General features: G+C 32.2%; 2 non-coding genes and 3 pseudogenes across 2 annotated transcripts; 2 read left to right on the forward strand and 3 right to left on the reverse strand.

Annotated features, from left to right (window-relative positions):
• Nucleotides 1-24050: 24050 nt before the first annotated feature.
• On the reverse strand, nt 24051-24169 carry LOC136075618 (5S ribosomal RNA). The gene has a single exon (XR_010636068.1). It is a non-coding gene; the product is annotated as a 5S ribosomal RNA (ribosomal RNA).
• Nucleotides 24170-41409: 17240 nt separating this feature from the next.
• LOC136075617 (5S ribosomal RNA) lies at nt 41410-41528 on the reverse strand. The gene has a single exon (XR_010636067.1). It is a non-coding gene; the product is annotated as a 5S ribosomal RNA (ribosomal RNA).
• Nucleotides 41529-47937: 6409 nt separating this feature from the next.
• On the reverse strand, nt 47938-48052 carry LOC136075627 (5S ribosomal RNA; annotated as a pseudogene).
• Nucleotides 48053-63527: 15475 nt separating this feature from the next.
• Nucleotides 63528-63647, forward strand: LOC124810673 (5S ribosomal RNA; annotated as a pseudogene).
• Nucleotides 63648-70616: 6969 nt separating this feature from the next.
• On the forward strand, nt 70617-70735 carry LOC136075623 (5S ribosomal RNA; annotated as a pseudogene).
• Nucleotides 70736-72089: the final 1354 nt, after the last annotated feature.

Here is a 72089-nt window from a genome sequence, read left to right on the forward strand (position 1 = left end):
TCATTTACTCAGGGATTTTGCCGCATTATACAACTCCTCATTACTGAACTTAATATTGAGAAAAGCGTTCTGGTCTTTTGTTAAAACATTTTTGATGTTATTTAGATAGGGATCTTGTTTTTTTTCATTTACCTTTTGTTTTTTGTAGAGATTTTTATAAAACTTTCTTATAGTCTTAATTATATTTTTTGTATCATCGTAGGTGTTTTCTCCGCTTCTAATTTTTTTAATTGTTTTTTTCATTTGATTGTTTTTCTCTAGTTGGAGCACAGCCTTAGACGGCTTTTCTCCTTTTTCAATTATTATTTGTTTGGATCTAATAAAAACGCCTTTGTCATTATAAAGTTCTTTTTGGTCTTTTCGCAGTTGTTTTATTTTCTCATTATCTTTATTTGTTTTTTTGTTTTCACGTTCTATTCGCTTTTCTAAAATAAATTCTTGTTTTTTAGTTTCCTTATTATTAAATTTTGCGGTGTCAATTGCAATATCTCTAATTTTGGTTTTTATAACGTCCCACCATTGGTTGTGGTTTGCGTATTTATGTTTTTTTAATTTATTTTTTTTATCTCTGATTATTTTATCTCTTAGTTTATCTCTGAGCAGTTGGTCACCGAGTAAACTCGTGTTAAAATGCCAGTATCCAGGCCCTCTCTCGTTAGTTATTTAAAGTTTTATTTCGCTTAGAATTGCATAATGGTCGCTAAGGGCATTTTTAATAAATTCGCACGTGCATCCTTTTAAAATTTTCTCCGACGCGTAGATTCTATCTATTCTACTCCTAAAACTTTTATCCTCTTTTTCATAGCTAAATAAAAGATTTTGAGGATAAAGGGTGCGGAAGCCGTCATTCACCTTGTGCAGTTTTTTAAATTCGCCTAAGTTTTTAGAACCAACCTGATGGTTTTTGTTTAGTAGATCACCACCTTGTCGGTCAATGCTTGGGTTGTCATTGTTAAAATCACCCATTCACATTAAAAAATCATATTTTCGCGCGTTTTTATTTAATTTTAAAAAAAAATGTTCTTTTTTGTTATGAATCTTTGGAGCATAGATGTTCATTATTCTAGTTTTTGTTTTCTTAATAGTTACCGTGGCAGCAATAATTCTTCCGCTTTTATCTTGTGTAATATCCTCACATTTGGTTTGCTTTGTAAAAAGGATGGCAACGCCACTCTCGTGGCTAGAACTGTATTGCATTTTATTACGTCATCTGGCTAATTGCCTTACTGACGCCCTCATAATTTTTACAAGGTAACGTAAAAAAATAAACGAAAAACGTAAATAAAAAACGATTAACAAAGATGTCCTTTATGGACTTAAACAAAAAAATAAAAAACCTCATATATAAAAAGAAAATAAGAAAGAAAAGAGAAACAAAAATTAAATTGCTATCGGAACTATTTTAGATAGTTCCGTGTGTTAGCGATTAGTTTTAAAAATTTATTTTGTTATTAATTTGTTTTTAACCTCATGGCTCATTACAAATTTAAAAATGGTTAATTATTTTTTTACAAAAAATAAATAAGTCCTTTTTTACAAGGAAATCTTTCTGACTTATATATAATAAATAAAAAATATAATAAGTATAGAAATCACTAAGAAAAAAAACAAATTCAAAAAACAAAAATAAGTATTAAAAAAGAAAAAAAAATTATTCAAAATAGTTATGTATATCAGCGACTAGATTTAAAACTCCTTTCTTAAAAATATTTCTTAATTCGTATTTATATTTGTTTTGCCCGTTTTGGTTAATTATTAATAATCTTTCGTTTATAAGCAACCGTTTGACTTTGCATTCAAACTTTTTAAGCAAAAACTTTACACTAAAACATTTCTTCTCAAAAAAACTTTTCATTCGATTAAAATAAATTTCTACCACCAGAGTTTCTAATAAAATATAAATAAACTCTTTGTTGACTGCGTTTGCCCCGTAGTTAAATAAGATAAATTTCAAAGTGTTATAATGAGGAAATTCCGTTGGATATATTTTATCCAAAACATCTAATAAAAACAAAATTAAAGGTTGCACCTTTTCGCATTTATACATCATATGGTATATGGTTTCGTCGTCAGACTTGCACTGTGGACATAATTTGTCGCTTCCTAATTTTCTGATAAGATTATTTTTATTGGTTGGTAATAAAAAATGCGCAATTTTAAAAGATATTTCGCTCGCTATGTTGTTTGTGATTCTTTTGTTAATATTTAGAAAAAAAAATTTCCATTCCTTTCTACTGACTGTTTGCATACTTTGGCAATCCTTAGATGCCCATAGATTATACTTATAAGCTACAATTTTTTTCGTTTTATTTTGAATTTTATAAAGTGTGGAGACTGTGAGTCTTTTGTACTCATACTTTTCTTTTTTCTTCAAAATATAAAAAGGCGCTTTTTTAAAATCATATTTTTGTCCTTCGTTTAATATTTTGTTTATCCAAATTTTTGGTATTGCTTTTATAATATTGTTCATTTGGATCTCAGTCAAACCTATTGATAACGGACTTAAAAATCCTGGCTAAAAAACTTTTGCTATATCCGCCACAAGAACAATATCATTTTTGATGTGCACCTTTTCCGGCCTCAAACATTTATTTTCACTGTTTTTAATGTTGTTATTAAAAAAAAGCGGCTGACTAAGTATCTCTTCTATTTCAACTACGGGCACCCTGTTATCTTGTTTAATTTTAGAAAAAATCAACATTAACTGTCGATAAAATGGCGGTAATACCCTAATTCGTGTTGGAGTTGTTTCAAAAATGTACTTATTTAATTTTCTATAAGAATTGAGTATGTGTAACATACTCAATTCTTATAGAAAATTAAAACAGCTTCTTTCCACGGGCCGTCTAAATTTTCGTTATGAAGTTTTGAAACCCAATTCATTTGTATTGCTTTGAGTTTGCTCGTGAGGTTAACCACTCCAAGACCGCCGTTTTTTATTTTTTGTTGTGTTTTTTCTTTACTAAGCCTTAAAACTTTATCACCCCAGATAAAGTTGTTTATTTTTGACTATATTCTAGATAAAATGTTTTTACGGGGAATAGGAACAACAAAAGCCATGTAAATAACTTGGGGAATTACAATTGTATTAACTATTAGTTTTTAGCCTTTTAGGGATAATTTATATTTTCCCCATTTCTTTAAAGTGCTCTCCATTTTAATAAATTGTTCTTTCCAATTCATTTCGTAAGTAAATTTTCCCGTGTTGCAGAAAAGTACCCGAAGCTTTTGAATGATTTTTTGTCCCAGGTAAAGTCTTGAAAACGTTTCTTTTCTCCAAATCTATTTCTTTCCAACCAAATTCCCTGACATTTCGCTAAATTAATTTTCGTGCTTGTCGCTCTATAATTAAGGTTTAGGGCTATACCTATATTTACAATAGAAGTATCACCGCTTAAATAAAAATTAGTATCGTCGGCATATTGTTGAATTTTTGTTTCTTTTTTGTCTATAGTTATTCCTTTTATGTTTTTGTTTTGTCTTACATATGTTGAAAATATTTCTGCTTGAATGATGTATAAAATCACGGATAAGGGGCAACCTTGCCTTACTCCTCTCATAATATCTATAGCTTGCGAAAGTTCTCCGTTTATTTTTACTTTAGCGTTTATTTTATTATAAATTGTTTTTATCTGATTTACAAAAACCTTATCAAAACCAAAATGTTCAAGACTTTTAAATAAAAAAGATCTGTCAACTCGGTCGAAAGCTTTCACCTGATCTATGGAGAGAATGCACGCATCTTAATTTTCTGCATTGGCAATGATTATTATGTCCCTAGTATAACTTAAGTTGTTATTCATAGTTCTATTTTTAATGCACGCTGTTTGATTGCTGTTTATTATATTCGGTAATATATTTGCCAATCTGTTGGCGATTGTTTTTGTTAGTATTTTATAATCGACATTAGTAAGTAAAATTGGTCTCCAGTTCCTAATGTCGTTTTTATTTCCTTTTTTGAAAATGCATGTAATTAACGCCTCTCTTTGTGAAGGAGTCATTTCGCCTGCGCTTACTGCGTTATTTAGGGCTGCTGTAAGATCTTTACTTATCAAGTCAAAAAAAGTTTTATAATATTCTACTGTTAGTCCATCTGACCCAGGCGACTTATTATTTTTCATTTGAAACAAGGTAGTTTCAATTTCTGACTCGGAGACTTTTTTTGTCAAAAGAGAATTTTCTCGCGCTGTCACTTTTTTAACTTTAGCATTGCTTAATAAAAATTCTTGAGAATCGCTATTATTTGTTTTCATTTTATAGAGTTTTTCATAAAAACTTTTAAATTCTAAAAGAATCTCTTCTGGCTTAGTAATAGTTTCGCCTATTTTGTTATTAATTTCCGAAACAAACTGTTTAGAAAGTTTTTGTTTCTCTAAACCAAAAAAAAATTTAGAGCATTTTTCCCCTTCCAATCTCCACTGGATTCTTGCCCTTATAGCCGCTCCTTCTGCTTTTTCTTTTTCTAAATGTTCTAATTTTCTTTTTATCTCTCTGTATATTATTTTTATGTTTTCATTCAAATGCATTTTTTAGAAGCGTTTCTTAAGGATTTTAAAAGTTTAAACTCTTTTTTCTTTTTTATTTGATTTTGTTTTTTTCTAAAGCGCTGCGCGACTTTTTTAATTTTTTCTTTTCCGCATTCCCACCAATCTTTTATGTTAATAAAGTTACATTTTTGGTTTTCCCATTCTCGCCACGTTTCTTTTACAATTACATTGAATTCATCATTTAATAGTAGTTTGTTGTTCAAAATCCAACATCCCTTTCCAAATTTAAAATCATTTATTTTTAATATTACAATTTGGGCATTATAATGGTCAGTTAGAATTGTTGGTTCTAAAAATGTTTTTACTTTTTGTCTAACTATTTTGCTTATGTAAAAGCGGTCAAGTCGAGAATGGGACACTCCGTTAGATGCAGCAAACGTATATTCTGCTATGTTAGGATTAAAAATTCGTCAAGTATCTTCTATTTGCAAAAGGTTTAACAAAGTTTTTAACGTGTTAACAGATCTAGAATAATTTTGATAAAGCGCTGGGTATCTGTCAATTTCAGACATAGTTTCGTTAAATTCCCCTCCCATTAAAATTTGAAAATCGTTTAAATTTTTATTACGGAAGACTTTTATCAACTCTCGAAAAAAGTTTTTTCGTAATAACTGCGCGTTTCCGCCAGATGGCGCAGAAATGACCAGAAAAAATTAAGTTTTCAAATCGCTTTTTGCATAATATCGCTGTTCCACCTATTTTATTTGTTTCTAATGAGAAATGAATATCTCCTTCCCACTCGCTTTTAAAATTATTTAAAAGATCATTAGTTATATGCGTTTCCTGTAAAAGAAAAAAATCATATGGTTTATTTTTATATGAGTTAATAATCGTCCTCCGCTTTTCCGCATTTCTCAGACCATTGACATTTGAAGTTCAAAAACTTAAACTTTCCATTTTTTTAACTTTTAGTAAAAATTAAAAATAATAATACCAATTTTTAATAAACTTTCCGTGATCAGGAGAAAGCTTTCGACAAGATTGACCTCAATATTATTAATACCAAAATCAAAACTTGCGTCAAAAAAATAATAACGTTTAAGAAAAAACGTGTAAAAAGTAAAAAAGTAATAATAAAAATGAATGCATACCAACAAAGTTTTATCAACTACTTCTGCCATTTTAGTTTTGGTATGCCTTTTCGTTTTTCTCGAATACTTTCTTTTGTTTAAGTTTAATCGGCGTCTCTGGGTGAGTTCTTTTGCGATCATTTGCTTGATCCATTGAAACATCGTCCTCGTCATTGTTTTCAAAACTATCATCGCTAGATATTTCTCCCTCCTCAACGTCATTTTTCGCAATTAAATTTACTTTTTCCTTCAGCTTTCTCGCACTATTTTTTGATTTAGAAACCAAAAAAGAATCTTCAATTATGACAAGATTTTCGATCGGATGCGTACTTTTTGACTTTTCTTTTTCCAAACGTCGTGCCTCATCAAAGGCTTTTTAGTTTTCATGTTGCATATTTCTTATTTTCATCTTTACGTCTTCCGGTAAACTCAAGTCAAGATGGTTTTCTAAATTAATAATAGAATTATTTTTATTTACGGAATAAATTGAGTTTTTTACCTCACCTCTTGGAGTTGTCGTAACCAGTGCTGGTTTTTGTGATGGTGGAATAAAATTAAAAACGGGTGTTTTGCTATTCTTATCAAAGACACTCTGACTGAACGTAACTTCAAAAGGTTTTTCGACTGTAGTTTTCCTATTTAATTCATCTTTGTTTGTCGGTGGAACACATGCATCTCTTGGTATATGTTTGCTTTGGCAGTTGTTACAATAAAACTCTTTTCCAGCAAAGTTGAGAATAATTATCATACCGTTGATTTCGATATAGCGTGGTATAAACTTTACCATTGTGTTTAGCTTCACTCGAAACAGTCTCCGACCATCCTCGATAGTTCGATCGAAGTCGTATGTTGTATGTTTAGTTGAGTAGATTGTATCGGTGTAAGGAGCAAGTTTATCAGAAAGTTCAGCATCGGTGACAGTAGGGTCACACTTAATTGTTATTAAAAAACCTTGTTCTTCTCTTCGCTTGAAAATAACTGGTTTCTCACATTCATTTATTTCGATCTGCTCAATCGATAGGTTATTAGCGTCATTGATTGATTTAAGAACCGCTATCCATCTACCATCTCTGTGGTAAGTGATATTTTCAATTTTACTTTTTCCAATCTTTGCTGCAATTTTTTCGCTGAGTTCTTTGGCTTTCTCTAAAATATATTTAGAATTGCTGACTTTAGAGTAATCCAAACGAATACGAAATTCAACAACGAGTTCACGTAGAAACTCTACTTTACTTGCAACACTAGCATAAGACACTTTTTAAAAAACTAATCGCCAACTAAGTGCAGAGCCAAACACAAATAGAACTGTTAGTTTTTTGTGTTTTTTTTCCGTTAACTTGTTAACCAAAATGAGAGCGGTGGCTAATGGTGAAGTTATTGAAGATGTGACTATCGATTACAGCAATGATGATTTGTCGAGTGAAGAAGATGAGTATCATAATATTCCTAAACCGAAAAGTTACGCCTCGGCGCTAAACTCTGTTAAAAAAGTTGATCGACGACCACTTCTACGAACTCTGGTTTCAAGAGTTCAATCGAAACTTTCTATTATGGATGTAATTATTAAAATCAAAAATGCTAACTCAGCAGAACAACTTAAAGGGGTTCAATTAATTAATTGAAACACTATTATTGAGATCGTGATGAAGACAGATGGAGCACGAAACTTTCTTTTGGAGAAAGGGTTAAATATCAATGGATTTCATCATATATTCAAAAAGTCAAATCCAAATAGACAACCTAGTAGACGAACACATGTGTCCATCTTTGGACTGCCTTTAGAGGCAAAAAATACTCAAATCGGCAAATGTCTTGAACAGTTGGGATTTGATAGACATGTCCTTACTAAACCAATAATGCGTAAAACACCGAACGAGGGTAAAGAATATTATAGTGGGATTTTAGTAGCAGTTTAGGAGGATTTATTAAAACCGATTCCTGTATTCATGGACTTGTTAGGATATCGTGTGAGAACGAGACATAACAGTCAAATAATTGCTTATGAAAGAAAACCTAACGAAACAAAAGAAAACATTACACAGTCAAATGAAGTCAACAGCGAAAAATTAAATAAAGAAGATGATGTTATAGCGATGTCAATTGTTACTGAACAAATGGAAGCAGTAGAAAAATATCTACGCCGAATATAGCTGTTAGAAAAGATTCTCCAATTGAAGATGCGAGAGAAAAAGTTGAGAATAATAAAGTTGCTTTATCAGAAGAGGTTGTTAAAGAAGTATCATGTAAATCAAAAAAAGGAAAGATGAGACGCGGGAAGAAAAAGCAAGCGACAAATGATGGTGGTGAACGAAAAAGAAGAAACGAGGACGAAATGATAAAGTTTGTTGAGAAAACGAGCGTTACAAACTGGTACGAGGAAATGGTGGAGTCAGGAGACATCAATAATGATGAAGGAAAAATTACGTGAGGAATTTTAAATTTTTACTTTAATTTTTATTTTAAATTTTTTATTTCATATTATTTTATTTAACTTTTAAAACAAAACAAAAAAAAAAAAAAAACGTTATTTGCAAACAATTGTGTTTGAAGCATGCGCAAGAACTTCGGCGACTTTTTAAGTTGTTAAAATGTCTTTAATTCTGGTTACCTTATTTCGAAATGCGTCATTTTTTTAATGTCTGTTCTAAAACTTAATAGATTTCCTTGTTTTCGAGATCATTAGTAGAAATGGCATTTAAAATTTTGTCTAATAACGTCAATGGCCTTAATAATGTAGCCAAAATAAAAAATATTTTAAACTTTTTAAATAACCTATCTTGTGACTTTTATTGTATCCAAGAAACCCATAGCACCGACAAATCGGCTGTAGAATGGGCCCAAGAATGGCAAAACATAACTGAAGGTTGTTCAGTATGGAACAGCGGCTCCAGCCGCGAATGCGGTGTGGCCATTCTCTTTAAAAAAGAAATTAAAATTGCAGAAATTACTAAGGACAAAAGCGGTAGCATTCTTGCTGTCACAGCAAAATTAGAAAAATTAAACATTAGATTAATTACTGTTTATGCTACGAACACGCATAGTGTCAAAAAACGTTTTTTTAAGAAACTAAATAAACACGCAGGAGTAAATGATTTTTTAATATTATCTGATGACTTCAACATGGTTGAAAACCCTAGTCTTGACCGACAAGGTGGGGATTTATTAATGAAAAAACCACCAAATCGGTCTCAAACAATCAAGTGCTTTCAAGAAAATACATAAAGTGAATTACGTATTCAAAACGCGCTTTCCAAAAAAACTTTCGTTTACATACGAAAAAGAAGACAAAAGTTATAAAAGTAGAATAGACAGAATTTATGTTTCGGATGCAAATTTAAATAAATGTGAATGCAAGTTTATTAAAAACAAACTTAGCGACCATGTAGCTGTTTTTTAAGATTTAAATTTAAAAAAACATAACAAGAGAGGGCCTGGTTACTGGCATCTTAATACAAGTTTGATAGGTGAGGTCATGTTTAAAAATAAACTAAAAAATGATTTTGAAAAAAAGAAAAACAAAATATCAAATTTGAAAACAACAATCAATGGTGGGACAAAATAAAAACTAGGATTAGGGACATTGCGAGAGAGGTCTAGAAAGTTAAAAAGAGAGAAAACAAAACTCGCGAAGCGTTTTTAGAAAATCAAATACAGTTAGAAAAATCGAAATCAAATAGAGACGATGCAAAAATTAGGCAACTGCAAAAAGAAGAAAAGGCGCTTTTTAACAACAGCGGAATTTATGTGAGAACAAAACAAATTGTTGTAGAAGAAAGAAAAAAACCTTCTAAGGCGCTTTTTCAATTAGAAAAGAGTAATCAAACCAAAAAAACAATTAAAAAAATTAAAAGCGGCGAAAAAACTTTTAGCGACACAAAAAACATTCTAAAAACCATTAGGAGATTTTATAAATCGCTATATAAAAGGCAAAAACTAAATCAGGAAACGCAAAAAGATGTTTTAAGCAACATTCAAAGTTGTTTAACTAACGAGCAAAATGCTTTTCTAAATGTAAAATTTAGCTGCGAGGAAATATTTAACGCTGCGAAATCGCTTGGCAAAGGTAAAACACCGGGAATTGACGGAATCCCCGTTGAGTTTTACAATGAATATTGGCACATATACGGTGAAGAACTCACGACGTTGTTCAACAATCATGTTTTTAATCCGCAAATCGAATTGTCCTGGTCGCAGAGGACTGCGCTAATTAGTCTTCTGCCCAAGGATGGCGACCTAACACTTACAAAATTGGCGTCCAATCTCTCTTTTGTGCGCTCATTATAAAATCATTATAAAAGCGCTTGCGCTAAGACTTTCGAAAATTCTATATCGCATGCTGGGATCGTCCCAAACGTGTTCTGTCCCTGAAAGAAACATTTTTTCAAACTTGTTTCTTGTGAGGGACGTCATTCACTATGCCACTGAAAAAAACATTTAGAGCGTTCTGTTGACAATTGATCAAGAAAGAGTTTTTGACAAACTTGATAGACCTTTTTTGTTCAAAATATTAGAAAAGTATAATATGGGACAAAATTTTATTAACGCGATTAAACAAAACATGAAAAAAAAATTTTTCTTAAGGGTTCTTCAAGGCGATCCTATTTCACTTATGTTGTATTGTCTGGCGGTGGATTTACTAGCACTCGAGTTTAAAAATAATAGACTTGTGGACGGTATTCTGCTGCCAGGATCAAAATCAAATTTAAAAGTTTTACAATATGCTGACGACACCACACTTTGTGTGAGAAGTCACGAGTCCATTGAAGAAATTTTGAAAATACTTGACAAGTTTGAGAATGCCTCAGGCTCAAACATAAACAAAAACAAAACCAAGGCGCTGGCTCTGGGCGGTTTTAACTATTTCGCATACGAAAACAGCCTGATCGAAAAGAATCAAAACATTATTTGGTTGAACGCGACGGGAATAAAAGTTTTAGGAATCACTTTCCATTCTGACCGCGCGTACACGGCAATGTTAAACTGGAATAGAGCGTTTAAAACTTTAAAAAAAAATTGTTCAGTTTAAAATAAAGGAGCGTATCCTTGAGATGCAAGGGAATTTTTGTCAATACTTTTGCATTGTCAAAGGTATGGTTTGTAGCTAACGTGTTTCCCGCGACAAAATTAGACCAATAAAAGATAAACAAAGAAATTTCAATTAACTTATGGCAAAGTTTGGACGCCGAACCTGTTAAAAGAGAAATTCTCAAACTCTCTGTTGACAAGGAAGGTCTGGGAATACTAGATGTTCAAAAGCAGTGCCTTGCGCTGAGGTTGAAACATCTTTTGCAAATGAGTGAAAAGGAAAACCCGCACGAAAGTTATTACTTGCAAAAGTATTTTTTATCTTATTCCTTGAACCACCTCGCTAAAACAAAATATCCTCAATGGTTATATATGACTGCGAACAAGTCCTAAATCCATTAGCAACCCACCTTTTGACAATAAAGATTTAATTGAAACAATTAAAAATGATATCAAAATTTTCGACATTGGTAAAAAAACTACGAAAAATATTTACCCTCACTTATTTGGCAAAACGGAAAACAGAACCTTAAAATTAATTCAGCTTTCGTGGAACGCCAAGTTTCAAAAAACTCTCCCATGGAAAAAAATTTGGGAGAGAAACTTTAACTCGCACGCCCTGGGCACGAGCAAAAACACCCTTTGGCGCATTTTAACCGATTCTCTGCCAACCTTAGTAAAATTAAACGGGTGGCGCATAAAACGAGGTCAGTTTCACGGAAACTCAAAATGTAAAAGCTGCAACTGTGCAGAGGACACCTATCATCCTTTTATATTTGGCAGTAATACGAGAGCGGTGTGGAAAAAAAAAGAGATTTGTATACGACGAATTACTTCCAGGAAAACCTTTTAACTCTGTGCACGCTCTCTTTTTAATTAACATTGAGGAATTAGCAAAAAAGATGAAAAAGCAAAAATTAGAACAATTCTATTAAATATAATAACATCGGAATTGTGGAAAAGTAGAAACCTTAAACTAAAAGAAAATCAAAATATTAATTTTACTAGAATCGTAGAAAACATTTTGAGAGAAATTAAATATATATGGAAAACAAAATACAATAAATACCTTAGGGAAAACAATGTAGAAAAATTTCATAAATTGTTCTCTTTAAATAACGCGATTTGCGATATGAACAATCGCGACTTAACATTCACCATCTAGACGATGGTGAATTGTAGGTCGTGATCAATTTTAGAAAATTACGGGTGTTCAACCATATTTCTTTATTTTGAGTTTACAAAATGCATGACCCTAGTCGTCCGGTGACGGCGAAGGTTGTGTATATTTTTTAAAAGGTCGTGGGTTAATCGCCACTACGTATTTATTTTAAGCACGATTTTTTTGTTATTGCATGACCCTTGTTGTCTGGTGACGGCGAAGGTTGTGTGTAATTTTTATAAGGTCGCGGGTTATTCGCCGCGACGTATTTATTTTAAACACGGATATTTTTTTTTTTTTAAATTTAACGATTGCATAACCCTAGCCCCCTGGTGGTGGCAAATGTTGTATTTATATTTTATAAGGTCAATGGTTAATCGCCATGATGAATTTATTTTAAGCACGGAAACTTATATCTAATAATTTTTTTATATAAACCCACAAATAGTTTTTCATCTTTCGAAGTAGTTTTACACTAAGTATACTTAATGGCGCAAATTTAAATTTTTAAGACCTTTAAATTGAAATCGTCCTTTCATCAAGTAATAGGTGTTTCTTATTTAATCCCCTCCTTTCGGTTAAGTTTATCCTTTTTTTTTAAACATACAAAAGTTTTAACTTAGTAAGACTCTTGAAAGTGATTTTTAAAATATTGAACCTTTAAAATCGTATTTTGATATTATGATATATTTTTTATTATGATATATTTATTATGATATATTTTCATACGTTATTATGATATGATTTATTGATATATTATGATATGATTTATTATGATATGATTTATTGATATACGTTATTATGAGATGATTTATTATGATATATTTTTATACGTTATTATGATATATTTATACGTTATTATGATATATTTATTATGATATATTTTTATACGTTATTATGATATATTTTTATAACTATATAACCTAAATATATATTACGAAACGCCTATTGTTGTAAAACTGCCCTAATTGTAAATTATTTTCATGAAATATATGTAAATATTTTGTTAAAAAAAAAAAAAAATGGTAGGCGATCGGACGTGTATTACCAGCGGTTTTTATTATTAGAGAAAAAAGATGGCGCCTGAAGAAAAGCAAAAAACGGTTTTTTTAAAAAGTAAGAAATTAAATAACGAATCTGAAATTAATTTGAAGAAGACAAAATGCTGAAAGAGGAAGCTTTATTATTACTCAAGAAAATGAGTCAAGTAGCGAATGGTGCATCGATTGCCGAGATAAGCATCGACTACAGCGATGATGATGAACGTGTCGAAAAAAAAAACGTGCTATCAAAACCAATTAACTATGCTCAAGCAGCAAAAACAAACATCCAACCGAGGAAGCAACCGTTAATTAAAACTCTTTTAAGCAACGTACAATGCAACATGAATATTGGGGATGTCATTAATGCCCTTGAGAAGAAAAACCTTGAGGGGCATTTGGAGGGCCTCCAATTTATTCATAAAAGCAACGTTCTTGGAATTGTTTTGAATACTGAAGTATCGAGAGCATCATTACTAGAATCAGGACTGGATATCCTAGGATTCCACCATACTTTCACAAAATCGAACCCTTACAGAAATCCCCTTGTTGAACATCCCGAACGAAAGCAGCAAACTCATTTCTCTGTTTTTGGGTTTCCAATTGAAGCCAAAATGCTTAAAATTGGAAAAATTTTTGAAGAAATGGGCTATGGGACCCACGTAAATTCCAGACCCATCATACGAACAACAACGAAGGGTATCCAATACTACAGCGGAATTTCAGTCGCTGTAATGGAGGATATGCCCTCTTCAATACCAAAATTCCTCAACATCCTAGGCTATCCAGTCGGAACAAAACACAACGGACAGGAAGAAAATGCCCCAACTACTCTTAAAAAGGTTTCAAAATAAATAAATCCCAAAGCAGTAGAAACAGAAATTCAAGAAGAAGCTGTCATCGCTGATGTTTCTACTCAACAGAACATTGATGAAACTCTATCTCAAACGTCTGAAAAAAATAAAAACCTAACATTTCAGACCAAATAAATCAACATCAACAACAAAAGCAACAAAAGCGACGAAACAAAAGGAAAAAAAAATTATTTATTATTATTATAAGACAAAACAAATGAAAATGACGAAGAAATGACACTACTAACAAATAAAAGGAACCAGTTCTACTTTAAAACGCCTGGGAAAATAAGGGCCGAAAACAAAGAAAGTTTTTTTCGAAACAAAAGACCAAAATGTGAAAGAGCTCGTGGAAAAAATGGTGTTCTGCGAAAAAACGTAAGAAAAATTTCTTTTTATCTTTTACTTTATTTTAGCATTTTTAAAATTAGTTGACAACTAAGGTTTTAAAACTCTAAATTTTAAAATTAACGCATGAGTAAACACACAAAAATTAAAAAACCAGTTTAAATAGGAATATCCTTTGTTTAAAATCGCGCGTTTTATTAATTTTTTAACATTCTTTTGCTTGGTAACTATGACAGTAACAATTCTTATTAATAATGTAAATGGCCTAAATAACGCGGCAAAACGAAAAAATACAATGAATTTCTTCCAAAATCAAAACTATGACATTTATTGTGTCCAAGAAACCCACAGTACCGATGAAACGGCTATTGAATGGGCTAGAGAATGGAAAATTAAAACAAATGGAACATCGATATGGAATAGCGGAAATAGCCAAAAATGTGGTGTAGCTATTCTCTTTAAAAAAGATAATATAATTGAAAATTTTACGCAAGATAATCGAGGAAGAATTCTTGTTGTGTCAGTATAACTTAAAAAAAACAACAACTAAGAATTATTAACATTTACGCGCCCAACACTAACAGTCTCAAGGAGCATTTTTTAAAGAAATTAAATAAACATGTAAATGTGTATGATGCTTTATTTTTAACTGGCGACTTTAATATCGTTGAAAACCCAAGTATAGACCGGCAAGGTGGAGATATGTTAAATCCAAATCACCTTGTTGGTTCGAAAAATTTAAATCTGTTCAAATAACTACATTAAGTGAATGACGTCTTCAGGACAAAATTCACGCACAAACGAGTCTTTACTTATGAAAAAGAAGATAAGACATTCCGAAGTCGGTTAGACCGCATTTATGCCTCTAATTATAATTTTAACAACTGCAAGTGCACGTTTGTGAAAAATATTTTAGGTGATCACGACGCAGTACTGTGCGAAATTTTATTTGAACAAACAAACAAAAGAGGGCCGGGATACTGGCACCTAAATACCAATATTTTAGGCGATGAAAGCTTTAAAATCAAATTATGAATGGACTTTGAAAAGCAAAGTAGTAAAAAGCTCAGTTACCAAAATGACAAGCAATGGTTGGATATTGTAAAATCCCGAATAAAATGTATTGCCATGGAAACAGCTAAACTTAGAAAACTCCAACTTAAAAAACAAGAAGCAATATTAATTTAAAAAAATGACTTTGAAAAACATGAAGCTAACAGAGATATTGAAAGAATTAAACAGCTCAATAAAGAGCAAAAAACTCTCTTTAACATCACGGTAGTTTTTGTGAGAACAAAACAACTCGTTGTTAAAGAAGGTGAAAAACCTTCGAAAGCCTTATTCCATAGAAAGAAGTAATCAAAAAAACAAAAACTATTAAAACAATAACTGATGGAAACAATGTGTATAAAGACACCAAAAATATACTCAAAACAATTTGAGTTTTTTACAAAAATCTATACAAAAAGAAAACCTTAAATACTAAAAAGCAGGAGACTTATATTGCAAATGTTAAAAATATTTTAAATGAAAATCAGAACGGCTTCCTAAATATTAAATTTAGCAGCCAAGAATTATTAAACGCAGCAAAATCTTTAAATAAAAGAAAAACTCAGGGTATAGACGGTTTGCCTGTCGAATTATACCAAGACAATTGGGATAAATACGGTGAAGAACTCACCGCTCTTCTTAATAATATTTTTTTGAACACAAAAAAAGAACTGACTTGGTCTCAAAAGACGGCTTTAATAATTTTGGCCTCTTGTCAAAAGATGGAGATTTGTCGCTGCTACAAAACTGGCGACCAATTTCCCTTTTAGGCGCCGATTACAAAATTGCAACAAAAGCGCTTGCGCTAAGACTTTCAAAAGTATTACAAATCTTACTTGGGCCGTCACAAACGTGTTCGGTGCCTGAGAGAAATATGTTTTCAAATATATTTCTCGTAAGAGATATTATTCATAACACAAATGAAAAAAATATCAAAAGTTGCCTGATAACAATTGATCAGGAAAAAGCTTTCGACAAAATTGATAGAGCCTTTTTGATCAAAGTTCTTGAAAAGTTTAACTTAGGCGCAAACTTCATTAATGCAATAAAACAAAGCATGAAAAATACTCAATTTATTGTCACAAACAATGGATACATGAGTAAACCCTTTAAAATAGAGAGGGGAGTCCGACAAGGCGACCCGATAACTCTGATGCTGTACTGCCTTGCAGTGGAAACGCTCGCACTTGAGATTAAAAACAATCAGCTCATTGATGGCATTTCACTGCCAGGTTCAAAAACAAACCTAAAAGTCTTGCAGTATGCAGACGATACGACATTGTTTGTTAGAAGCTTGCGATCAATAACAGAAGCGTTTAAAATAATAAATAACTTTAAATACGAGTCGGGCTCCAACATAAATGAAAACAAAACCAAAGCTCTAGCTCTTGGTGGCTTTAATAGTTTAGGTTACGAAAACACAATTAAAACACTTAAACAAAAAAATTATAAAATTAAATGGTCCAACCTAACAGGAAAAAAAATACTAGGAATAACTTTCCATACAGATTTAGCCTTTAAAGGCAGAATAAATCTGCACAAAGCCTTTAAAAACTTTCAAAAAAAAATACAAAATTTTAAATACAGAAACATCTCTTTAAAGTGCAAAGGAATTTTTGTGAACACCCTAGCTCTGTCTAAGGTTTGGTTTGTGGTCAACGGATTTCCTCCGTCCAATTTAGACCAACACCAAAATAAGGAACTTTTTCTTTTTTCAAGTCAACAAGAACCTGTTACAGTTACAGTTTATAGTTCTTACTAATAAAATATACTGTACACTTGAATGACAATCTACTTGGCATAAAAGAATATTTCAGCGTTTTTTCACATATGGCAACAATATTGTTGAAGTTTTTAAACATATTTTCGAGTAGCATCTTTTGCTCTGTTTTGTACTTTAGAGATTTTGTTGAATAACGTGGAGGTTCACTTGATTGCCGATATATGAAGTATATAGAGCTGAATATTTGCACAATAAAAAATATTGAAGCTTGACACGAAAAATAAAAATACTTCAATTCTTACGTCTTTTACGCAAAGACAATGTTTAGAGCTGTCTAATCGACAAGGAGCAAAGACGTGTTTTAGTATTGAAGGTGAGAAAAGTAAGAAAAAGCCTACGGCACCAGGAGTTCCCAAGCGGTCCCTCCTTGTTCACCCGCGTTAACCAAGTCACTAAGTCACTAATAATGTAGGAGAGACCTATCAGCTTGGTCGAAGAGTTTCGATTCGTTGTGTGGCATCTGTAATGAAAAACGTAAAGGATTTCGTGCTGGATAAGTTGTGTTTAAAATTTTAGAGCCACAATTACAAAAATGGTCAGTTGAACAACCCCCTCATTTTAAGAACGAGGACACTACGGAAAAAAACACATAATGAAACTTTTTACGTGTTATTTTTACGTGCTTTTCGGACGTGTTAATTATTATTGCGATTTTTTCAAGATGGCGGCTGGTGAGCTGGTAGTAGGCGAAACAGTTTTTTTCAAAACTAATCAAACTTATACAATTTTAACAAATGATGAAGACAAACCAAAACAATGTGCTAATGTTTTGTTAAAAAAAATGAAAGATGTTGCTAATGGCGATTTTATTGAAGATGTTAAAATGGATTATAGCGGCAACTAGATGATTTGAGTAGCGATGATAAAAATACTGTTGTTTCCACAAAAAAAAGTTATGCTAATGCAATTACAAAAAATGTAAGTAAAAAGTTTGAAAAAAAGACCTCTTCATCGAACATTACTGTCTAAAGTCGTAACAACGTTACGGATCGTCGATGTGATAATTGAAATTGAAAATGTCAACTTGGCTGACGAACTCGAAGGTGTACAGTTGATAAATCGAAACACAATAATAGAAATTGGTATGAAATTGGATAACGCGAAAAACTATTTACTTGAGAAAGGACTGAATATTAAAGGATTTCACCACATTTTTACTAAATCAAATCCAAATCGTAAATCCAGCCGGAGGACTCATGTGTCTGTCTTTGGTTTACCACTGGAAGCAAAAAGCACACAAATTGGTAAGGGCTTTAAGCAAATGGGTTATGGTAGACACATCATAACCAGGCCAATAATGAGGAAAACCCCAAACGAGGGAAAAGAGTACTATAGCGGTATTCTTGTGGCGATAATGGAAGATTTGGTAGTCCCTATACCAATATTTACAGAAGTACTTGGTTATAGAGTGCGAACCAAACGTAACGGTCAACATTCGGTAAATGATAAGCATATTATCAACGAAAAAAAAAGGATGAAATACTAAACAACGATAATGCACAAGAAACTAGCGTAAATGAAATTGTAGCACAAATTCTAGTAATTGAAAAAGCTGATAAAATTGTCGAAACCTCGATAGATGTTGTTGACAAAGAAATAAAGAAACTAGAAAAGGATGGTGACAATCATAACAAAAAAGAAAAGACACTTTTAAATCAATCTGTTGTGTCTTCGAAGACACAACAGATTGATTTAAAAGAAGATTTAAAAGAAACGAAAAGACCACGCAAAAAACGAACTAAACGACGTGACGATATAAAAATAAAAAGAAATGACATTTTGGAAAGTAAACGGCGAATTAAAATTAAAAAAATTGGATCAAAATAAAAAACCCGTAATTGGTATGATGATATGGTAAAATCAGGGGATATTGTAGGTTACGGTGGAGTAGTAACGTAAGAAAAATATTTTTTCTTATTTTTCACTTTATTTTTTGTTCAACTTGTTAGTTTTTTTTGAAGGAAAAAAAAATAATAACAATAAAAAATTTTTTTATTTTTTTCACAAGTGTTTTGAGCATAAACCAAAACATCCGTAATTAGGTATTTTAAAAGGATATGATCTTAGTAGATATATTTTAAAAGTTTTTAATGTCTTCACAATTTGTCTGTGAAATTTTTAATTTGTTTCCTCTTTTTCAAGGTAATAAACTTTAATTAGAAATGGCAGTGAAAATTATTTCAAATAATCTAAATGGCCTTAATAATGTGGCCAAAAGAAACAAAATTTTTAATTTTTTTCAAAATTTAAATTGCAAAATTTATTGCATTCAAGAGACTCATAGCACTGATGAAAAGGCTGTTGAATGGGCCAAAGAATGGCAAAACAAAAGTAACGGTTGTTCCATTTGGAACAGCGGTTCAAGCCGAGAATGTGGCGTTGCCATTCTTTTTTCAAAAAATACAAAACTTGAGGAAACTACTCAAGACAAAAGCGGAAGAATTCTTGCAGTAACTGTAACCATCAAAAAAACAAAAATGAGAATAATTAACATTTATGCTCCTAACACTCACAGTAAAAAATAACATTTTTAAAACGTTAAATAATGAGAGAACGATTTTTGCATGTAAGAGATATGATTATTTATTATAAATGGGGGACTCTAATATGGTTGAAAACCCAAGCCTTGACCGACATGGTGGGGATTTATTTAATAAAAACCACTAAGTCGGTCTTAAGAATTTGAGGGCTTTTAAAGAATTATACAAGGTGAATGCCGTATTCAGTACACGTTTTCCGCAAAAACTTTTATTTACTTATGAAAAGGAAGATAAAAGTTTTAAAAGCAGAATAGATAGGATTTATGCGTCAGAAACAAAATTAAATAACTGCGATTGCAAATTTATAAAAAATATTTTTAGCGATCATCTTGGCTTATTTTGCGAATTTAAATTTGAAAAAAAGAATGAGCGAGGGCCGGTTACTGGCATTTTAACACCACTTTGCTAGGAGATGAATCTTTTAAAAATAAACTTCATAAAGATTTTGATAAAAATAAAAACAAAAAATATAAATACGCAAATAACAACCAATAGTGGGATGTGATAAAAACGACAATTAAAGATATTGCCATCGATACTTTGAAATTTAATAAAAAAGAGAGGAAAAAACAGGAATTTTTGTTAGAAAAGGAAATAGAATTAGAAAAAAACAAACCAATTAGAGATAATGAAAAAAAAAAACAATTGCAAAAGAATCAAAAAGCGCTTTTTAACGACAGCTGAATTTTTGTTAGATCCAAGCAAATTATTATTGAAAAAGGAGAAAAACCTTCGAAAGCTTTATTCCAAATAGAAAAAAGCAACGAAATTAAAAAAACTATCAAAAAAATTAAAATTGGCGACAAGACCTTTAGCGACACAAAAAACATAATGGAAAACGTTAGGATGTTCTACAAATCTCTTTTAAAAAACAAAATTTAAATCTTGATAAACAAAATGATTTTTTGAAACACGTTCAAAATGTTTTAACAAGTGAACAAAACGCTTTTATGAATATAAAATTTAGCAGCTAAGAATTTTATAATGCTGCAAAGTCGCTCAATAAAGGAAAAACTCCAGGAATAGACGGGATTCCAGTAGAGTTTTACACCGAATATTGGGATATTTATGGTGAAGAACTAACTAACATTTTTAGCAAAAATATTTTTCATCCAAAAAATGAAATATCTTAGACGCAGAGGACAGCACTAATTAATCTTCTGCCCAAAAAAGGCGATTTAAGGCTTATTCAAAATTGGCGACCGATATCTCTATTGTGCGCAGACTATATAATTATTACAAAAGCACTTGCGTTAAGGCTTTCCAAAGTTCTCAACTTCGTACAAGGATCCTCTTAAACGTGTTCTGTCCCGGAGAGCTTTTTGAATTTGTTTCTTGTAAGGGACGTCATTCATAAACCTAACAAAAAAAAAACATCGAAAGCGTTTTGCTGACAATTGATCAGGAAAAGGCTTTCGATAAAATTGATAGAGATTTTTTATTCAAAATATTAGAAAAGTATAATTTAGGTGAAAATTTTATTAATGCAATAAAACAAACAATTAAATAAAACCAATCTATTATAATTAACAACGGTTACATGAGTAAACCGCTTAAAGTTAGAAGAGGGGTTCGTCAAGGCGATCCCATCTCACTCATGTTGTATTGCCTGGCGGTGGAAGTACTGGCCCTCGAATTTAAAAACAACCGATTCGTGGACGGTATTTCTCTGCCAGGGACAAATTCCAACTTAAAAGTATTGCAGTATGCCGATGACATCTCACTGTGTGTGAGGAGTCAATCAACAATGGTAAAAATTTTCAAAATTCTAGATAAATTTGAAGAAGCCTCAGGCTCCAACATTACCAAAAACAAAACTAAAGCTATGGCCATGGCTGGTTTTAATTACATCGCCTATGAAAACACACTTAGCAAAACAAACAAAATATTATTTGATCCAATGCAACAAGCATTAAAATATTAGGAATAACTTTCCATTCTGACCTTGCGTATGCGGCAAGATTAAACTGGAACAAAGCGCTTGAAAAATTTAAGAAAAAATTAAAAAATTTCAAACACGGAAACGTGTCTTTGAAATGCAAGGGAATTTTCGTAAATAATCTTGCATTGTCAAAGGTGTGGTTTGTAGCCAACGTTTTTCCAATAACAAAATTAGATGAAAAAAAAACTAACTAAGAAATTTCGATTTACCTAAGGCAAAGTTTGAATGCTGAACCGCTAAAAAGAGAATTTCTCAAACTCCTCATTGACAAGGGAGGGCTGCGTATTTTAGATGTTCAAAAGCAATGCCTTGCATTAAGACTAAAACATATTTTGCAAATGAAAAAATTAGACAATCGACACGAGAGTTATTATTTGCAAAAATACTATTTTTTTTATCCCCTTTCTCACCTCGCTAAAACAAAACACTCTTAATGGCTGTATATGACAGGAAATAACAGCCCCAAATATATAAAGCATCTTCCCTTTTATTATAAAAATGCAGTTGATATAATTAAAAAAGACATGAAAATTTTTCAAAAAGCTCCTAAAACTAATAAAAACATTTATGTTCATATTTGTAATCAAACACAATTTAGAGCATTAAAACTGACTGAACTTTCCTGGAATGCTAAGTTTTAAAAAGAGCTTCCGTGGAACGAAATTTGGGAGAGAAATTTCAACTCGCATGCACTGGGTACAAGTAAAAATACACTTTGGCGAATATTAACGGATTCGCTGCCAACCTTAGAAAAATTAAACAGACGGCCCACGAAACGTGTACAATACCACGGCAACTCAAAATGTAAAACGTGCGACCGTAACGAAGACACTTTATATCCCTTTCTCTTTTGTACGAATGCCCGGGCGGTATGGAAAAAATTAAAATTTGTTTATGAAAGGTTACTTCCTTTGAAACCTTTCAACTCTATACATGCTCTTATTTTAATAAACATTGAAGAACTCCCGAAAAAAGACAAAAAAGACAAAATTATTACTACTTTAACCAGTATAATTACTTCAGAACTATGGAAAAGTAGAAATTTGAAACTCAAAGAAAACCAAAATATAAACTCTACGAGAATAGTAGAAAACGTATTAAGACAAATTAAATATATATGGAAAATTAAATATAGTAAATATTCAAGAGAAAACAATGTTGAAAAGTTTTACAAAATATTTTCCGTTAACAATGCAATATGTAGTAGTAATAATCAAGACCTAACGTTCACCGTTTAGACGACAGAGAACTGTAGGAATGGATTCCCAATTAGGAATAAAAAAGAGTATTTCACCATTTTACTTGAATTTTACGATTGCATGACCCTAGTCGTCCGGTGAAGACCAAGGTTGTGTTTTTATCTTATAAAATCGTGGATTAATCGCCATGACATTTTAATTATAAGCACAATTTTTTAATGTTTTTTTTGTATTGCATGACCATAGTCGTCCGGTGATGACAAAGGTTGTGTTTTTTTTTTAAAAGGTCGTGGGTTAATTGCCACGATGTTTTTATTTATAAGCACGGATATTTGTTTATTTAATAACGAGGGTTTGCATGACCCTAGTCGTTCGGTGATGACGAAGGTTGTGTTTTTATATTATAAGGTCGTGGGTTAATCGCCACGACGTATTTCTTTTAGGCAAGAAAAATTTAAAAACAAAAAACTTTCTGTAAACCACCGTTTTATTGTAAAATCCTTCAATATTTTCTTTTTTATGTTAAATTAATTTATTATATATGTTTGGAGAAATTCCCGCCTAAAATTGTAAAATACCTAAGTTGTAAATTATTTGTCATGAAATATATGTATATATTTTGTAAAGAAAAAAAAATAAAAAATAAGATAGGCATCAAAATATTTGGACGCAAAATTTCGATTTTTTAGAGATTCGGGAGTAGGTAAACTAAAGCAAACAAAAGCAAATTTCCAATGAACTTGCACGTCTAATTGACGTGCTAGTGCAAACGACTCTTCTTTTGAATTTTCATGTTTTCTTAGGCTGATTTTTGAGTTTTTTAACAGAGTTTTACAGATTATTGTTACAGATTATTTTTTCAAATTTACACGTTTTTTTTAATGTTGCAATTTGTATGCAAATGGTACCTGTATATTTGATAATTGACGAACAGTGTTATTAAAGGCTCTACCTAATAAATTACATTTACTTACTTGTTGATTTCTTTTAAAACGAGGCTTTACTGCTGCTGCTGCTGCTGCTGGTACAAACGAAGCAATGAGAACTTATCATTTTCTCGCATAAACACTAAAATAAGGAAGTTTTTCTTTTTTTAAGTCAACAACAACCTGTTACAGTTACAGTTTACAGTTCTTATTTATAAAATATACTGTACATTTGAATGACAATCTACTTGGCATAAAAGAACATTTCAGCGTTTTTTCACATATGTTAACAATGGTGTTGCAGTTTTTAAACATATTTTAGATTAGCATCTTTTGCTTTGTTTTGTACTTTTGTTGAATACTAATTTTGTTGAATAACGTGGAGGTTCACTTGATTGCCGATATAGAGCTGAATATTTGCACAATGAAAAATATTAAAGCTTGAAACGAAAAATAAAAATACTTCAATTCTTACGTCTTTTTCGCCGAGACAATGTTTAGAGCTGACTAATCGACAAGGAGCAAAGATGTATTTTAGTATTGAAGTTAAGAAAAGTAAGAAAAAGCCTACGGCACCAGGAGTTCCCAGGCGGTTCCCCATCCAAGTACTACCCTGGCCCGACGGTGCTTAACTCTCGTGATCGGACGAGAACGGGTGTGTTCATCGTGGTATGGTCGTAGGCGAAAGCTCTAGCGTTTGCAACGCTCATAAACACTCAAATGAACTATTCACCCGCGTTCACCAAGTCACTTAGTCGCTAATAATGTAGGAGAGATCTATCAACTTGATCAAAGAGTTTCGATTCGTTGTGTGGCATCTTTAATGAAAAACGTAAAGAATTTCGTGCTGGATAAGTTGCGTTTAAAATTTTAGAGCCACAATTACAAAAATGGTCAGTTGAACAACCCCCTCGTTTAAAGAACGATGACACTATGGAAAAAAACACATACTAAATCTTTTTAATCGAGTGCGGATGTGTTTTTTCTACAAGTTAAAAAAAAAAATTCAAGATGGCGTCCTACGCAAACGTGGCTTTGAAAGAGATTTCTATGAGCGAACGAGTTGTTGAATTTAAAGGGTTTATGGATCTAAAGCAGACTGGCAATCAGATATATGTTAATCAACGAGCCAAGGAACTAGTTGAAAAAATCAACAAAAAAGTTGGTAAAAATAAACTCAAAAACCTCACCTATTATCATGATGGTCGTTGGATTGCAGTTTTCAACTCAGTTAATGATGCGATATTAATGACAAGAAATGAAATATTGGTTACGGATTGTAATTCGCCAGTTTATCTTAGAAGAAGAGATCAAAACGGTTTTTTGATTACAATAAAAAGCGATCCAACAATTAGTGAAAATGATTTAATAGAGTGTTTAAACCCATATGTTGAAAGTGTATTATCGATTACTCACACTACGTACAGCTTTGATCAAACAGTTAAAGACGGTAGGAGACTCTTTCGATTAAAACTCAAAGTTTTAGTAAAAGAGCTTCCTCATAACATTGAAATTAACTGAGCCAAAACTTTACTGCACTTTGCAGAAAAAGAATTTTTATGCCGACAATGCGGTAATACGCATGTACCCAGAGAAAGATGTGTTTCTTCATTGCCTTCACTTAATGGAAGCAAAGAGATGAAGACAAAAGCAGCTTATCCAAAAACAGAACAACAAAAAATAGAAACTGGAAAACAACAAACATTTAATTTACTGCTCCATCACCTCTGTCCTCAAATGCTTTGTTCACTAGAGGAAAGGTAACGGATTTTGTTTATTTAAAAAATAAAAATGTTTTTGATTTTTTAGATAAAAATAGTCTGGCTTTACCAGAAGAAGTAAAGATTAAAATAAAAAATACGCAAAAAGATTATCAATCGGCTTTTGATGAAGTTAGAAAGAAACAAAACCAAAACAATCATCCTGTTGAAAATCTCATCATAGTTGAAGATCCATTTACAGTAGTTAAAACGAAAACACAGAAAAAAAAAGATCTGTTAAAGAGCAAGAAGAAAGAAGATGGAGAAATATCTAGCGAGAGCGATTATGATGATGACTCGGTTGTTGATACGACTATGGCCGAAAACGATAGAAAAAGATTACACCCACAGACGCCTATCAAAGAGAAACCGATCACGAAAGAGCAGAGGGGTGAAAAACCGAAATGGCAATCGTAGATAAAGACTTTTTTGGAAAAAAAAAACAATTTTCGGTATGAGTATATTTATTGCATTATTTTTATATTTTTATTGTGGCTTGTATGGTTTTTTATCTTTGTTTTTACTAATATGTTATTGAGGTATCGTTCAAAAGCTTTTTCCTGATCTGGGAAAGATGCAAAGCTTTTTATTTTAAAAAGAAAAAAAAAAAAAAATAATAATAATAATAAGGTAAAAAATAAGAAATATAATGGAAACACATTTGAATAATGATAATATTTGTTTATTAAAAAATGAGTGGAAAGGAGATATCTTTTTCTCACCTGGAGCAATTTTTACACGTGGAACAGCAATTTTATTTAAACAAAAATATGAAAAACCAATTTTCTTAGGTAATGACTCCAAAGGAAATTTCAACTATGTGACTTTAAATATTAATGGCATAAATTATTTGATAGTTAACGTTTACGCACCTTCCGGTGGTGGAAACTTTCAAAAATTAAGAATAACGTTTTATATTGATTTAATTAATGAATTTAGTAAAAAAGATTTGAACAACTTTCAAATTATTATGAAGGGTGATTTTAACGTAACCTTGTCAGAAAAAGATAGATACCCCGCGATGTCTAGAAGAGAATGTCCGTCAAACAAAACTTTAAAAACTTTATTAAATCTTTTAGAAATAGAAGATATTTGGAGAATTTTTAATCGCTAAAAAAATGAATATACTTTCGCAGCCACTAACGGTGTGTCTCATTCGAGACTAGACCGCTCCTATGTTAGTAAAAAAGCTAGGCATTATATTAAAACATATTTTGAACCAACTATTTTAACTGATCATTACAACGCTCAAGTAATGATTATAAATACAACAAAAATTAATATAAGATCTGAAATTTGGATTTTAAATAACAAACATTTAGAAAATCAAGTACAGAAATCTAATAGAAGCGAACTGGAACGAATGGACACAGCAAAAAAATAAATATGAAAATATTAAAGATTGGTGGGAAGCCGGTAAAGAAAACATAAAAGAAATATCGAAAAAGTTTAGTAAAAAAATAAAACAAAAAAGTAATAAAAGAGAATTTAAACTTAAAAATATTAAAAAATGCATCTGAAAAAATGCATCTAAATTTTAACATGAAAAAATTGTATGATGACGTAAAAATGAAAATTGAATACATTGAAAATGAAAAAGCAGAAGGGGCGGCGATAAGAGCGAGAATTCAATGGAGATTAGAAGGCGAAAAATGTTCAAAATTTTTCGTCGGACTTGAAAAACAAAAACTCGCGAAACAATACGTCACAGAAATAAATGGTAGTGACGGGGAGGTAAAAGCAGAGCAAAAAGAAATTTTAGTTGAATTTGAAAAGTTTTATAGAAAATTATATACCAAAAAACATAATGATAAACCCTCTCAACAGTTTTTGTTTTTAAATGCGAAAGTTCCTAAAGTGACTAAAGAAGAAAATAAAATTCTAATAAAAGAAATTTCTGAATGCGAAGTAAAACAAGCTTTAAGACAAATGAAAAATAACAAATCTCCCGGCTCTGACGGGTTGACCATAGAGTTCTATAAATTTTTTTTCGAAATAATCAAAAAAGATTTAACTGATACTTTAAATAGTGTTTTGTCAACCGGAGAAATGACAGATTCTCAAAAAGAAGCCATAATAACATGCATTTTTAAAAAAGGTAACAAAAACGATATAGGAAATTGGATATACCTATATCACTAACAAATGTAGATTACAAAATTCTAACAAAATGTTTAGCAAATAGACTGAGAAATATATTACCAAATATAATACATAGTAACCAAACAGCATGTATTAAAACGATAAATTATAATCTTAGTTACACAAGAGATATTATAAGCATTGCTAAAACGCGCCAATTAGATGCTTGCAAACTTTCTATAGATCAGGTCAAAGCTTTTGATAGGGTAGATAGAGAATTTTTGTTTGAAAGTTTGAAACACTTTGGATTCGGAAAAAGTTTTATATCTTTTATTAAAACAATCTATAAAATTTTCGCAAAAATTAAAAAAGACGGTTTATTATCAGAAAAGTTCAATATTTTAAGAGGTGTAAGACAAGATTGTCCTTTGTCAATGATATTGTACATAATTCAAGCAGAAATCTTTTCAACTTTTGTTAGACAAAGCGAAAAAATTAAAGGTATAACTGTTGAAGGAAATGAAACAAAAATACAGCAATACGCTGATGACACTAATTTTTTCTCACTGGAGACGATTCATTTAAAGAAGTGGGAGAAGCTTTAAAATTAAATAAAAAAGCAACAGGAGGTAAAATTAACCTAGCCAAATGCCAAGGCATATGGTTAGGAAAAAACGTTTTTGAAGACAAAGAGAAATATTTAAATTTTAATTGGCAAGAAAATAGCTTTAAAAGCTTGGGTATAATTTTCTTAAATAACGGCAAATTTTCGTATGAAACCCACTGGAAAGAGCGCTTTGATAAAATGGAAAGCACTCTTCGAAAGTGGGAAAAATTTAAACTATCCTTGAAAGGCAAAAAAACTATAATAAACTCTTTGATAAATCCGCAAATATTACATTTAGCTTTTGTTGGTCCCATTCCAAGCAAAGTATTTTTAAATCAAATGGAAACAAAGATTAATAATTTTTTTTGGGGTAGTAATATATGCAGACTAAACAAAATAAAAACGCAACAAGAAATAAAACACGGCGGCGCAGGTTTAAGTAACCTAACGAACAAACTTAAAGCTATCCAATTGCAATGGATAAGCAAAATTCACAATGACAATACTGTTAACCATGGAAAGATGCAATGATATATATATTAAATTCGCATAGAAACGCTAACCAAAACCTACACATTTTTAAAACTAATCCTACACAGAAAACAACTTTCACAATTTTATGCTCAGCTATTAGCCAATTGGCATAGTTTAAAAGAAAAATATAACATACCCATAATGGAAATTGAAGAAATTTTAAATGAACCCCTTTTTTATAATAAAATGATCAAAAATTCACCCAAAAGTTTTTTAATTCGAGAGAGAGTTCATATAAATAACGATATAGTGATTGTAGCTGATATTGCTAAAACATTTCAACCAGGATTTTTAAATTATAAAAGCATAAATTTGAGTGAAAACGAGTTAGAACAGATTATTAAAGCCTTACCGAGAGAATGGAAACAAAAAATTTTAAAACAAGGTCAAAAATATGACCATAAAAAAGCCCCTCTATATTTAGCCAAAAGAAAATCAAAATACGAATGGAAAAGTTTAACAGTTCTAACTTTATATAAATTATTAAACAAACCAATTAATAAAATTGAATTTAAATATAATAATTGGCAGACTTTATTTAAAAGTATGGAAAATATAAACGAGAAAGATTGGAAATCTTTCTTCCTTGATCTTTCTAAAAGAAGTACTAACAATAAAGCGAACGCAATTCGATATAAAATTGCACACTTTATATTGCCCACAAATGAAAAGATGTTTGATATAAAAGTTAGAAAAGATCAATTATGCGCGCAATGCAAAACAAAAGTTGAAAGTACTGCTCGCATGATGTATGAATGTGAGAAAGTGCAACCTTTAACTTTTTATGTTTTAGATATTTTAGACCAGCTTTACCCTATGGAATACCCTCATAATAACAATTTTAAATTTATTTTATTTGGTTACGGAAAAAAAGCAAGAGAGAATTTGGCACTATTTTATTAGAAAAATTATTAGTAGAAATTTATTTTAATGGAATGAAAAGTTACTATGAAAATAAAATTTTTACGAAAAGGTATCTTTTAAAAAAGTTAAATGTTAAAATTGAAAACTTATTTAAAAATGAGTTACAAATAATAAATCAACAAAATAAACAAGAAAAACACATGGCAGAAATAAGAAATATTTTTTGTAATGAAAAATTAAACTTAGTTGCAGATATATGTGACTATTTTGAATAATACTTTTGAATTTTTGATAAGTTCCTTTTATTTCAACTTCTTTGTTTTTATATTCGTTGTTTTTATATTCTTAACACTTTAATTTTATATTCTTGCCTTATATTATATACTTTGATATTTAAAGTAGAACATTTTTAAAACGAAATTAAAATTAATATAATGATATTTAATGTAGAACACTTTTAAAACGAAAATAATTGTTGAATAAAATTTTTAAAACCGCTTAAAAATCAATAATAACTTTTAAAATATTTCAAACAAGATTTAGTTTTAATAGAAAAAGGACGCGACTAATCTGTTTTGTCAGTTTCATTTTTTTTCCTTTAAAAAAAGTTTTTATTTTTTACGTGTTTTTTATGTTTAATTTTTGTTATCTTTTATTTTTTTGGTGTTTTCTTGTATGATATCTTTGTAACGGGGGAATTTATTTTTTACGGATTATTTGTAAATTTTTTTTTATGAGGGTTAGTATGGCAAATAGTCGGATGACCAAATAAATTACAATACAAAAAAAAAAAAAAACTTTTTAGTCGAAGTTCTTTTGTGTATTTTTCATTGATCTGACTGGCGAAGTTCTAAAGTTTATCTTATTTGGTTGTTTATTCTTCATTTTGAGAGTTCAATTTTAGCTAAAAAACTCTAATATTTTGAACGTTTTTTTGTCGAGTTATGCTTCAGCGGTTAAAAAAATCGATAGAATGGAATGTGTTGTAGATTTAAATGTTTTTATGAATCCGGCAAAAAGTTTAAACCGAGAATATCAAGAACATCGTGCTCAAGAGTTACACGTAAAAATATCGCAAGTTATTGGATTAAATAAAGTACAGAGTCTTACCTATAACTCCAGAGGAAACTGGGTTCTAGATTTGAAATCAGCTAGCGACGCTAGTATCTTAAACGATACAAATTTCCAAATCTCTGAATGTACCAGAAACATCAACACTAGTATCAGAAGCGAGATCGGGTTATTAATAACAGTAAAATGTGATCCTCTTGTTGAGGACAACGAAATATTAGCTGAAATGGACCCTTTCATATGTGATATATATTCAGTAAAACATACAACCTACCAATTCGACAAAAATCTGAAGGATGGGAGAAGGTTATTCAGATTTGAACCGTGCGTTAAATTAGAGGAAATACCCCACGAAATCGAAATTGAAGAAATTAAAATTACACTGCATTTTGCTGGTAAATCGTTCCTATGTAAAACATGCGGCAACGCGCTCCCTCCGCAACAGAGATGCATCTCTCAAAAAGTGATAAAAACAGTTGAGGAAAAAACCAAATCACCTAAAAAAAGAGACACATCAAAAGAGAAAAACCAGCCTATTAAAACGACAAGCGAGATATCTGTGGAGGAAACCGAAAACCAGCTATCACTTTCATATGGAATTATTAAAATACAAAAACTATGTGAAAGCAAAATACCTATCTCTACCCCTACGGAACCTACTTTTGAGATTGTTAAATGCCGAACCAAAAAACGTGATGAAAAGAAGAATAAGAAAAAAAACAACGAGGCGAGTCAAAGCGAGGAAGATGAAACAGATGAAATTGAAATGAAAAGTGAAAAAAAACATTTATAAAAGAAACGCTCCGCCACAAACGCCTCAAAAGAAAGACCCAAAAAGAATGCCCCGACAATGGGCGGTATGATATGATTAAATTTTTCAATCTTTTTTCAAATCATTTATTTATTATCGTCATATCCGTTACCAAATACCATAAACTTGCATTATCATTAAAATTAGAAGCAATAAAAATATTCACGGTAAACGTTTGCGGTCTCAATGACCAAACTAAACAAGATGTTATTCTTGATAACTTTAAAAAAATGAATTTCGATATCTTCCTACTCCAAGAAACCCATTTAAATAAAAAACAAGCTGATAACTTTATTTTGAAATGGCAAAATCTAGGTTTCTACTCTAAAGGTGAACCCCATTCTAAAGGAACTTTAATTTTAATTAATCCAGGCAAAAATAATTTAAATATAGTCGAACACTTTGCGGATAATTATGGATATTTTAATTATGTATTTATGGAAAATCAACTCGATAAATTTCTTATAATAAATATCTATGCAAAATCCGGGTCGAGCTATTCACACGAGCAATAAAGAAAAGAATTATTTTCACGAGCAATAAAGAAAAGAATTATTTTCACAAAGAAAAGAATAATATTCACACGAGCAATAAAGAAAAGAAATATCGCAAAAAAATTTAAAACCATAACTATATAACCATATTAGGAGGCGATTTTAACATGGTTCTTAATGACATTGATCGCTATCTCCAAATTATTCGAAAAAAATATTTATTAACAGAGTCCTTTAAAACACTATTAAAAAAATTAAATGTTGAAGATACATGGAGAAAGTTTAATCCTAACAAACTCGAATACACATACAAATTCACTAACAACGTCACCTTTTCACGCCTTGACAGAATCTATTTAAGTAATCACATGCGTCAGTGTACTGACATAACACATGAACCTATGACGCACTCTGATCACCACAACGCAGTTTATGCTATCATCAAAACAAACAATTTAAAAATAGAAAAAGTTGTTTGGGTATTAAATAGCAAAAACTTAAAAAACAAGTATTACAATGAAAACATTACAAGAATTATAAAAACTGGAAACATGATTATTAAAAAATCAGAAAACAAAAATACCGAATGGGATGCATTAAAAAATAAAATTAAATGCTTTTCCCGAAAGTTTAGTAAGTTGGAAGCCATAAAAAACCGGCGTGAGGAATATAATTAAAAAAAACAACTTAGAAATGCGCTAAAAAAAGCCTTTAACAACCCGCGTATGAAAAATCTCAGTACTTAACTAAAAATAAAGCTAGAAAATTTTGAAAAAAATAAAACAAAAGGTGCTGCTATACGAGCCAAAATTGAATGGCGCTACCAAGGTGAAAAATGTAGCAACGTTTTTTTCCAACTTGAAAAAGAGAAATTATCAAAACAGTTAATAACTAAAATAAATGACATACACGGCGTGGAACAAAACGACACGCCGGCAATCACAAAAAGCTTTCAACAATTTTATTCTAAGCTATATAGAGAAAGTAAAAATAGTGTAATCAACCAAAAATATTTATTAGACAATACAGACATCTCCGAAATCACCCATCAGCAACAGCAAACACTGGATACACCGATAATCTTAGACGAAATAAGAACTGCCCTCCGTAGCATGAAAACAAATAAATCTCCCGGAAACGACGGTTTAACAATAGAATTTTATAAACAAAACATCGAAACACTAGGCGAAACACTAACATTAATTTAAACAACGTATTTAAAGAAAGAGATATGCCTTATTCACAGAAACAAGCAATCGTTACATGCATATACAAAAAAGGTAACAAATCAGATATCTCAAACTGGAGACCAAATTCATTACTAAACACTGATTATAAACTACTAACAAAAATTATATCTAACCAACTCAAAAGCATCCTCCCTTTTATAATTAACGAAACCCAAACTGCTTGTGTCCCCCATAGAACCATATATGATAACCTTTCCTACACAAGAGACATCATACACATCGCTAACGAAAACAATCTAGATGCATCTCTAATATCAATAGACCAAATAAAAGCGTTTGACAGAGTCAATAGGAACTTTTTATTTGATTGCCTTTATAATTTTGGATTTAGTATTTATTTCATTAATTTAATTAAAACATTATAGAACGGCATCAGCCCATAACTAAAAATAAATGGATGCTTATCGGAAGAGATAAAAATACTAAGAGGATTTAGGCAAGGATGCCCACTCTCTATGACTCTATACATCATCCAAGCAGAAATTTTTGCAGGTTACATCAGGAAAAACCCTCACATCAAGGGAATAACAGTAAATAATAAAGAAACCAAGCTGCAACAGTATGCAGACGATACCAACTTTTATCTGACAACAGACAACTCCATTAAAGCTCTTGGTGAAGCCCTAGCCCTCAATAAATCAGCCACCGGAACCAAAATAAACATCAACAAATGCCAAGGCCTGTGGCTGGGTAAAAACAGAAACGAAATCAAAGAAAAACTTTTAAACTTCTCTTGGAATGAACAATCCCTCAAAAGTCCCGGAATCAACGTTACAAACACTAATCGCATTCACAACCACCAATGAGATGAATGCTTTAAAAAAATCGAAAAAAAAATCCGAAGCTGGCAACGCTTCAATTTATCTTTAAAAGGCAAAAGAATAGTCATTAATCAAAGTCTTTTAAGCAGCATATATCACCTAGCATTTATACTTCCTCTACCAAATGATAAAAAAATCAATCATCTGGAAAAAAAAATCAATATTTACCTCTGGGAAAATAGCACCATCAAAATCCAAAAAGAAATCTTCCGATTAAAAAAGGGGGTCTCAAAATAATAGACATGAAAAGAAAACTAACATCAATTCAACTAAGCTGGATTTCAAAACTCTTTGATAAAAACCGCAAAGGCGCGAAGAAAGATACCGCATCTTATATAATAAACAAATATAGAAAATCTGAACAAGAAAACCAAATCTTCTTCAGCACCCATTCGAATTAATCTCTAAAAACCCTGCCTCCTTATTATCGACAAATGATGAATAATTGGAGTAAAGTATATATTCCAAGTGAAAACTACAGTAAAATATCATTCGAAGAACTTATGAACCAGCCAATATATAACAATCCTTTTATCAAACATCGTCACACCTCTCTAAAACCAACTACGGACTCAGAAAGTAAAAAAAATCTTAATTTAGCAGACCTTGCTAAGGTTATTGCTCCTGGATTTCTTGACTGCAATCAGGTTGGAATCAAAGCAAATTGAAACAAAACAATCTTAAACTCCATACCCCCTCTATGGAAAAATAGGATGAACACAGAGAGCCAAAAATATGACCACAATAAAGCAATACCATAAATAAAAATAAGGTAGGCAATCGGACGTGTTTTCACAAGCTGTTATAAAGAAGAAAATAAAAATGGCGTTCGAAGACAAATTAAAAACAGTTTATTTAAAACTAAAAATCAAAATAACTTAAAAGATATCAAATCGAACGACGATAAAGTCCTTGAAGATGAATCTTTAATAGTTTTAATGAAAATGAAAGCAGTAGCAAGTGGTGCGATGATCACCAGGATAAACTCTGATACAAGTGACGACGACGATTCAGATAGCGATGTCGAAAATAAGGTAACTTCAAAAAAATTACACCACCAAAGAAAAGCTTTGCAAATGCTGCACAGCAAAATATTACCAGCAATAAAAAACCTCTAAACAGAACCCTTCTGAGTGTTGTGCAAACAAGGATGAATATAAACGATGTTCTCAATGCACTTGAGAAAGAAAACATTGATGAGCATCTGGAAGGATTACAGTTTATCTATAGAAACTCTGTACTCGAGATTGTCATGAAGACCGAGGAAACGAAACTTATACTCCTCGAAAGGGGCCTTGATATTTTGGGTTTTCACCACGTTTTCACCAAGTCAAGTCCCTACCTTAAACCACTGGTGAACAGGCCAACTCAGACACATGTGTCGGTGTTTGGCCTCCAACTAGAGGCGAAATACGAGCAAAACGGCAGAGTATTTGAGGAACGTGGGTACGAAAGGCATGTGTTTACACGACCTGTAATGAAGAGAACTGCTAAAGGTAGGGAATTCTACAGTGGCATTCTTGTTGCAGTTCTGGAGGACATGCTGGCTACGATTCCCAAAATGTTGAACGTCCTCGGATACTCTGTACGAACAATGTATACAAGACAAGCTGTCGAAAACGTAGGAGAGAGATAAGCAAATAAACCTGTTGCAACAACAGCAACTCCTGAAAATTGTTTAGCAGTTAAACCTCAAGCAGTTGGTAAAACACCCAAGCCAAACAAAGAGGAAAAAACACCTCTCAAAAAAATAGTTAAAAATACAAACGATCAAGCAAGAGAAGAACAAAAGAAATTACGGGCAGAAAACGACGGAAACAAAAATAGAGGAAGACGATACAACAAAAAAAATACAGAACGAATACTACAAAAATAGAAAAGAAAACACGAAAAGCAACAAAGCGAAAGCAATATTCTTTCGATGCACCGGGCAAAAAAAAAGCGGAGGGAAAACACGACATCGATTTTAACAGGAACAACGAGAGTCACGATGTCGAGGAAATGGTGATTTCTGGAGGCACGTAAGTTGGTCTTTTTATTCTAAGTTTTTTTTTTAATTTTTTTATTTAAATTTTGTTTAACTTTTAGCGAGTATTTTAACCTTTTTGAATGCCCAAGTTTTAAAATGCAAAAATTTTAAGTATACGCCTCAGTGAACAGAAAAAATTAAAAAATTTTTATTAAAAAAGAATTCCTTTTGTTCTACAGCGTGCGTTTAAAAAATTCTATTGTTCTTTTATAACGGCAGTATAAATTCTTACAAACAACGTAAATGGCCTTAATAACGCGGCTTAACGAAAAAATATTATGAACTTTTTACAAGATCTAAATTATGATATTTACTGTGTACAAGAAACCCACAGTACCGACGAGACGGCTATTATATGGGCTATAGAATGGAAAACTAAAACAAATGGAACATCAATATGGAATAGCGCTAACAGCCACAAATGTGGTGTTGCTATTCTTTTTAAAAAAGATATAAAAATTGAAAGTATTACTCAAGATAAACATGGAAGAATTCTTGCTGTCAATATAACATTGAAAAAAAATAATCTAAGAATAATAAATATCTGCGCGCTTAACACACACAGTCATAAGGAGCGTTTTATAAAGAAATTAAGTAAGCATGTAAATGTGTGTGCTTTTTTACTGCTAACAGGAGACTTTAACATGGTTGAAAACCCAAGTATAGACCGGCAAGGTAGAGATATGTTAAATATAAACCACATTGTTGGCTTAAAAAATGTAAATCTGTTTAAGCAACTATATAAAGTAAATGACGTCTTCAGGACGCAATTCACGCAAAAACAAGTCTTTACTTATAAAAAAGAAAATAAGAATTTCCGAAGTCGGTTAGACCGCATTTATGCCTGTAATTATAATTTAACAACTGCAAGTGCACGTGTGTGAAAAATCTTTTATGTGATCACGACGCAGCACTTTGCGAAATTGTATTTGAAGAAATAAGCAAAAGGGGGTCGGGATACTGGCACCTTAATACCAGTATTTTAAATAATAAAAAATTTAAAAATAAACTAAAAACGGACTTTGAAAAGCAAAGAAATAAAAAGTTTAAATACGAAAATAACAATCAAAGGAGGGACATTGATTGTTATTTTTATAAAAACTCAAATAAAAAAAATTGCCATGGAAACAGCTAAACTTAATAAAACATAAACTGAAAATGCAAGAAACAGTTTCAGTTCAAAAATTGAGTTTAAAAAACAAAAAATAAACATCGATATTGAAAAAATTAAACAGCTCGAAAAAGTGCAAAAAACTCTCTTTAACAACACGGGTGTTTTTGTAAGAACAAAGCAACTCGTTGTTAAAGAGGGCGAAAAACCATCCAAAGCCTTGTTTTAAATAGAAATAAGTAATCAAAAAAAAGAAAACTATTAAAACAATAACTGATGGAAAAAATGTGTATAAAGACACCAAAAGTATACTCAAAACAATTAGAACTTTTTACTAAAAGTTATACTAAATTGAAACTTTAAATATTAAAAAGCAAGACACTTTTCTTGCTAATATAAAAAACATATTAAACGAAAATCAGAACGGCCTCTTAAATAAAAACATTAGCAGACAAGAATTATTTAATGCAGCTAACTCTTTAAATAAAGGGAAAACTCCGGGTATAGATGGCTTGCCTGTCGAATTTTACCAAGAAAATTGGGATATATACGGTGAGGAACTTACCGCTCTTCTTAACATTATATTTTTTAACACAAAAAATGAATTGACATGGTCTCAAAAAACAGCATTAATCAGCCTATTGCCAAAAGATGGAGATTTAACGCTGTTACAAAACTGGCGACTAATTTCTCTTTTAAGCGCTGACTACAAAATTGCAACAAAAGCGCTTGCATTAAGACTTTCAAAACTACTACAAATCTTACTCGGGCCGGCACAAACGTGATCGGTGCCTGAGAGAAATATATTTTTAAATATATTTCTTGTAAGAGATATAATTCATTATACAAATGAAAAAAATATAAAAAGTTGCTTAATAACAATTGATCAGGAGAAAACTTTTGACAAAATTGATAGATCCTTTTTAATCAAAGTCCTTGAAAAAATTAACTTAGGCACTAACTCTATCAATGCAATAAAACAAAGCATAAAGATTAATCAATCCATTGTCACTAACAATAGATATATGAGTAAACCCTTTAAAAAAGAGAGGGGCGTCCGTCAAGGCGACCCGATATCTCTGATGTTGTACTGCCTTGCAGTGGAAACGCTCGCACTCGAGTTTAAAAACAACCAGCTCATTGACAGCATTCCACTGCCAGGTTCCAAAACAAACCTAAAAGTCTCTCAGTATGCTGACGATACAACATTGTTTGTTAGAAGATCGCGATCAATAACAGAAGCGTTTAAAATATTAAATAACTTTAAATACGCGTCGGGCTCAAACATAAATATTTAGGTTACGAAAACACAATTAAAACACTTAAACAAAAAAATTATAAAATTAAATGGTCCAACCTAATAGGAATAAAAATATTAGGAATAACTTTCCATACAGATTTAGCCTTTACAGGCAGAATAAATCTTCACAAAGCCTTTAAAAGCTTTCAAAAAAAAAATACATAATTTTAAATACAGAAACATCTCTTTAAAGTGCATAGGGATTTTTGTAAACACCCTAGCTCTGTCAAAGGTTTGGTTTGTGGAAAACGGATTTCCTCTGTCCAATTTAGACTAAACTAAATCGACAAGGAAATCTGGAATTACCTATGGCAGAGCGCAAACGCAGAACCTATAATAAGGGATATTTTAAAACTGCCAATTAGTAAATGCGGCCTAGGCATTTTAGATGCACAAAATCAGTGCCTTGCTATGAGGTTGAAATACATTTTTCGTCTGAGCGAACTTGATCAACCTCATGACGATTTCTACCTTCAAAAATATTATCTAGTGTACTCTTTGGCAACTTTGGCAAGAACAAAATACCCGCAATGGCAGTTTCTAACTGCAAATAACACCCCAAAATCATTAAACAGCTTACCTTTCTATTACAAAGACGTAATAGGGAAATTAGAGGCTATGCTGATATTTTTAACATTATATAAAAAACACCAAAAAGCATTTATACCTAAATGATGCAACAAAAAGAAAATTTAAGCTGAAAATTAATACAATTGAGATGGGAGGCGGTATTTCAAAAGACCTTACCCGGGATCAAAATCTAGGAAAGGAATTTTGACTCCTACGCTCAGGGAATCAGTCAAAATACGCACTGGCGTATTCTAACAAACTCCCTTTCAACTATAGAAAAAACAAACTCTTGGAGATCTAAACGTGGACAATTCCACGGCAACTCCAATTGCAAATTTTGTAAGCGAGTGGAAGACACTCTACACCCATTTATTTTTTGCAGCAAATCCAGAGCTGTCTAGAAAGAAATTTGAATAATTTATGAAAAACTTCTTCCTGAAAAGCCGTTCAACTCGGCGCATGCAATTTTTTTCTATAAACATTGAGGACCTTCCAAAAAATGACATTAAGGCAAAAATAATTAACACTCTAACACATCTCACTACAAGTGAGTTGTGGAAATGCAGAAACTCTAATTTAAAAGAAAACAAAAATATACATTTCAAAAGAATTGTAGAAAACATTTTAAAAGAAATTAAATATATCTGAAAAATACAGTATAATAAATACTCAAGGGAAAACAACATTGAAAACTTTCACAAAATGTTCTCAGTAAATAATGCAATTAGCATAAGTAATATTTAGGACTTAACATTCACTATTTGAAAAAATGGTGAATTGTTGGTCCTGATAACATGAAATCTTTTCTGTGAGGTGAAACGTGGGCCTTCAACCATAGTTAAAACGATGACGGACATGACACTAGCTGTCCTGTGAGGGCGAAGGTTGTGTGATTTTTTTTTAATTCGTGGATTAATACCCACGACAATATTTTCTAAAACACGATTAACTAGCATGTCCTGGGTAACCATTCGGTGCGAAGGACATGCGTATATATATATATATATATATATATATATATGTAAATATATATATATATATATATATATATATGTATATACATATATATATATATATATGTATATATATATATATATATATATATATATATATATATATATATATATATATATATATATATATATAGAGAGAGAGAGAGAGAGAGAGAGAGAGAAAGAGAGAGAGAGAGAAATATTTATCTTTTAAAATGGTTTCTTTTGTCTCTGAAAAAAAAAAAAGAGAGATAAAAACAGTATATATTTGTAATATAACTGTTCAGCGCGTGCGCATTTTAATTGCTTATGTATGAATATTTATATGTGTGTATATGTATGTATGTATATGTGTATGTGAATGCATGTGTGTGTGTGTATATATATATATATATATGTATATGTATATGTGTGTATGTATATATATATATATATATATATATATATATATATATATATATATATATATATATATATATATTAAATTTCTTCTTAACAACTTGGGTTTTTAAATTTCAAATGGGAAACTATAAGTATCCCTGATAAAAGGTAATTTTTTCATTTTTCTATAATCATTCTATGTGTTAAAAACAAAAAGTAATATTATTATGTTTTTCTTCTATCAAGACTCTTAAATTTATTAAGTTTTTATATTTTGTGTTTATATATATATATAACGAAAAGCCCACCCAAACAGTGTAAATTTGTCCCCCATTGTAAAATCAGTTTTTATTGAAATAAATTCATTGTTATATGTCTTATAATAGACTGATTTTTGAGTTTTTTAACAGAGTTTTACAGATTATTGTTACGGATTAGTTTTTCAAATTTACACGTTTTTTTTAATGTTGCAATTTGTATGCAAATAGTACCTGTATATTTGATATTTGACGAACAGTGTAATTAAAGACTCTATCTAATAAATTGCATTTACTTGCTTGTTGATTTCTTTTTTAACGAAGCTTTACTGCTGCTGCTGCTGGTACAAACGAAGCAATAAAAACTTGTCTTTTTCTCGCATAAACACAGCACTAAAACAAGGAAGTTTTTCTTTTTTCAAGTCAACAAGAACCTGTTACAGTGACAGTTTACAGTTCTTACTTATAACATTTACTGTACACTTAAATGACAATCTACTTTGCATAAAAGAACATTTCAACGTTTTTTTACATATGTTAACAATGGTGTTGGAGTTTTTAAATTCGTTAAAGAGTTTTAAAATTATATTCAAGACTTTAAAGACTATCAAGACTTGAAATTTTAGTAAGTGTTGAGAAGTTGGCTTGAGGGTTTTGCGTTTGTAGCGTATAGGTGAGTTATGTTATCGAATATTGATTGATTTGCAAGCACTTCTTTGACGGTGAGATTTGTGTGATTATTGATTTTTGGATTAGCATCTTTTGCTCTGTTTTGTACTTTAGAGATTTTGTTGAATAACGTGGAGGTTCACTTGATTGCCGATATATGAAATATATATAGCTGAATATTTGCACAATGAAAAATATTGAAGCTTGAAACGAAAAATAAAAATACTTCAATTCTTACGTCTTTTGCGTCGAGAGAATGTTCAGAGCTGTCTATTCGACAAAGACGTATTTTAGTATTGAAGGTGAGAAAAGTAAGAAAAAGCCTACGGCACAAGGAGTTCCCAGGCGGTCCGCCATTCAAGTACTACCCTGGCCCGACGGTGCTTAACTTCCGTGATCGGACGAGAACGGGTGTGTTCACCGTGGTATGGTCGTAGGCGAAAGCTCTAGCGTTTGCAACGCATGTAAACACTCTAATGAGCAGTTCACCCGCATTCACCAAGTCACTAAGTCACCAATAATGTAGGACAGACCTATTAACTTGATCAAAGAGTTTCGAATCGTTGTGTGGCATCTGTAATGAAAAACGTAATGGATTTCGTGCTGGATAAGTTGCGTTTAAAATTTTAGAGCCACAATTACAAAAATGGTCAGTTGAACAACCCCCTCGTTTAAAGACCGAGGACACTACGGAAAAAAACACATACTCAAACTTTTTTGTCTTCCTTGTGGTTTTTACTGTTAAATTAGCATTTGAAGATTTTTCGTCGCGATTATTTTTGAGTGTAATTTGTTTTTTATTGAGTTGTATTCATGGCTAAAATTTATGCTGGTGTTTTATCGTCTGGTAACACTGCTGTTCAATTGAAAACTAATCTTGGGATTTTCAACGCAAAGACAGAGATTGACAATTCAAACGTGGTTATTTGTCGATACGGTGAATTGAACGTGAGCGTCAATGATTTTCTTTCATGTTTGGCCGAGAAGAAGTTACTTGGCAATGTTTGGGGTGTAACAAGGCATTACACCAATAAGCATTTTGAGGTCGCCGTTGTTAACAACTCATCTGTCGTAACCTACCTCGAGGCAGAAATTGAATTGTAAGGATGCGTGTTGAAGTTCCAACAAAAATATGTGGGAAAAATTCACGTCTTGGTTTAAAACATTCCTATTGGTACTCTCAGGAATGGATGTCAGAGCGCCATCATCCTGCTTGGTAAACACCTAGCCGCAGGACGAGGTGAGTTTGACTCCTTCTACTTACAAAAGTGCAAGGCTCATGTGGAGGATATATACAGAGGTAATGTGATAATTATCATTAAAAACTGGAACAACCCATGCATAAACCCTCTACCCCGCTATCAAAACGTCGATGGACTCAACCTACGCTACAAACACTCTGGCCAGCCCGAACCCAACCTACCAAATATAAAAAACACAACCATTTCACCTGTATCTTCCACACAACCCACAGTAACACAAATCAATAGTGTGAATGTGGAAAACGACGTTCAAAACGCCTGTGTTGAGGTTAATGCTAAAGTTGATTCCGGGATAAAATGTCGTAGAGAAAAAGAACATCCATCAAAAACACCAAAAGCAAAACCCACCCAACTGACCAGAAAACGTTTGGGGCAGTCGGAATGCAAAACCCCAAAAAAATTAATAAACACGAACGATGTAAAGGAAGGCATGTCGATAGAAGAAGTACTTTTGTGAGAAGAAAGTGTGGAAATGTGTTTCGATGTCAAAACGGACTCTTTAATAATCGATGAAGATTATGAAAACCAACAATGTGCAGAAAAGAAATCGTAAGATTATTTTTTTCTCCCTTTTTTTACCTATTATCTTACTATTTTTGCCTTGTTCTCAAACCAAATTATTATTTCGAATTTTTTGTTCTTAACTTTTATTTCTTTTTCTTTCTACAAAAATTCTTTTTTTACGTTCTATTTTTTTACTCATGAATTATGCATGTCACGTTTTTGAAAAGCGGTTAAGCTGACGTAATTCGTATTGTTGTAGTTCACGCTTTTTTGTGGAATGTTATGGTCCAGTGCGTCCTATTATTCGTATTACGTCTGTTCAAACGAAAACTCGTGCTATAAGGTTAAGGTTTATATGTATGTGTTTTTTATGTCAGGTTGTAAAATTATTATATTTATGTTTAAGGTACACGAGTTTTCAAATTAAGAAACCTGATCCTCTCCATCATGGCTATTAATATTTTAACGTGCAACATAAACGGTCTAAACGACAATAACAAATGCGATAATTTTTTTAGGTTTCTCAAAAAGTCCACCTTCGATCTTATCCTCCTTCAGGAAACAAAATCCGGACCTTCCACTGTTAAACAGTGGAGTGACGAATGGACTGGCGAGTCTATTTGGAACTCTGGTCCGAGTCATTACTTATGTGGGGTGGCGATACTCTCTAAATCCAATGTTTCTTTACACGAACTAAAAAGGAACAAAAACGGAAGAATATTAAATGCCATGATAAAAATTGATGAACACGAAATGCAGGTGTTAAATATTTACGCACCTAATGAGACGAAAGAAAGGCGCCTCTTTTTTGGCGACCTTGGAGATTTCTTGCAGGACACAGGACTACCCGTCCTGATGGCCGGGGATTTCAACATGGTCGAAAGCCTGCCTCTTGACACAGAGGGTACAAACAACGCTAAACATCACACCTACGGCATTGCTGAACTCGGGGTCCTCCAAGGTAAGTGTAACCTCGTCGATGTTTATCGTTATAAATTTCCCAACAAAAGAGAATTCACATGGCGCAATCAGACGGTTAAATGTAGACTCGACAGAATCTACTGCCCTGAAAAAGTCGCCATAAAAAACATACAACAAAGCTATCACGAACCCTTTTTCCGACCTTTTGGAAATAGAGGTACATAGGCTAAAAATTGAGCTCTTAATTCAAGATTGGCAAACAAAAAACGGTCCTAAACGTCAATTTTAAAAAATGGTGGGACGACTACAAACTTTTTGTTAGGGCTGAATTACAACACATTTCGATACAGGAAAGTGCGAAAAACAAAAAAAACATCAAAAGGATTAAAAACGAAATCCAACGAGAGCGACAAAACGCTAACCCGAATTTAGATAGCATCAAAGAAAAACGCGATGCTCTTTTTTTGCTCTAGTTTCCCGGAGCGTTTATTCGCACGAAACAAAAACTAATCGAAAAAGGAGAAAAACCTTCATAATTTCTGTATAATTTGGAAAAAGTTTAACAGCGAAACAAGTCAATTACTGAAATTCGCAAGAATTACGGCACATTGACGAGTGAACTTGGTGAAATACTAAACTCCCTAGTTTCATATTATAAAAACATTTACACCAAAACTAGTGTATGCAAAGACACCCAAAAATATGTCTTGTCACACATCACTAAACGTTTGATGAAAATCAATTTTTAAACACCCGCCTAACCGGCGTGGAACTGAAAGAAATTTCCGTTTTCAAATTTAAAAAGGGAAATCTCCGCCATAGTCCGGAGATTTCCCTTTTTAAATTTGAAAACGGAAAATCTCCGGGCTATGGCGGACTTCGAGCTGAATTTTATAAAACTTTTTGGCACACTTTAGAAAAAGATTTTGAAGAACTTGCCTACGAAATACTTTTCGTAGAAAAAAATACCAGCAACTCTATGAAAAAATCTGTTATTTCACTGATCCCCAATCAAGGAGATCTTACCGAATGCAAAAACTGGAGGCCCATATCCTTAATCGGCGCTGATTACAAAATAATCACTAAAGCGCTGGCCCTACGACTTGAAAAAGTAATGGGGAAAATTATAGAACCAAATCAAACTAACGGAATCCCAGGTAGAACAATATTCTCTAATATACATCCAGTTCGAGATCTTATCGATTACGCGGAATTTAAAAATCTACCTAGTTTCATTTTGACAATAGACCAAGAAAAGACGTTTGATAAAGTCGATCGTGCGTTTCTTGCTTCAGATTCTCCGAAAAATCAATCTCGGAGAAAATTTTGTATCTTTTGTGAACACCTTATATTCAGAAGTTTTGGCATCTGCTCTGAATTGCGGTGTCCTATCAGCCTCCTTTCCTACGGAAAGAGGAGTAAGACAGGGTGACCCCTCTAACTCTTGCTGTACGTTTTTGTAGCCGAAGCTCTCGCTTTGGTGATCACAGCGGACAGCAGAATAGAGGGTTTCCCGTTACCAGATACAACTAAATCCCTCAAAATACAGCTGTACGCAGACGATTCGGACTTTTCTGCCCGGGACGTAAAATCAGTCCGCTTTTTTTTCAAAAAAATAAAACTGTTTGAAAAAGCAAGTGGTTCAGGGATCAACGCCTCAAAAACCAAGGGTCTCGCCCTTGGGGGTTTTGATCCTAAAATGCACCCGGGATTGGACGACATAGAATGGAACAACAACACCGGTTTCAAAATATTAGGTGTTACTTTTTACACCAGACTGAGCGATACTACCAATTTCAACTGGTTAGTAACTCTAAACAAAGTAGAGAGAAAACTCAAGTTTCTGAGACTGCGTACTTTGTCATTTAGGGGAAAGACTACGTTGACAAATACGTTAGCAATGTCAAAAGTGTGGTTTCTGGCAAACGTGCTGCTCGTTCCCGAATGGGTAATAGAACATCTGCACAAAGCCATTTTCGAAAACCTGTGGCAAAAGACGAATTACAATCCGGTCAAGAGAGAATAACTTTTCTTACCCGCCAAAAGCGGGGGTCTCGGAATTTTATCACCGAAGGAGCAAAGTCTTGCACTTCGTCTCAAAACACTCTTTCAACTGAAAGAATGCGAAGAGGACATAGCTCACGATTATTACTACTTTTCGAAGTATTGGCTGGCGAGTTCACTTATAAAATTTACGAGCCAAAACCAAAGCTGGAACTTTTTAAAACAGAACAATTTACCAAAACACTTGGACAACAAAACGTCTCAGTACTACAAAACAACAATAGAAATATTAGGCAAAAACGGGTCCCTTTTTACATCCCCCTAAAAAACAACCAAAAATTTTTACTTAGAAGTAGCAAAAAACAAAAAGACAGTCGCAGCTGCTGTTGACACTCACTCAAACCATCATGAGGGCAATATGGAACAGTAGATGCCACCACATGTTCAGCAACAAAAAAATTGACCCAATGGCAGTGATCAGGGTAATAATCAGGAACATCAGGAATTATTACCGAAAAAATTATAATTATCATGTCCGTAGAAACACCGCCGACATTTTCTGTGAGTTTTTTTGAATTAAAAATGTTTTCTGTCAAGTAGAGAATGGAAATCTGAAACTAAACATATGAGCTAAAATAAAACTACGGCCCATTGCATGTTTAGTTAAGATTTTCTTCCCTCTTGCAAATCTTCTTATTTTATACAACAAAAATTATTATTATATATGATTAGCAAATCACTGCCAGCCCTTATTTTATGAAATAAATTTCTAACACATAAGTGTTTATTTAAGTTTTCGTCACGTGATGTTTGAGTAAAAGTCCTGTAATTCTTTCAATTTCTTTTTATCTAAATCATTTTTACCTTATGAATCTTCTTTCAACCTACTTTAGAACCTCTTCTTTTTTTTTTAACCTTATCTAAACACTCCATTTCTTTCCGCACAACGGCAAAAAATAAAAAATTAAAAATACAAAAATAATGTAACAAAACTTACAAAACAGAAAACGTATATATTTGTGAAAATCTGTAAAACCATATATTGTAAAAACATAAAACCTTAGTTAATGTTATTAAAAAATTGTAAATATTTGGTATTTTAAAATAAAAGAAAAAAAACAACAACAAAAAAAAGGCATCAAAAAATTTTGACGCAAAATTTCGATTTTTCGGGGTTTCGGGAGTGGGTAAACTAAACCAAACAAAAGCAACTTTCTAGTATACTTGCACGTCTTATTGACGTGTCAGTGCAAACGACTCTTCTTTTGCATTTTTATGTTTTCATAGACTGATTTTTGAGCTTTTTAACAGAGTTTTACAGATTATTGTTACGGATTAGTTTTCAAATTTACACGTTTTTTTTAATGTTGCAATTTATATGCAAATGGTACCTGTATATTTGATATTTGACGAACAGTGTAGTTAAAGACTCTATCTAATAAATTACATTTACTTGCTTGTTGATTTCTTTTTAAACGAGGCTTTACTGCTGCTGCTGCTGCTGGTACAAACGAAGCAATGCGAACTTGTCATTTCCTCGCATAAACCCAGCACTAAAACAAGGAAGTTTTTCTTTTTTCAAGTCAACAAGAACCTGTTACAGTTACAGTTTACAGTTCTTACTTATAACATTTACTGTACACTTGAATGACAATCTACTTAGCATAAAAGAACATTTCAGCGTTTTTTCAAATATGTTAACAATGGTGTTAGAGTTTTTAAAATTCGTTAAAGAGTTTCAAAATCATATTCAAGACTTTAAAGACTATCTAGACTTGAATGTTTAGAAAGTGTTGAGAAGTTGGCTCGAAGGTTTTGCGTTTGTAGCGTATAGGTAAGTTATGTTATTGAATATTGGTTGATTTGCAAGCACTTCTTCGACGGTGAGATTTGTGTAGTTATTAAATTTTCGATTAGCATCTTTTGCTCTGTTTTGAACTTTAGAGATTTTGTTGAATAACGTGGTGGTTCACTTGATTGCCGATATATGAAACATATAGAGGTGAGTATTTGCACACTGAAAAATATTAAAGCTTGAAACGAAAAATAAAAATACTTCAACTCTTACGTCTTTTACGCCGAAACAATGTTCAGAGCTGTCTAATCGACAAGGAGCAAAGATGTATTTTAGTATTAAAGGTGAGAAAAGTAAGAAAAAGCCTACGGCACCAGGAGTTCCCAGGTCCCCATCCAAGTACTACCCTGGCCTGAAGGTGCTTAACTTCCGTATTCGGACAAGAACGGGTGTGTTCACCGTGGTATGGTCGTAGGCGAAAGCTCTAGCGTTTGCAACGCTTATGAACACTCAAATGAGCTGTTCACCTGCGTTAACCAAGTCACTAAGGTACTAATAATGTAGGAGAGACCTATCAACTTGATCAAAGAGTTTCGATTCGTTTTGTGACATCTGTAATGAAAAACGTAAAGGATTTCGTGCTAGATAAGTTGCGTTTCAAATTTTAGAGCCACAATTACAAAATTAGGCAGTTGAACAACCCCCTCATTTTAAGAACGAGGACAATACGGAAAAAAACATATACTAAAACTTTTTAGTCGAGTGCAGACGTGTTTTTTTATTTTAGTGCGATTTTCAAGTTGGCGGCTGGTGAACCTGATGGTGGCGAAATTTTGTAAAATACTTCGCGAAAAAGTCCAATTGTTAACAATGATGTTGTTTTAAGTGTTAATGAATCTAATAATCTCTTAAAGAGAATGAATTCCGTCGCTATTGGGGAACTTATTGAAGTCATACCAATTGAATATAGCGATGATGATTTGTCAAGTGAGGAAGAACAATATCATAGTATACCTCAACTAAAAAGTTATGCTTCGGAACTAAATACGTATTAAAAGTTGATCGGCGACCACTTCAAAGAATTCTGATCGTCAGAGTTCAAACTCGAATTTTAATTAGTCATGTGATCGTGGAAAAAAAAAAAAGCTAATTTACCGAAAGAGTTGGAAGGAGTCCAACTAATAAATAGGAACACCATAATCGAAAATTTAATGAAAGCTGACGGAGCAAAAAATTACCTTTTCGAAAAAGGATTAAACATAAATGGATTTCACTATGTATTTAAAAAAGCAAATCCAAACCGACAACCGAGTCGGCGTACTCATGATTCTGTTTTTGGTTTGCCCTTAGAGGCCAAAAACACTCAAATTGGTAAATGTCTCGAACAATTGGGTTACGGGAGACATGTCCTAACCAAGCCAGTAATGAGAAGAACGTTAAATGAAGGCAGTGAATATTATAGCGGCATACTGGTTGCCATTATGGAAGATTTAGTTTCTTCACTTCCAGTTTACATGGATTTGCTTGGCTATAGAGTCAAAACAAAACATGGACAAGTTCAAACTCAAGAAAGACATGTTAAGGTATCGAATGAAAAAGTTAATCCACCGAAAGATGTTGTTACTAATAATGATAATAACGAAAGTATTTTAGTTGAAATGGTGAGTGTAACCGTAAAACCTAACGCTGTTAAAGAAGTTTCTTCGCAGAATGTTGATGGAATGGTTTCCCCAATTGGGGTTAAAGGAGACGATAATGTAAATAATTCTGTTGATCAAGTTGTTGTATCGGGAGAAGATTTTAAAGATGCAGGTATATCGTGAAAGAAACGAAAGAAGAGACGTAAAGAAGTAAAATCAACGATGGATGATATAGGAGGGCGCAAAAGACGAAATGATGAAGAAAATCGAGTTGCAAATGAGATCGGCGTTAAAAACTGGTCCGAGGAAATTGTGAAATCAGGCGACATAGGGAAGGATGAAGGTAAAATTATGTGAGGAATTTTAATTTTTTTTATTTCATGATATTTTATTAAATTTTTTTAAAATTTTTAAAAAGAAAAAGAAAAAAAAACGTTAATTGCGTACAATTGTGCTCGGAGCATGCGCAAGAACTTCCGCGTCTTTATTAAGTTATTAAAATGTCGTTATTTATGGTTTCTTTAATTTTGAAATGTGTCATTTTTTTAATGTTTTAATAAAGTCTTTTCCATAACTTAATTGCTTTCCTTTTTTTCGAGATAATTAGTAGAAATGGCCTTTAAAATTTTGTCTAACAACGTCAATGGCCTTAATAATGTAGCCAAAAGGAAAAATATTTTTAACTTTCTAAAAAACATATCTTATGATTTTTATTGTATTCAAGAGAGCCATAGCACCGATGAATTAGCTGTAGAATGGGCCAAAGAATGGCAAAACATATTTGAAGGCTGTTCAGTATGGAACAGCGGCTATATCCGCGAATGCAGTGTGGCCATTCTCTTTAAAAAAGAACCTAAAATTGCAGAAAATACAATGGACGAAAGCTGAAAAATTCTTGCTGTCACAGCAAAAGTAGACAATTTAAAAATTAGATTAATTACTGTTTATGCTCCGAACAAGCATAGTGTCAAAGAACGTTTTTTTAAGAAACTAAATAACCACGCCGAAGTATATGAATTTTTAATATTGTCTGGTGATTTCAACATGGTTGAAAACCCTAGTCTTGACCGACAAGGTGGGGATTTATTAAATAAAAACCACCAAATCGGTCTCAATCAGTTAAGTGCTTTTAAGAAAATACATAAAGTGAATGACGTGTTCAGAACGCGTTTCCCGCAAAAACTTTAATTTACTTATGAAAAAGAAGACAAAAGTTTAAAAGTAGAAGAGATAGAATTTATGTTTCGGATATAATTTTTGAATAAATGTGAATGCAAGTTTATTAAAAATAAACTTAGTAACCATTTAGCTGCTTTTTACGATTTAATTTTAAAAGAACATAACGAGAGAGGGCCTCGATACTGGCATCTTAATACGAGTTTGTTAGGTGAGGTAATGTTTGAAAATAAACTAAGAAGTGATTTTAAAAACACGACAAACAAAAAATGCAAATTTGCAAACAACAACCAATGGTGGCACGTAATTAAAACTAGGATTAGGAACATTGCGATAGAGGTCTTGAAAGTGAAAAAGAGAGAAAACAAAACTCGCGAAGCGTTTTTAGAAAATCAAATTACGATAGAAAAAATGAGACGAAATAGAGACGATGCAAAAATTCAGTAACTGCAAAAAGAACAAAAAGCGCTTTTTAACAACATCGGAATTTCTGTGAAAACAAAACAAATTGTTGTAGAAGAAGAAGAAAAACCTTCTATAGAGCTGTTTTAATTAGAAAAGAGTAATCAAACCAAAAAAACAACTAAAAAAGTAAAAAGCGACAAAAAAACTTTTAGCGACACAAAAAACATTTTGAAAACTATTAAAAAAATTTATAAATCGCATTATAAAAGGCAAAAATAAGATCAAGAAATGCAGAAAGATTTTTTGAACAACACTTAAAATTGTTTGACAAACGAGCAAAACGCTTTTGTGAATGTAAATTTTAGGAGCAAGGAACTGTTTAACGCTGCGAAGTCGCTCAACAAAGGCAAAACACCGGAAATTGACAGAATTCCTGTTGAGTTCTTCACCCAATATTGGCACATATACGGTGAAGAAGTGACAGCTTTATTCAATGAAAATGTTTTTAATCCGCAAAACGAATTGTTGTGGTCGCAGAAGACTGCGTTAATTAGTCTTCTGCCCAAGGACGGCGATTTAACACTTTTACAAAATTGGCGTCCAATCTCTCTTTTGTGCGCTGATTACAAAATCATTACAAAAGCGCTTGCGCTAAGACTTTCGAAAATTCTATATCGCATACTGGGATCGTCCCAAACGTGTTCTGTCCCTGAAAAAAACATATTTTCAAACTTGTTTCTTGTGAGGGACGTCATTCACTATGCCACAAAAAAAACATTGATAGCGTTTTACTGACAACAGACCAGGAAAGAGCTTTTTACAAAATCGATAGTCCTTTTTTGCTCAAAATCTCATAAAGGTATAATTTGGGAGAAAATTATATTAACGCAATTAAACAAACAATGAAAGAAATTCAATCCTTAGTAATAAATAACGGTTACATTAGCAAACCGCTAAAAGTTCGGAGGGGGTTCGTCAAGGCGATCCTATTTCACTTATGTTGTATTGTCTGGCGGTAGAATTACTAGCCCTCGAATTTAAAAATAATTGACTTGTGGACGGTATTCCGCTGCCAGGATCAAAATCAAACTTAAAAGTTTTACAATATTTTGATGACGCCACACTTTGTGTGAGAAGTCACGAGTCAATTGAGGAAATTTTTAAAATTCTAGAGAAGTTTGAGAAGGCCTCTGGCTCAAACGTAAACAAAAATAAAACCAAGGCGTCGGCTCTGGGTGGCTTTAACTATTTCGCATGCAAAAACAGCCTAAGCGAAAAGAAACAAAATATAATTTGGTCAAACGCGACAGGAATTAAAATTTTAGGAATCACTTTCCATTCTGTTCTAGCGTATACGGCAGGGTTAAACTGAAATAAGGCGGTTAAAAAATTTTTAAAAAAATATTAAATTTAAAATACAAGAGCGTATCTTTAAAATGCAAGGGAACTTTTGTTAATACCCTTCCGTTGTCAAAGGCAGGTTTGTAGCGAACGTGTTTCCTGCGACAAAATTAGATCAAAAAAAAATTAACAAAGAAATTTCAATTTACCTTTGGCAAAGTTTGAACGCCGAACCTGTTAAAAGAGAAATTCTCAAACTCTTAGTTGACAGTGGAGGTTTGGGAATACTAGATGTTCAAAATCAGTGCCTTGCGCTGAGGTTGAAACATCTTTTGAAAATGAGAGAAACGGAAAACCCGCACGAAAGCTATTATTTGCAAAAGTGTTTTCTATCTTATCAATTGAACCACCTCGCTAAAACAAAATATCCTCAGTGGTTATATATGACTGGGAACAACAGTCCCAAATCCATTAACAACCTACCTTTTTATTATAAAGATTCAATTGAGACAATTAAAAATGATATCAACATTTTTGAAATAGGTAAATAAAATACGAAAAATATTTATGCTTACTTTTCTGGCAAAACGAAAAACAGAGCAATAAAACTAATTGAGCTTTCGTGGATCGCCAAGTTTCAAAAAACTCTTCCATGGAAAAAATTTGGGAGAGGAATTTTAACTCGCACGCCCTGGGCACGAGCAAAAACTCCCTTTGGCGCATTTTAACTAATTCTCTGCCAACCTTAAAAAAATTAAACGGATGGCGCATAAAAAGAGGACAGTTTCACGGAAACTCAAATCGCAAAAGGTTCAACCGTGTAGAAGACACACCACATCCTTATATTTTTTGCAGTAAAGCGCAAGTGGTCTGGAAAAAAATAAGATTTGTATATGAAAGGTTGCTCCCAGGAAAACCTTTCAGTTCTTTGCTCGCTCTTTTTTTAATTAATATTAGGATGGAAAAGCAAAAATTATAACTACTTTAACAAATATAATAACATCAGAATTGTGGAAAAGTAGAAACTTAAAACTAAAAGAAAATCAAAACATTAACTCTACGAGAATCGTAGAAAAAATATCAAGACAAATAAAATATATATGTTAAACAAAACACAAGAAATACCTTAGGGAAAATAATGTGAAAAAATTTCATAAGTTGTTCCGTTTAAATAACGCGATTAGCGATAAGAACAATCGAGACTTAACATTCACCATCTAGACGATGGTGAATTGTAGGTCTCGAAAAATTTAGAAAATAAAGGGTGTTCAACCATAATTCGTTATTTTGGATATAGAGAAGGCATGACCCTAGTCGTCCGGTGACGGCGAAGGTAGTGTGTATTTTTTATAAGGTCGTGGGTTAATCGCCATGACGTATTTATTTTAAGCACGATTTTTTTTTATTTGAATTGCATGAGCCTATTTGTCCGGTGACGGCGAAGGTTGTGTGTATTTTTTAGAAGGCTGTGGGTTAATCGCCACGACGTTTTTATTTTAAGCACGTTTATTTGTTTTGAATTTTAATGATGAAAAGGTTGCATGACCTTAGTCGTCCGGGGACGGCGAAGGTTGTGTTAATATTTTTTAAGATCATGGGTTCATCGCTATGATGAATTTATTATAAGCACGATAATACTAACCATTAACAAATTTTTCATTTAGACACTCACCAGTATTTTTCACCTGTCCTAATATTTCTTACACTGAGTTATAACTATTTATGTGCAAATTTTTAATTTTTAACACCTTAAAATTGAAATGCCCTTTCGACAATTAATAGCTGTTTGTCTTTCTAATCCCCTTTCATTTAGTTAAATTAGCATTTTTTTTTTACAAACATCGAAAATTTTAAACTGATAATACTCCTTGATGTGATTTTTAAATTTTTGGATTTTTTTAAAAAAAAAAACGTCTTTTATGCAATTGTATAAATATAAAACCTGTATATATATTACGGAACGCCTGTTGTTGTAAAACTGCCCATCTTGTAAATTATTTTTCAAGAAATATATGTACATATGTTATAAAAAAAAAAAAAAAAGAAAGTAAGCATCAAAAAATTTTGACGCAAAATTTCGATTTTTCGGGTTTTTAGGAGTGAGTCAACTAAAGCAAACAAAAGCAACTTTCCAGTGTACTTGCACGTCTTATTGACGTGCTAGTGCAAACGACTCTTCTTTTGCATTTTAAGGTTTTTAGAGACTGATTTTTGAGTTTTTTAACAGAGTTTTTCAGATTGTTGTTACGGATAAGTTTTTTAAATTTACACCTTTTTTTTTAATGTTGCAATTTGTATGCAAATGGTACCTGCATACTTGATTTTTGACGAACAGTGTAGTTAAAGACTCTATCTAATAAATTACATTTACTTGCTTGTTGATTTCTTATTAAACGAGGCTGTACTGCTCCTGTTGCTGCTGCTGGTACAAACGAAGCAATGAGAACTTGTCATTTTCTCGCAGTTCTTACTTATAACATTTACTGTACACTTGAATGACAATCTACTTAGCATAAAAGAACATTTCAGCGTTTTTTCACATACGTTAACAATGGTGTTAGAGTTTTTAAAATCGTTAAAGAGTTTTAAAATTATATTCAAGACTTTAAAGACTAACTAGACTTGAATGTTTTGAATGTGTTGAGAAGTTGGCTCGAAGGTTTTGCGTTTGTAGCGTACATGTGAGTTATTTTATCGAATATTTATTGATTTGCAAGCACTTCTTCGACGGTGAGATTTGTGTAGTTATTGAATTTTTGAGTAGCATCTTTTGCCCTGTTTTGTACCTTCGAGATTTTGTTGAATAACGCGGAGTTTCACTTGATTGCTGATATATGAAATATATAGAGCTGAATATTTGCACAATGGAAATATTAAAGCTCGAAACGAAAAATAAAAATACTTTCATTTTTACGTCTTTTACACCGAGACAATTTTCAGAGCTGTCTAATTGACAACGAGCAAAGATGTATTTGAGAAAAGTAAGAAAAGTAAGGTGAGAAAAGTAAGAAAAAGCCTACGGCACCAGGAGTTCCCAGGAACTTATAAACACTCAATTGAGCTGTTAACCCGCGTTCACCAAGTCACTAATAATGTAAGACAGACCTATCAACTTGATCAAAGAGTTTCGATTCGTTGTGTGGCATCTGTAATGAAAAACGTATTGGATTTTGTGCTGGATAAGTTGCGTTTAAAATTTTAGAGCCACAATTACAAAAATCGTCAGTTGAACAAATCCCTCGTTTAAAGAACGAGGACCCTATGGAAAAAAACACATACTGAAATTTTTCAGTCGACGCTGCAAGTTGCAAGTTGCAAGTTTAAAGATGGCGGCTTGCGAGCCAATAGTGTCTGAAGGAGATGATGTCAAAAAAGTTTTTTTCATAATTACAGAAAAACCTTTCAAACGAACAAGCGATATTGCTAAAACGGAAGAAGAATCCGAAACTTTATTAGAAAAAATGAGATCTGTGGCAAATGGAGCACAGATGGACGAATTTGTTTTAAATTACAGCAATGATGACCTGACCGACGATGAAGAACAAAGTAGTACTTCTTCTAAAACAAAATCTTATGCCTCCGCGACTATGGCTAACACTACTAAAACATTTGAGAAGAGGCCTTTTAACAGAACCCTTCTCTCACAATTGCAAACAAGAGCTTCGTTTGCTGATGTGATCATTGAAATTGAAAACTCAAATCTGGCCAATGAATTAGAAGGTCTACAATTAATAAACCGGAACACTGTTATAGAAATCGTTATGAAATCGGATGACGCAAAGAACTTTCTACTTGAAAATGGCCTTAATATTAATGGCTTCCATCACATATTCACTAAATGAAACCCTAACAGACAACCTAGTAGAAGAACACACATATCTGTCTTTGGAATGTCCCTCGAAGTCAAAGCCACTCAAATCGGTAAGTGTTTTGAGAAATTGGGCTATGGAAAGCACATATTGACAAAATAAGTCATGAGAAAAACTCCGAATAAAGGGAGCGAGTATTACAGTGGGATTCTTGTTGCCATACTCGAAGATATGGTTATGCCGATACCCCAGTCTATTGAAATCCTTGGTTACAAAATACGAACCAATGGGCAGCCACCTCGAAACGAGCAAAGATATAACAATGTAATTGTTAAAGAAACCTCAAATAAAATAAATGGCAACGAAAATCTTGTTAACGAAAATGAGACCCAACCACCAACCCTAATATCTCCAAAAACAAAGGAATCAAATGAAAACACGTTACAAGACGTGGTGAAGGAAAATATGCCAACAAAAATGGATATAAACGAAAAGAACGAATGTACACAAATACTTATTGAAGAAAACATAGGAGCAGAAGACGAAGACAAAGAAACTTGCAAAAAGAAAAAAAAAGAAACGAAAAGACGAGAAGAAACTGAAGCGACGATGAGGGACAACGGAGAAAGCAAGCGAAGAACCGAAGACGAAAAGTTAAACGAAATTGATTAAATGTCCGAAAAAAACTGGTACGAAGAAATAGCGAAGAGTCGGAAGATGGTGTAAGCGAATTGGGAAAGGTGACGTAAGGTTATTATTTTTTTTATTATTTTTTTATTAAATTGATTTAATTTTAATTTTCTTTTTAAGTTTTTATTTTGATATTTTATTAATACGCCTAAGTTTCCCACAAAAACTATTATAAAAACACGTTTTAAAACAAGTAAAAGCGCCAAAGTTTAAATGAAATTTAATTAACTTTTCGAATGCTATTATTCTTATCTTATTAATCTCTTGAAACCACGTTTTGATTTAATGATCTTTAACAATGGCAGTAAAAATTCTAACAAACAATGTTAACGGCCTCAACAATAGGGCAAAAAGGAAAAGTTTGGTGAATTTTTTTTATAAATTAAACTATGATATTATATGTATTCAAGAAACTCATAGCAATAATAAAACTTCAAACGAATGGGCCATTGAATGGAAAAATAAAACGAATGGAACCTCTATATGGAATAGCGGAACGAGCCGCGATTGCGGCGTTGCAATTCTGTTCAAAAAAGAAACAAAACTTGAACAAATTACACAGGATAAGAAAGGTAGAATTCTTGCTGCCACTGCTATCAAAAAGAAAATAAAAATAAGGATAATCAATATTTATGCAACCAATATACACCAATATAAAGAACATTTTTTTGAGAAGCTAAACAAACAGCGACTTTAAGATTTTCTTATATTATTGGGAGACTTCAACATGGTTGAAAATCCAAGTTTAGATAGAGAAGGTGGAGATTTATACAACCTTAATCACCAAAAAAGTATAAAAAATCTTAACCTTTTTACAAAACAACATAGAGTGAGTGACGTCTTTAGAACGCTTTTCACGCATGAGCGAGTTTTCACTTACGTAAAAGAAGTTAAATTCTTTAAGAGTAGAATAGACCGTCTATACGCCTCTAACGAACTAATAAAACATTGCAAATGCTCTGTTTTAGAAAACGTTTTAGGCGACCATAATGCAATTTTATGCGAAATCAAATACGAAAACTCAAACGAAAGGGGACCAGGCTACTGGCACCTCAACACAAATTTATTAAATGATGCGAATTTTGAAAATAGATTATTTAAAGATTTTGAACAACAAAAAAATAAAAAATTTAAATACAAAAACAATGATCAATGGTGGGATATAATAAAAACCCGCATTACAGATGTCGCCATAGAAACTGCAAAAATTAAAAAAACACAAAGAAAAAAACAAAAGGCGTTGTTAGGAAAGCAAATAGAATTTGAAATAAACTAAACTTGCGCAGATAATGAAAAAATTAAGCAACTCCTTAAGGAGAAAAAAGACCTCTGCATTGACAGAGGAATTTTTGTGAGAACAAAACAAATTATATATGAAGAAGGCAAAAAACCAAAAAAATCACTCTTTCAAATGGAAAGAGATAATCAAAAGTGAAAAACTATTAAAAGTATTCAAGATAAGGATTGTTTGCATAAAGACACAAAAAACATTCTAAAAACAATAAGAAAATTTTATAAACAATTATACAAAAAACAAACTTTAAACGGTGAAAAACAAAAACATTTTATCGATAATATTGAAAACACTATTAACGATGACCAAAACGCTTGTTTACATATTCAATTCAGCAGCGAGGAACTCCACAATGCCGCAAAATCCTTAGGCAGAGGAAAAACTCCAGGCATTGACGGCACCCCAATTGAATTTTACCAAGAATATTGGGACATATACAAGGAGAAGCTGACTGACCTCTTTAATAAAAAGATGCTTAACTTAAGTAATGAGCTATCCTGGACACAAAAAACAGATCTCATCTCCCTCCTACCCAAAGATGGGAATCCGACATTAATACAAAACTGGAGGCCAATCTTACTGATATGTGCAGATTATAAAATAATCGCAAAAGCGCTAGCACTGAGACTCTCCAAACTCCTAAATGTATTATTGGGTCCAGCGCAAACGTGCTCTGTACCCGGAAGAAACATCTTCTCAAATATGCCTCTTGCCAGAGATATCATTCACTACAAACGAAAAAAATATTGCTAGTTGCCTGATCACCATCGATCAGGAAAAAGCATTTGACAAACTTGCTCGAGACTTTCTCTTTAAAATTCTTGAAAAACTTAACTTGGGCAAAGATTTAATAAACGCAATAAAACAGACCATGAATAACACTCAATCCATCATCATAAACAACGAATATATGAGCAAACCCTTTAGAATTGAGAGAGGTATCCGCCAAGGAGACCAATTATCCCTTATGCTGTACTACCTTGCAGTGGAAACGCTCGCACGCGAATTTCAATCTAATAGGTTTATAGACGGTATTCCGCTGCCAGGCACTAAAACAAGCCTCAAAGTAATGCAGTACGCAGTCGACACGACGCTGTTTGTTCGAAGCGAAAACTCAATTAAAGAAATCTTTAACATACTCGAGGACTTTAAGCAAGCCTCGGGATCAAACATAAACAAAAACAAAACCAAAGCGCTGGCCTTAGGCGGCTTTAACTACCTAGGATATGAAAATAACATAAAAACACTCAGTCAAAAAAACTTTAATATAAACTGGTCGAACCAGGTGGGATTAAATATACTAGTAGTAACATTTCACACAGACCTTGCCTACACAGGCAGAATAAATTATCACAAAGCAAATGAAAAACTCCTAAAAAAATTCAAAATTTTAAATACCGAAGTCTTTCCTTAAAATGCAAAGGAATCTTTGTTAACACCCTTGCTCTGTCAAAAGTGTGGCATGTGACTAACATCTTTCCTATTTCAAAACAAGACCTAGAAAAAATAGATAAAACAATCTCAACCTACCTGTGGCAGAGCATATACGCAGAACCCATTAAAAGAGACATCCTAAAACTACCCGTGAATATGGGGGGTCTGGGCATTCTTGATGCGCAAAACCAGTGCTTTGCCATCAGAATGAAACACATACTTTAAATGTAAGAAGTAGACAACTGCCACTAAGGTTTTTATTTACAAAAATACTATTTAGCTTTCTCTTTAACCAATCTAGCCAAAACTAAATATGCTCAATGGCTATTCCTTACTGGAATCAACAATCCAAAATCCCTAAATCCACTCCCCTTATATTATAAAGATGTAGTTGAAAAGATTAGAGGAAATCCTGAGACTTTTAACATTACTCAAAAACAACATAAAATATCAATACCCACATCTCCCGACAAAAAGAAAACAAGAGCATTAAACTAATTTAACTTAAATGGGAGGAAAAATTACAAAAACCAATCCCATGGAAACAGATATGGGAAAGGAATTTTGACTCGTATGCCGAAGGGAACAAGCAAGAACACGCACAGGCGCATTCTTACTAACTCCCTGCCAACTTCAGAAAAATTAAACACTTGGAAAGTTAAACATGGACAATTCCATGGAAACTCCAAATGCAAAAATTGTAACCGAGTGGAAAATACTCTTCACCCTTTCATCTTCTGCAGCAAGGCGAGGGCTGTGTGGAAAGTAATAAGAAACATTTATGAAAAACTCCTACCGTTGAAACCATTTAACTCGGTACACACCCTCTTTCTGATAAACATAAAGGAACTACCAAAAAAATTATACTGCAAAAATTATCACAACCCTAACACACACTACCACTAATGAATTATGGAGATGTAGAAACTCCAAACTAAAAGAAAAACGTCATATTCCGGCCAAACCAATTGCTGAAAATATACTAAAAAAAATTAGCCAGTATAATATTTTAAAAACACATTTTAATGTTTATTTTAACTCTTCTTATTTTTTTATATAAAGCTATCTACAGCTAAGTATATTATAAACGAGCAACTACTATAAAAAATGTAAATTGCAAATAACCCATTAAGAAGCTAGAGCTATAACTATCCCACACTAAAAGTTTGAGTTTGATACCACAGCATTATGAAATTTTAGTTGCTTTTTAACTCTGAATAATAAAAATTAAAAATTTTTTATAAAAATTGAATCATCAAAAACCTATATAATGTACAGTATTAGAGAAACATATCAAGAGAAAATTCCCTCACATATGTATATACCCAAACATAAACCATGTTATAAAACTTCTCACAATGTATTTCATCAACATATTATATACGGTATTTATTGAAGAAAAAAAACTTGTAAATATATTACGAAAAATCCCCCCCCCCCCTATTACTGTAAACAACCTTTCATGTAAATTCTTATTATGAATTAAATGTATAAATGATGGGAAGCAAAGTTCCAAAAGACACCAGGAAACAAATCTGGGAAGAGAGCTTTGAATCCTATGCTCAGGGAACTAGTAAAAATTCACATTGGCGTTTTCTTACAAACTCACTCCCCACTTCAGAAAAAACAAACTCCTGGAGAGTAAAGCGTGGCCAATTCCATGGAAACTCAAAATGCAAAACAGAAATAAAATATATCTGGGCAATACAATGAAATAAATACTCCAGAGAAAACAACATAGAAAAATTTCATGAAATGTTTTCAATAAATAACGCTTTATAGCGAAGTGAAAATCGAGACTTAACATTCACCATATTTTAAATGGTGAATTTTAGGTCTCGATTACCAAGTTAACAGCAAAAAATTTATGTTTTTAACCATTATCAATTACGAAAAACGGCATGAGCTTAGCTATTTGGTGATGGCAAAGGTTGTGTGTTTATTTTATGAAGTCATGGGTTAATCGCCACGATATTTTATTATTTAAACCACGAGTCTGAGCATGTCCAGGGTAACCACTTGGTGCGAAAGACATGCGTATTTTTTTTTTGTTTATAATTACTTATTAGTCATATATATATATATATATATATATATATATATATATATATATATATATATATATATATATATATATATATACAAGTGTTTAGCTTGATATATTGACATATTTGTAGTCGCGCGAGCGCATTATAATGATTTACATATATATTTTTTAAAGGGGGAGATATGTGTAAATCTTCCACATTAAGTTTGTTATTTGTTTTTTTTTTTAATATAATGCAACTTAATCAACATTGGTTTAAAGACCCTCTTTTAAAGAAAAATGAAAAATTTTAATGAAAAATGAATGAAAAACTATTGAATAAAAAATTTATGCTAACGCAATATGTATATATAAATTTTTTTTTGGTTAGTAATAATTTTACGGCATTGTATTTATGAAGATGCTAAATCTTAACATTATGTATATATATCACGAAAAAGCTTACCCAAACATTGTACATTTGTCCCCAATTGTAAAATCAGTTTCATTGAAATATATATATTGTCATCTTGAAAAAAAATAAAAAAATAAAAAAAAATAGAGTTTTAATTAACGGTAGCTTCCTCGGTTGAATATTTGTTTTTGCTGCTTAAGCATAGTTAATTGGTTTCGATATTTCGTTTTTTTTTTCGTCGCGTTCATCATCGTCGCTGTAATCGTTGCTTATCTCTGCAATCGATGCACCATTCGCTACTTGACTCATTTGCTTCAGTAACATCAAGGCTTCCTCTTTCAACATTTCCTCTTCGTTAAAATTAATTTCGATTTCGTATTTGGTTTCTTAGTTTTTAAAAAAACTTTTTTTTGCTTTTCTTCAGACGCCGTCTTTTTTTCTAATAATAAAAACCGCTGGTAATACACGTCCGATCGTCTACCTAATTATTTTTTTTTTAATATCTTTTTTAAGAAAAATTTTTTGTTTTAGAATTATTAAGATTTAAGTGGTTACTGTTTCTTTTGGTAGTTCTTTTTCATGATTTTTGATTTTTTTCATTTTCTTGTCCAGTATATATTATTCTGATATAGTATCTATTTGGTTTTAAAGTTCTTGGGATTGGTTTAATAAGATTTTCCATTATGGCTATTAGGATTCCCGAACAATAGGGAGTTTGATTAGTTAGAGTTTTACGATAGACTGGTTTAGTATGGATATGTTTCCCATATCCTAATTGTTCTAAAGTTTGACCGACAGGTAGGTTCTATTTTTTAAATGGCAAACCGAGGACAGAGACTGCAACTCGTTTGCAAATGGTTCTGGTTAGCAACGAATTGAAGAAGCGATGGATAACATCGTTGATTAAAAGTCCATTTAATTGAATTGATGATTTAGCCTTGTCATTTTTCATAACAAGCTCAATCATCGTTCCGTTTCTAAAAAATTGTAGACCTTCTATATCCTTATCTAAACAGGCATTTTCAAGTGCTGATCATACATCAAGCTCAGTAGTTGATTTTGAAATTTCACACAAAAGTGTTCTCTTAAGTGTGCTAAATTCATTTGTAACATTAGAATTGGATGTTGATGCAAATGCATCGGCATAGCTTTTAGGTGGAATAGCTAAATCAATTGATTTATTAATTGATTACGTATTAGGATTATTGACTAACATAGTTAGGGTTAAGGTTTAGTAACTCCTACAACAATGAAAGTAAAATAAACACTACAAAACCGACCATACACACTTAAGTTGCCTTACAGGCAACCCGTGGTAGGGAGAGGGTGTTAAAATAAATACACACGATAACAATTAATGCCTTACAGGAAACTTTAAAAACCCTACAAGCTAAGGTTGCCTTACAGGCAACCCGTTGTAAGAATACGGTATTAAAAAATACAGGGAATAAAATTTTCAGTATGTGTTTTTTTCCGTCGTTTCCTCTTTCTTTAAACGAGATGGTTGTTCAACTGACCATTTTTGTAATTGTGGCTCTATAATTTTAAACGCAACTTATCCAGCACGAAATCCATTACGTTTTTCATTACAGATGCCACACAACGAAACTCTTTGATCAAGCTGATAGGTCTGTCCTACATTATTAGTGACTTAATGACTTGGTGAACGCGGGTGAACAACTCATTTGAGTGTTAATAAGCGTTGCAAACGCTAGAGCTTTCGCCTACGACCATACCACGGTGAACACACCCATTCTCGTCCGATCACGGAAGTTAAGCACCGTCGGGCCAGGGTAGTACTTGGATGGGAGAACCGCCTCGGAACTCCTGGTGCAGTAGGCTTTTTCTTACTTTTCTCACCTTCAATACTTAAGTACATCTTTGCTCCTTGTCGATTAGACAGCTCTGTACATTGTCTCGGCGTAAAAGACGTAATAATTGAAGTATTTTGATTTATTGCTTGAAGCTTTAATATTTTGCAATGTGCAAATATTCAGCTCTATATATTTCATATATCGGCAATCAAGTGAGCCTCATCCACGTTACTCCTCAAAATCTCTGCAAATGAACCTCTGCAGATGCTACTCGAAAATCCAATAACTACACAAATCTCACCATCGAAGAAGTGCCTGGAAATCAACCAATATTTGATAAAATAACTCACTTATACGCTACAAACGCAAAACCTTCAGAAGCCAACTTCTGAACGCTTTCTAAACATTCAAGTTTAGATAGTCTTTAAAGTCTTGAATATGTTTAAAAACTCCATCACCATTACTAATATATGTGAAAAAACGCTGAAATATTCTTTTATGTCAAGTAGATTGTCATTCAAGTGTACAATATATTCAATAAGCAAGAACCGTAACTGTAACTGTAACAGGTTTTTGTTGACTTGAAAAAAGTAAAAAATTTCTTATTTTAGTGTTGTGTTTATGCGAGAAAATGACAAAATCTCATTGCTTCGTTTGTACCACCAGCAGCAGCAGCAGTAAAGCCTCGTTTAAAAAGAAATCAACAGCAAGCAAGCAAAAGTATTTTTTTTTGATAAAGCCTTTAATTACACTGTTTGTCAATTATCAAATATACGGTTATCATTTGCATACAAATTGCAACATTAAAAAAACGTGTACATTTGAAAAATTAATTCGTAAAAAAAATCTTTAAATAATATGTACATATATTTCATGAAAAGTAGTTTACAAAATGGGCAGTTTTACAACAACAGGCGTTCCTTAATATATATACAGATTTTATATTTATACAATTGCATAAAAGACGTTTTTTTTTTTTTAAGTTTCAAACATTACATTGAGGAGTATTACTAGTTTAAAACCTATATTAGTATTACTAGTTTAAAACCTTTTTATGTTTGTAAAAAATAATAAGCTAATTTAACAAAAAGAAACTGGATTAAAAAGAAACAGCTATTACTTGATGAAGGGGCCTTTCAATTTTAGGTGTTAAAAATAAAAATTTGTACAATAATAGTTATAACTCAGTGTAAAAATTTATGGACAGATAAAAAATAACTTGTGGGTTAATAAAAGAAAAATTTCTTAATGGTTAGTATTATCGCGCTTATAATAAATTCATCATGGCGATTAACCCATGAACTTAAAAAATATTTACACAACCTACGCCGTCACCGGACGACTAGGGTCATGCAACCTTTTCATTTTTAAAATTCAAAACAAATAAACGTGCTTAAAATAAAAACGTCGTGGCGAAAAACCCACGACCTTATAAAAAATATACACAACCTTCGCCGTCACCAGACAACTAGGGTCATGCAATTCAAATAACAAAAAATCGTGCTTAAAATAAATACGTCGTGGCGATAAACCCACGACCTAATAAAAAATACACACAACCTTCGGCGTCACCGGACGACTAGGGTCATGCCTTCTCTATATCCAAAATAAAGAATTATGGTTGAACACCCGTTATTTTCTAAATTTATCGAGACCTACAATACACCATCGTCTAGATGGTGAATGTTAAGGCTCGAATGTTCATATCACTAAACGCGTTATTTAAAGAGAACAACTTATGAAATTTTTCTACATTGTTTTCCCTACGGTATTTATTGTATTTTTTTTCCATATATATTTTATTTGTCTTGATATGTTTTCTACGATTCTCCTAGAGTTAATGTTTTGATTTTCTTTTAGTTTTAAGTTTCTACTTTTCCACAATTTTGATGTTATTATATTTGTAAAAGTAGTAATAATTTTTGCTATTCAATCTAATATTGGTAAACCCTTAATATTATTAAAATAAGAGTGTGCAAAGAGTTAAAAGGTTTTCATGGGAGCAACCTTTTATATACAAATTTTATTTTTTTCCATACCGCTCGCGCTTTACTGCAAAAAGTAAAAGGATAACGAATGTCTTCTACACGGTTGCAACTTTTGCAATTTGAGTTTCCGTGAAACTGTCCTCTTTTTATGCGCCATCCGTTTAATTTTTCTAAGGTTGGCAGAGAATTAGTTAAAATGCGCCAAAGGGAGTTTTTGCTCGTGCCCAGGGCGTGCGAATTAAAATTCCTCTTCCAAGTTTTTTTACATGCAAGAGTTTTATGAAACTTGGCGTTCCACGAAAGCTCAATTAGTTTTATTGCTCTGTTTTCCGTTTTGCCAGAAAAGTAGGCATAAATATTTTTCTTAGTTTTTTTACCTATTTCAAAAATGTTAATATCATTTTTAATTGTCTCGATTGAATCTTTATAATAAAAACGTAGGTTGCTTATGGATTTGGGACTGTTGTTCCCAGTCATATATAACCACTGAGGATACTTTGTTTTAGCGAGGTGGTTCAATTGATAAGATAGAAAATACTTTTGCAAATAATAGCTTTCGTGCGGGTTTTCCGTTTCTCACATTTGCAAAAGATGTTTCAACCTCAGCGCAAGGCACTGATTTTGAACATCTAGTATTCCCAAACCTCCCTTGTCAACTAAGAGTTTGAGAATTTCTCTTTTAACAGGTTCGGCGTTCAAATTTTGCCAAAGGTAAATTGAAATTTCTTTGTTAATTTTTTTTTTAATCTAATTTTGTCGCAGGAAACACGTTCGCTACAAACCATACCTTTGACCATGCAAGAGTATTGACAAATATTCCCTTGCATCTTAAAGATACGCTCCTGGATTTTAAACTTATTATTTTTTTTTAAATTTTTCAACCCTCTTGTTCTAGGGTAACCTTGCCGTATACGCTAGATCAGATTGGAAAGTGATTCCTAAAATTTTTATTACCGTCGCGTTTAACCAAATAATATTTCGTTTCTTTTCGCTTAGGCTGTTTTCGAGTGCGAAATAGTTCAAACCACCCAGAGCCAGGGCCTCGGTTTTGTTTTTGTTTACGTTTGAGTCGGAGGCCTTTTCAAACTTGTCTAGAATTTTAAAAATTTTCTCAATTGACTCGTGACTTCTCACACAAAGTGTGGAGTTATCAGCATATTGTAAAACTTTTAAGTTTGATTTTGATCCTGGCAGCGGAATACCGTCCAGGAGTCTATTATTTTTAAACTCGAGGGCTAGTACTTCCAACGCCAGACAATACAACATGAGTGAAACACGATCGCCTTGACGAACTCCCCTCCGAACTTTTAGCGGTTTGCTAATGTAACCGTTATTTGTTACTTAGGATTGATTTTCTTTCATTGTTTGTTTAATTGCGTTAATAAAATTTTGTCCTAAATTATACTTTTCTAAGTATTTGAACATAAAAGGTCTTTTGATTTTGTCAAAAGCATTTTATTAGTCTGTTGTCAGTAAAACGCTATCAATGTTTTTTTTGTGGCATAGTGAATGACGTCCCTCAAAAGAAACAAGTTTGAAAAAAAGTTTCTTTCAGGGACAGAACACGTTTGGGACGATCCCAGTATGCGATGTAGAACTTTCGAAAGTCTTAGCGCAAGCGCTTATGTAATGATTTTGTAATCAGCGCACAAAAGAGAGATTGGACGCCAATTTTGTAAAAGTGTTAGATCGCCGTCCTTGGGCAGAAGACTAATTAGCGCAGTCCTCTGCAACCAGGACAATTCGTTTAGCGGATTAAAAACATTTTCATTGAACAAAGCTATTACTTTTTCACCGTATAAGTGCCAATACTCGGTGTAGAACTCAACGGGAATTCTGTTAATTCCCGGTGTTTTGCCTTTGTTGAGCGACTTCGCAGCGTTAAACAGTTCCTCGCTGCTAAAATTTACATTTAGAAAAGCGTTTTGCTCGTTTGTTAAGCAATTTTGAATGTTGTTCAAAAAGTCTTTTTTGCATTTCTTGATTTAACTTTTGCCTTTTATAAAGCGATTTATAAAACCTTCCAAAGTTTTTAAAATCTTTTTTGTGTCGCTAAAAGTTTTTTCGCTGCTTTTAATTTTTATATTTGTTTTTTTGGTTTGATTACTCTTTACTAATTGAAACAGCGCTTTAGAAGGTTTTTCTCCTTCTTCTACAACAATTTGTTTTGTTCTCACTAAAATTCCGCTGTTGTTAAAAAGCGCTCTTTGTTCTTTTTGCAGCTGCCTAATTTTTGCATCGTCTACATTAGGTTTCATTTTTTCTATCTGTATTTGATTTTCTAAAAACACTACGCAAACTTTGTTTTCTCTCTTTTCAACTTTGGAGACCTCTATTGCAATGTCCCTAATCCTAGTTTTTTTACGTCGCACCATTGGTTGTTGTTTGCAAATTTAAATTTTTTTTTTTTTTCTAAACCATATTTTAGTTTATTTTCAAACATTACCTCACCTAACAAACTCGTATTAAGATGCCAGTATCGAGGCCCTCTCTCGTTATGTTCTTTTAAAATTAAATCGTTAAAAACAGCTACATCGTCACTAAGTTTATTTTTAATAAACTTGCATTTACATTTATTTAAATTTGTATTCGAAACATAAATTCTATCGATTATACTTTTTAAACTTTTGTCTTCTTTTTCATAAGTAAACAAAAGTTTTTGCTGGAAACGCGTTCTGAACACGTCATTCACTTTATGTATTTTCTTAAAAGCACTTAACTGATTGAGAGCGATTTGGTGGTTTTTATTTAATAAATCCCCACCTTGTCGGTCAAGACTAGGGTTTTCAACCATGTTGGAGTCACAAGACAATGTTATAAAATTATATATTTCCGCGTGTTTATTTAGTTTCTTAAAAAACGTTCTTTGACACTATGCGTGTTCAGAGCATAAACAGTAATTAATCTAATGTTTAAATTGTCTACTTTTGCTGTGACAGCAAGAATTCTTTCATTTTTGTCCTTAGTAATTGCTGCAATTTTAGTTTATTTTTTAAAGAGAATGGCCACACCGCATTCGCGGCTATAGCCGCTGTTCCATATTGAACAGCCTTCAGTTATGTTTTTTGTCATTTTTTGGCCCATTCTACAGCCGATTCATAGGTGCTATTGGTCTCTTGAATACAATAAAAATCACAAGATAAGTTTTTTAGAAAGTTAAAAATAATATTCGTTTTGGCTACATTATTAAGGCCATTGACTTTATTTTAGACAAAATTTTAAAAGTTATTTCTACTAATTAACTCGAAAAAAAAAGAAAGCAATTAAGTTATGTAAAAGACATAACTGAAACATTAAAAAAATGACACATTTCGAATTAAGGAAACCAATAATAAAGACATTTTAATTACTTAAAAAAAGACGCGGAAGTTCTTGCGCATGCTATGAACACGATTGTTCGCAAATAAAGTTTTTTTTTTTCAAAAATTAAAAATATAAAATATCATAAAATAAAAAATTTAAAATAAAAAACAAAGTAAAAATAAGAATTCCTCAGGTAATTTTTCCTTTTCCGTTGTCAATGTCGCCTGACTCAACCATTTCCTCGTACCAGTTTGTAACGCTCGTTTTCTCAACAACCTTTCTCTTTTCATCATTGTTTCTTCTTTTGCGTTCACCACCATCATTCGTCGCTTGCTTACTCTCCTCGCGTCTTTTCTTTCCTTTATATGATTTACTTGTTTCTTCTTCAACAACCTCTTTCGATAAAACAACTTTATTATTTTCAACTTTTTCTCTCGCATCTTCAATTGGTGAATCTTTTCTATCAGCTACATTCGGCGTAGATACTTCTTGTACTGCTTACATTTGTTCAGTAACAATTGATATCGCTATAATATTATCCTCTTTATTAACGTTTTCACTGTTGACTTCATTTGAATGTGCAATGTTTTCTTTTGTTTCGTTATGTTTTCTTTCATGAACAATTATTTGACTGTTATGTTTTGTTCTCACACGATATCCTAACAAGTCAATAAATACAGGAATCGGTTTTATTAAGTCTTACATAACTGCTTCTAATATCCCACTGTAATATTCTTTACCTTCGTTCGGTGTTTTACGCATTATTGGTTTAGTAAGGACATGTTTACCAAATCCTAACTGTTCAAGACATTTGCCAATTTGAGTAACTTTCGCCTCTAAAGGCAGTCCAAAGATGGACACATGTGTTCATCTACTAGGTTGTCTATTTGGATTTGAGTTTTTGAATATATAATATAATTCATTGATATTCAACCCTTTCTGCAAAAGAAAGTTTCGTGCTCCATCCATCTTCATTATGATCTCAATAATAGAGTTTCGATTAATTAATTGAACTCCTTCAAGTTCTGCTAGGTTAGTACTTTCAATTTCTATAATTAAATCCATAATGAAAAGATTCGTTTGAACCCTTAAAACCAGAGTACTTAAAAGTGGTCGTCGATCAACATTATTAGCAAAATTTAGTGTCGATGAGTAACTTTTCGGTTTCGGAATGTTATGATACTCATCCTCTTCACTTGACATATCATCGTCGATATAATTAATAGACACATCCTCAATCAATACTCCATTAGCTACAACTTTCATTTTGTTTAATAAACTTTCGGTTTCTTGGATTGTAGATACAACGTCATTTTTTGAATAAGAAAAATTCATGAATTATCGGAGTTTTAATCATCACGACCCGGCACACCAGCCGCCATCTTGAAATTCGCACTAAAAAACAAAAAAACACGTTCGCACTCGACTTAAAGTTTCAGTATGAGTTTTTTTCCGTAGTGTGCTCGTTCTTTAAATGAGGGGGTTGTTCAACCGCCCATTTTTGTAATTGTGGCTCTAAAATTTTAAACGCAACTTATCCAGCACAAAATCCTTTACGTTTTTCATTACAGATGCCACACAACGAACCGAAACTCTTTGATCACGTTGATAGGTCTCTCCTACATTATTAGTGACTTTGTGACTTGGTGAACGCGGGTGAACAGCTCATTTGAGTGTTTATAAACGTTACAAACGCTAATGCTTTAGCCTACGACCATACCACGGTGAACACACCCGTTCTCGTCCGATCACGGAAGTTAAGCACCGTCGGGCCAGGGTAGCACTTGGATGGGGGACCGCCTGGAAAATTCTGGTGCCGTACCTTTTTTCTTACTTTCCTCACCTTCGATAGTAAAATACATCTTTGCTTCTTGTCGATTAGACAGCTCTAAACATTGTCTCGGCGTAAAAGACGTAAGAATTGAAGTATTTTTATTTTTCGTTTCAAGCTTTAATATTTTTCATTGTGCAAATATTCAGCTTTATATCGGCAAGCAAGTGAACCTCCATGTTATTCAATAAAATCTCTAAACTACAAAACAGAGCAAAAGATGCTACTCAAAAATATGTTTAAAAATTCCAACACCATTGTTAACATATGTGAAAAAACGCTGAAATATTCTTTTATGTTAAGTAGATTGTCATTCAAGTGTACAGTATATTTTATATGTAAGAACTGTAAACTGTAACTGTAACAGGTTTGTTGACTTGAAAAAACTTCCTTATTTTAGTGTTGTGTTTATGCGAGAAAATGACAAGTTCTCATTGCTTCGTTTGTACCAGCAGCAGCAAGTCTTCACTTAAAATTAAAAAATCACACACATTTAAATGTATATTAAATTTCTTAAAAAACCGCTCTTTATGACTATGTGTGTTTTGCGCGTGAATGTTTATTATTCTTAGTTTATTTTTTTCTAATGTTGTAGTGAAAGCAAGAATTCTTCCTTGTTTTTCTTGAGTAATATTTTCAATTATAATATCTTTTTTAAAAAGAATAGCTACACCACTTTGGTGACTGTTATCGCTTTTCTATATTGATGTTCCATTTGTTTTGTTTTTCTATTCTTTAGCCCATTCAACAGCCGTTTCATCGGTACTGTGGGTTTCTTAGACGCAATAAATGTTATAATTTAGATTTTGAAAAAAATTTATAATTTTTTTTTCGTTTGGCCGAGTTATTAAGGCCATTTACGTTGTTTGTAAGAATTTTTACTGTCATCTTAATAGAACAAAAGAATTTTTAAAACGCACGCGCTTTGAAACAAAAGAAATTCTATTTAATTAAATCTTAAATTTTTTCGAGTTCACTGAGGCGTCAACTTTAAAATTTTGCATTTTTAAAACGTGAACTTTTGATTAAGTTAAAAATACTCGTTTAAAAATACTCGTTTGTGGGTTTCTTGGTAGCAATAAATTTCATAATTTAGATTTTGAAAAAAATTCATAATATTTTTTCGTTCAGCCGTGTTATTAAGGCTATTTACATTGTTTGTAAGAATTTACCATAATCACGTTCCTTGAGTACTCTGCCATTTTGTTCATTTTTCGCCTCTAGTGGAAGGCAAAAAACCGACACATGCGTCTGTGTTGGTCTATTTATAAGAGGTTTACAATAAGGACTTGATTTAAGGAAAACATGGTGAAAACCCAAAATATCAAGTCCCCTTTCGAGAAGTGCC

Source organism: Hydra vulgaris, chromosome 01 (genome assembly GCF_038396675.1).
Source record: "Hydra vulgaris chromosome 01, alternate assembly HydraT2T_AEP".
Lineage (NCBI taxonomy): Eukaryota > Metazoa > Cnidaria > Hydrozoa > Anthoathecata > Hydridae > Hydra > Hydra vulgaris.